This window comes from Zea mays, chromosome 3, assembly GCF_902167145.1.
Source record: "Zea mays cultivar B73 chromosome 3, Zm-B73-REFERENCE-NAM-5.0, whole genome shotgun sequence".
Lineage (NCBI taxonomy): Eukaryota > Viridiplantae > Streptophyta > Magnoliopsida > Poales > Poaceae > Zea > Zea mays.
Window position 1 is genome coordinate 78,729,171 of NC_050098.1, and position 72,089 is coordinate 78,801,259.

Sequence of the window (72,089 nt, forward strand, 5' to 3'; positions counted from 1 at the left end):
CATATCACCAGATTAACTAACCTGTTAATAACTTACTTTTGATTTGATCATATTGGATTAGATGGTGATCTAGATTAGATTGGATATAACTAGATTAGACTAAACAATATCTAATTACTTTGGATTAGATCATGGTGGTTACACAAGTGTGGGATAAATATGCTTATTAGGGCAAGATGAATCCATATGGATAAGGTATAATCTTTTTGAGGTAAGTTAGATCTATTAGGGTGACATAAGATCTTTTTAAGATAAGATGAGTATCTTTTAAGATAAGATGGATCTATTAAGCTAGATATACTTTAATTAGGATAAGTTAGGATCTTTTGAGACAAGATAGATCTATGAGTATAGGATAGAATCTTTTAAGATGAATATTGTTAGGCTAGATACTTTAAAGAGGGATAATCTAGTTTGTCTAGTTATTTTATAATTATTATTCTTTATGCAGATTACTCCACAACTCATCACACTCAATCAAAGATCCAAATCAGACAAGTATCATAAGAACAAACATTCAAGCACATAGATACCTAAAAAATAATTTTGTTTTTGTTCCTAAAAGTAGGTCTTCTATTCCTAAAGGTCACTTTAGGCACATGATTTCAAAGTGTGAAATCCACATTTGTCTTTAGAAGGAAAAGGTAAGAATAATCAGAGTAAAGCGGAAATAGATGAGAAAAGATTAAGATAAGTTTAGAAAGAATGAGAGTAGCAAAGGTAAGTAGATAAGGGTTATCCATTTCTATCTAGGTTTCGTCCTACAGTCAACATTCCTCTGATACCACTTCTGTCACACCCGGGTTTTGGGGCACCAAGACCCGGGCGTGAACATAATCACCAGGTGTGCTGGGACCAAGTCTCACACATATGATGAATCATGGCACAGGATCGAATGTCACAACTTTACTATATAATAGGAGTTCTATACAAAATAAATAAATAATTACATTATAAGGAGACAACGGTCCAGCAACCCAAAGTTGACTGGGAGACGACGACATAGACCTCTCACGAACACATCGCAGCAACCTCCATGCACCTCATCTTGTGGTACCTGTTCTTGACCTGTGGGGGGGGTGTGAGACAACAAGTGTGAGCTCACATACGTTCATTGCTCAACAAGTTGTGGGGAATAATGTGCATGAACTCGCCAAAGGTGGGAGCTCACGTGAAGTGTAAGGCTTACCAAAGAGGATGGTTAGAGCTGAGCATTGCTTTTAAAGTTGGTCAAAATTTTATTAGCAATTACTAAGTATAAGTAAATACCAACCCAATTAAGTAGTAGAACAAAAGTAACAACCTCACCTGCGATGCAATGCATATGTCAATTGAGTTTAAGTTCCATAATTTAATCATGTGAGTGTCCGAGCTGCTCATTACCGTGAGCACGACTAGTATACCAGTTTTACACTTTGTAGAGGTTGCACATCTTTACCCACAAGTCATGTTAACCATCTGCTAAGAGACGGCCAATCCCATAAACCTCGTCCGAGGAGGCGAGGCAGGGTAACACTACGAGGCCTTTACAAAGTTCCACTAGCTTCAGAAAACCCGCTACAGTTTATAGGAAGCTCTAGTGCAGGAGTCCCTCGACTGACCGCCATCGCAGCAAAATCAACCAAGGACCTCCCTACACTGACCACTCCCCTACTACCCTTGCCCCTTTCGGGTAAGGTAATCATCCACTAGCTTTCCTAGTTAATCAGCCAAGGGCGTCCATAAACCCTTGTGGTAGCACTGTTTTTCCGGGTGGTTCTCCATGTTCCAATTAACATAATGATCTTAACATGAACAATAAATAACAACTGATAACAAAAGTATAATCATGAATAGTGTAATCTTCATACCCAAAACCACATAAAGCAATAGCAGGTACTACCCAAAAAGTTTAGTGGAGTCAAGGTATAAAGATAATCAAACTAGGGTAACCTTTTGGGTCCCATCAAAATTAACCTAAGCAGATCATTATGATTAATCAGAACATGACTGGGTAAAAAGAAGTGATCAAGGGCACAACTTGCCTGGGACTTGAGATTCCAGGTACCAGGATGATCTTCAGATTCTCGTGACCTCACTGCTAGTCGTAGCAATACAAACAAACATGGTATAGGAAAAATTATCATCACACCAAGCACAAACTGAATAATAATAATCTTTGCGTCGCTACGAGATCGTGGGTTCGAGAGCCACTAAATTCGGAGTTACGGTTAGAGAGGTATAGTTTACGGAAGATCCACGTGATTAAGTAATTAATACTAGGTCTTGTGTTTATTCTATAAGTAAGGAGAAAAGATAACCTAAGGTAGTAATTAATTCAACTTTAATCTAAATTATAAATTGACCATAGATCATATTTTAGTAGATTATAATAATAGGCAGATTAACAAGATTAATCAACATATAAGTTAAATAAATATCTAATTATAAAAGAATGAGATATGTTACAATAAATGTTGTTATTGCATAGTATATATTTATACGAAGCAACTCAATTGAACGAGTCAAATCAGAATTAAAACGGAGGAGTTACGAGTTTTCGAAGTTATTAAGTGCTTTAGTATAGAATAAATCAAGTGAATAATTTTAATTCAAGTTTCATGGCTAAACAAAGATGCTAGATGATAAACAATATTAGAACAAAATTAATGCCACTGGAACGGATTAAAAAGGAGTAAAAATGGGGAACTATGAATTTAGAAAGATTTCACGGCTTCATTCCTATTTTAAAAGTCATTTTTCTGGTTTATTCTATTAATCCTGAATTTATTTGGACGGCAGGCATAAATACCAGAGAGCACAGGGTCCAACTCATAAATTTCAGGACCCATCTGTTACTGTTTTTTTGTTCTAGTGGATGGCGGGTTGATTTAATCAAACCCGAGGGCCCTTTTTGTGAAAGCGCGTGCTGAAGAGGTATGGGCTTATCTGAGCCGATAGATCTTCATCAAGCGGCCAGGGTTTGATCTGATAGTTAAGAATCAGCAGGCAAACACGACCGTCGATCGCGACATCTGTGGACATGATCTAATGACAACGAGAGGCATCTGCGACCCTTTGATAAATCGAACGGACGACACCACGCCCCGGCTGATCCGTGTGCACAGTCCGATCCGAACGCCGATTTATCATCCAACGGTCCATACACCTTCACCTACCTCCCGTGCACAGGCAGGCAGGCAGCTGGCAACGGCGGCGCCATGGCCGGTGTTCCCCGATTCGGCGCGCAGGTGTACTAAACTCCGTGGAAGCTCTATGAAAACGATGTGGAGATTCAAACAAACACGAAGGGGGTTTCCTTACCTACAATCACGCATTGGAATCAGCTACCCACGGAGGAGGGCGGGTCCGCGGCAGCGTCGGACCATGGCGAGGAATTGCGGTGTCGTCTGCCCACAATCGCGCCCGAAACCACCATGTGCACCACTAGTGCGACACCCCGAAGCTCCGAGACCAGATCTTGCCCTCCAATCGCAGACGCCGGAGAGGTCCCATGGTGGCGGCTGCCCTGCGCGCTCTCAGCTCTGTAACGCTACGCTCCGTTGAGGTAGTTGCTTACCCACCCGGTCCTCGCGATGACTAGGAACATGGCCATGCATATATACCCGGAGTCAGGGGGTTCGGCCCCAGGCTAGCAACGGCTGACGAGAGATTGGCGACAACTGATCCCGACCATGGCGGCGAACTCCAAGGAGGCTGCTGGCGGGGTTTGTTGGGATTCTTGCCGGCACAGCGAAGAAGACGGATTCCAGTTAGCGGGCTCACCAGGCAGTCGCAGAGAGAGAGAGAGAGAGAGAAAAACGTGGGCTACACGGGAGGGACTACGGAGACGGGCTGGCGGGGAAGGGAGATGATACTGGAAACATGGATCCAGCGATTAGCTGCCAAGAGTGCCCATGCGCGACAACTGAGACTTGACCGATGCCCACCGCTCACGCGTAGAATTATACGATAACGTACGCATGCAAGTGTGGCTCGAGAAAAATAAAAAAAGAGCAGGGGACGTGGGCAGTTGAATGGCTACGGGAGTTCTCTTTTTCTTATTTTTTTATTTCCTCTTTTTTTCTATTTCAAATCCGTAGAGCTTATATTCAAGTCGTGTTTGTATTTTACACTAGGTTCTTTTATGCACAACCAAATAAAGCTTCAGCATGGCATTACAAGTGTTTAATTTATATATTAATTGTTTGTTTAGTCATATGCTTCAAATATGAAATGTACACACAATATTCCTTTTAGGAAAATATTATTTTGAGGATGTGATAAAAACAAAAGTTATCTAAAAAAATAATTCTTCATTACTTATTATAAAATTACTTATTATTAAACAAAGAAAAGTAAAATCTCTATTTAGAGATAATTCAAATTCATTTTTTTAAAGAATGTTTCTCAATATATAGTTCATGAAGGAAATGATCCACTCCAATAAATTTAGAAACTCTTTCTATTATTAATTTTTTTATATAAATTTTGGACCTTACATGTGGTGGCAAATGCTACTGCGGAGCTACCTCCTGTTGGGGTGCCTGTTGTTCTGGCTGAGCACGCCTCGCACCTCTGCGCCTATTCTCAGACATCTGTAGAAATCACACACATATATCAAATCTGACTCTGCAGTCTTTCAGCATAAGAAAAGATGTATAGTAAATCATCATAGCACTGAACAAATGACCATCTTCACTGACAGCTTCTCAGATAAAGAGGAAAGTGGAAATAAATGGATTACCCAACTAAATAACTGACTTTATTAATAAATACACCAAGTTGCAGGGGATACCACGCCTTGGTGACAATCATTACAAAGATCCAACTTCATTACATGTCCATCATAACAAGCATCCAACATAAGATAAGCAAATTACCTCTAACTAAAACTAACTAGACTAAGACACTGAATTAAGCATTATTACAGACTCCGACTGTGGATCTATGGATCCAAATCTATCCGGGTCCTGTAGTCTAGGCTACCATAGTCGAAGCAACCACGGGGCGGTGAACGGTAAGGGTGCTGAATCCCGACAGGGGCGGGAGAACCACCATCCATATAGTGGCGTGCTGCGCACTCAGCACGCAATTCTGCAACATCCGCCCGAACCTTGCCCAACTCGTCAAAGGCGTGGTCCAACTCTGTGTTGAGCACGGCAGCCAGGTTGAACATGCTGTTCAGCCTGGGATTGCCCCCACCAACTGGTGAGACAATCACACCTCCAGCACTATCGGTTGAACGACGAGGGTAGTACTTCAGGTCAAGGCCATCAGCTACCCCGCTGAACAACGAGCAATACTGAGAAAGTGCCCGCCGTGCTGCATCTTGCATGCCTGCCTCGGCAGTATCCCTCTCAGTAATAGAATAGTGCTCCAAGAAGGTCTCTACACTCCGGAGATCATCGTCCGGACGGCACACCAAGCAAGTAGCCTCCCACTGGTTCAGGTATAACCCTCGACAAAGCTGGTAGACTACACAAGGGTACTCGATGGACCAAGTGTGTCGGTCGAAGGCCCGACGCAGCAGGGTGTCGAGAGCATCGTGGAAGTTACACCCACGAGCGACGTCACGAGTGATGGGTCTAGCGATCCATCCCTCCGGCTCTAGCTCCTCCGAGAGCTCCGGGCCATGGCTCGAACTGCCACCGGGATCGTCGTTGTCTCCGTCTTCGTCAAGGTCTCCTCCAGCAGCCAGGATGCCTTATGGTGGTGTAGGGGGCATCTCTAGCTGAGGTTTATGGGAAGGCTGCCTCTCAGACTCCACCTCCCGCTGAGGCGAGGGGGAAGAGTCTTGCTGCTCCTGCTCCTGGCATCGGCGCTCCTTCTTCTTGTGTAGGCGATGATGCAGTCTCTCCAGGTGGCTGAACTGACCTAGCACCGTGCGACACAGTGGACGCTCCGCCAGGCAAGAAGGCAAAAAGGGGATCACAGACTTACGTGTAGTGCACCTAAGATGAGCCATCTACAAAATACATCGTAAGCACAAGAGTAGGAGTAGAACTAGGAGACCAGAAAGTAAACAGAAAGATAAGTGAGACAAAACTTTTGAGATAAGTAAATAATATAGAGTTAGTCAAGATGACCAACTTTTGAAATAACTCTAAAGATCAAGGTAAGAGTAGGGGTCTTTAGTCCTTTGGGCGACCATTCTAGTCTAGGTTAGTGGTCCTATAGTCAGCAAGGCTTTGATACCACTTATGTCACACACGATTTTAGAAGGCAAACCGAATGTGAACCATGTACGTGCCAGGATCAGAAACTCACGTACACAGCGATTACATAATTGGACATCATCACACAATGCTCGAAATAAATAGCGGAAAGGTACTTTAATTACATCAAGATGTCCAAGACATCCACAGAGTCTAATACATAACCATTGTCTTTAACATAAACATCAAAGTGCGGAGAAAACGAAACGTAGATGATAAGCCTACACAGGCAGCTAACTGGGGGTTTGCCACTAAGAATAAACTAGAACTCATCGTAATCCTGGAACTCCTCGAAGTCCTCCATGTTGCCAGCATCACCTCCTGAGCACTGAGTACAGTGGGGACAACCTGGGGTGGGGTGGTTTGTAAAGCAAGGGTGAGTACACATCAACATACTCAACAAATGTCCCGTTTGGCTAAAGTGAACTAGTTGTATGTGGGGTTGAGGTTAAGCAATTGCTTTTAGTTGGTCAAGTATTTATTATTACTAGTAGAGCCACGTTATAGTAATATACCCATCTATTACCCAAACGTACTCCCTCAAAGAGGAAATACCAGAGATCAGAATTATATCATCATTGTTAACCATCATCATAAAAGTAACCAGAATTCTTCTAATCAAAGAGGATCCCAAGGATGCTCTTAACCGTGAGCTTGGTTGATATACCAGTTTCTAACACTCTGCAGAGGTTGTACACTTTACCCACAAGTCATGATCCCTTTCCAGCCTGGGTTGTACAGACCCGATCTTCACTACCGAGGTGAATGGCCAGGGATACACTATGTAGCCTTTACAAAGACTCCCCTGGTGCATAGCTGCTCGTTAGGTTTCGCCAGTCGTACAAACGCAGTACACCTCCCCAAGGTAGATGACTAACAAAACCAAATCGATTGAACCTCTGCACCCCCCTTGGCAGAGCGAGCACTACGCCCCGGCCCCCATTGACGGCCCTCGGGCAAAGCCAACTACACCCCCAGGTTCATCTAATTATTCAGCTAAGGGCATCCCATTCCACCCTCATGGTTGCACTGTTATCCCGGGTGGTCACTCCACGAACAGGTCCTTACGAAGAGTTACTCAGGAAAAAAAAACCTGAGCCCCCTAGAGTATCACAATATCATCATTGGGATAACATCATCGTATTATAAATAATCACATCATGTTTATTGATTAAGTTAAGGCAATAGCAAAATGCTAACCATGATAACCCAAAAGGTAAACAAGGATAAGGTAAATTCAGACTAGTCAATCCTTAGGTTAAGTAATGTAATGCGAGACAGTGAATCATAAAGTATGTAGGACATAATAGGTCAGAGGACACTTGCCTTCACCAGGTTGTTGCTCAGGGAGGTCTCCAGCAACACACTCGGGAACCTCAGACTGCTCGTTGTCTAAATAAAGCGAGCATGCATTCAATACATTAGGAAAGTACAAATGAACAGCACACCAAACATGTACAAACATTGGAATACATCTTAAAAAGGCACAATACTAGATAAGGAATAATGAGATCAAAGTATAACATGAACTAATTTCATCTAGAAATAGATTATTCTTTAAGTGTTGTTCATAATTACACAACCTAGTTCTATTTATTTTACTGTGACCTAAAAGTTAGACCAGAGATAAATTCATGTGATACATGTTATTAGTCTCACAAAACTAAATATACTTTAACCCCTAGGGTTTTCCTTTTATTTATTTTATTAAATAAACAAATCTACACAGATACTAGTTCATAGTTAACCATAAAATTAGAATGTATAGATTGTAAATGGAACTAATTTATTTAAACAGAGAATATTTTTATGAACATTTTGCAATTTGAATCACTAAATTTGGAGTTCATATGCAAAAGATATGAAATAAACAAGTTTGGGAATTTAAAATATGAAAATATGTCCAATTCTATAATTATTTAAAAGCCTAGGGTTCAATCTGCAAGATTACAGGGGCCTGCGCATGAAAACCAGGGACGGCGGGTTAATTCCAATTAGCTCAAGGGTCTCTTAAGCAAAACTACACGCGAAAGGGTATCAGACGATCTCAACAGTTAGATCAGAAACCAACGACCGAGATTAGATCTGCGGCCGAGGGTGCGCGCGCGGGGGCGGGCGAGCGCTGACAGGCGGGCCAGCGGCGTCAGCGACCGAGGGGGCTCACTAACCGATCGGGCCCAGCGCTAGGGGACACGGGCGCTAATAGACGGGCCCGAACGCAGGGCACGCATGCGAGAAGCGGTATTCCACGATCTGGGCCGTGCGATCGAAATCGCACGGGGGAGATCAAACCAGGAGGGGTGAACGGTTGCGAGCGGCGCCACTCCTTCCCGCGACGGTGAAGTCACCGGAATTGAGGCGGGTGCGTGCTATGGAGGTTCCGGGGTCACCGGAGTTGGTCAGAGAGGGAGAAGATGACTTGGCGAACTCGATGGCGGGGTTGTGGCCACGAGACCGGGGTCAGAGAGGGGGGAACGATGGAGGAAAAGCTCCGGGCGGCCCAGGGTAACTCCGGTGAGGAATTCCGGCCACCTGGACAGGCAATCGGCCGTGATAGGGCTCGGGCTAGTTCCAGTAGAGGTGGGGGAGCACTTTAGGCCAAAACCGGGGCACTGGACGGGGTTGGGCTTGCCGGACACCGTGCAGGTGCGGCTAGCAAGCGCGGCCGCAGGCCGGCGAGGCCAAGTTGGCTAAAGGCAGGCGCGAATAGAGTAAAACAAGCACGGGGGCGGGTGTCTCACCTCGGGGCGGAGCTCGCGGTTGCTTGTCGTGGCCTCCTGCGAGCTAGATGACCGGGAAGGCCGGCGCGGGTCTCCGGTGAGGTCGGACGGCGTGGGCAGAGCGCGAGCGGGAGCGGGGCTGCATGAATTGAGGCGGGGCAGTGAGTGCGGGCACGGGCGGGGCTCAAAAAAGAGCTGGGGAGCGTGGGTGGGCGTCGTGGCCGAGGATTCCAGCGACGTGCGCGAGTGCGCGCGCGGTGGTCCACGGCGGGCGTGGGGAGGCCCACGGCGCAGAGAGAGAGAGGACGGGCGCACGGGGGTGACGGCTCGACGACTAGCAAAACGGGCCCACAAAGGCAGTCTGGCACCGATAGGCGGGGTCCGCCTGTCAAGGGCGGCAGGCGCGCGGGCAGGCGGATGAGCCTGGTGGGCTGGTTTAGGCCGAATTAGCTTTTTCTATTTCTCTGGAATTCCTAATTGCTTTTCTATTTCCTTTTCACTAGGGTTTTCATTTCAAATTCAATTCAAGTTTCAAATTTAAACTAATTCAAACATGTGCAACAATTCAAAGAATATTTAAACTCAGCATGATGCAACATTTCGTGACTCATAATTAATCCCTCCTTAATTAAGCTATTTCTACTAAAAAGGAAAAAGAGAGAGAGAATCTAAAGATAGAAAGAAACTAGAGAGAGAAGAGTAACACCTTAATTTGGGTGATAATTAGAAAGAAATTGTATACCCCCAAATTCAGGCTGTTACATTCATCCTTAGTGCAAGTGGGAGAAGTGCTTCCAGTGGGTACTTCTCTCGACTCTTCGACGTTATCTTTGGGAGCTTCGGTAGAAGCAGGAGTTGGAATATTCGTAGACTTCAAAACAACATCCAAAACACTGGTCATCCTCCTTTTCTTAGGGGTCATTGTTGTGGTTGGAGCAGTTGTTAGCTTCGACAACTCAGTTGTGGTTGGGGGACTCAGCAGCCTTGAATGCTCTTCTACCTTTGAGCTCCTTGTCTCAGACTTTTCTACTGGACTGGCACTAGCTTAGACTATCACAACAGGAATCGTCTCCGAAGCCAAGGGGATAGCTTCGGTCTGTTCAACAATCTCTATCCTCTTTGTATCGGGTATTGCAGTTGTCCTTTTTATAGAATGTAGCCTTGGTCTGTGAGTTAAAACTTTAACCTTCTTCGGCTTAGGCGCGGTGGAAGAGGATGAGGCTGCCATTTTCCTTTTCAACCCTTATTTTTGGGCAGGAAAGCAGCAATCAGAATAAAAAAATCCAATAACATCAAAAACTCTATTCAACCTCCTCTTTCCACGAGCGCCGAAGGAAGTGGTCATAGCTTCATCATCTGCCTTCTAGTAAGCTCCCAGTAGCTCGTCACTGGTAGCTTCGACAGCCTCAAGCGAGTCATCTTCGGCTCATCAAACTGATCTATGAAACGGTAGGTATATCTCAGGTAAAACAAATCACCTTCGCTAGAACCGGCAGCAGCCTCCTTCGGCATTTCCCAGTCATTGACAAGCGGCCATACCTTGTAAGCAATATGCTCCTGTACCAAATCCCTGGTACCAATGTAAGTACACACATTATTGAAAGTCATCAAACACTCTTGCACTTCGTTCCCACTTGCAATTAACGGTCTTCTAATGTCGAAGCATGATCGTATGGGATGCTGGATAATACCCTTCACATCTTCCCTTTCACTCAGATCATTCTTGACATAGAACCATTGTTTCATCCAAGAACTCGGCCACTTCTTTCGGAATGTCGGCACGAGATACATCGCATCAGAGCAGTGCACAAAGATGTAGCACCCGAAGTTGTTGTGATATTGTTTCTTCCCAATTGCTTTTGTCTAGTAGGATAATTCATGAATGTTGCAGAAACACTTAGCATCTAGCTCTAGCCCTTGGTTCCTCATGGCCCAAATGAAAACCCCACTTTAATTAAATCTTCGGGAGTAAGCTGACGAAGGTATATCTCAAATGTATTTAACACTTCAACCAACATCTTGTGCAAGGGAAAACGAAGCCTAGCCTTCATAAAACTCTTAAAACCCACTACTTTGTTTGCTTCAGGAAGATGAACAATACTTTATCCCCCCAGCCCTCATGATGGATATATCATATGGAAATACTTTCCCTTCATCGCTTCAATCTGTCCTTGCTTAATAGTGGATTTTCCAAAAACAACATGACTCGGCCTTCATGGCTGATCTTCGGCATCTTCATTATCGCTCTCCTCATCGAAACTGTCACTGTCGCTGGAACCCCCAGATAACCCAGCCTACATTTCAACAGTGATTTTTTCAACGTTGGTTCTTTCCATAGCTTCGTAAAAACCAGCAAGTGTGGGGTCTACAGTTTTCTTATCTTCGGCCATTTCGATGATGATCGCAGCAAAAGTCGAAGCTCAAAAAATAGTTTCGCTCACAAAAGAAGAGCCAGATAGCACGAAAAATATTCATAGCACGAGCCTCTGTATATATACACAAAGCACCACTGAGCGGTGGGTCCAACAATTCAGAACGATTCACTATTCTAGCGAAGGGAAGGTGTTTTTTCAGAACTTCGGCTAAAGGACTTCGTTCATATCGTAGTCTGAATTTGTTACAAAGAAACAAACTAATACTGCAAGGGGCTACTGTTGGGGGCCTTCCTCTTCCAAAGGTCCTCAAAAACACGTCTGACCATTTGTTTCTACCATAATGTTGAGTATTACAGGAGCTTCGTCACAAACAAAGATTCATGATGGGAGTCTCCTTCTCCGCTAGGTCTTCAAAATGAAGATAAAAATGACAACAATGAACGCCGAAACTATAGCCGAGGAATAACAACTTCGGCTTAAAGTAGTGTCGAAGGTCAAGCGTGATGCTGAACTGAAGAGGAAAAGACTAGTTAGTCCCTAATGATTTATGTTACAGTTATGAACAAATGTTAAGGTCATAAATGTATTTTTACCCGGGCTGCGTCTCGTGCTTATAAATAGGTGAACAGTACGACCGTACTGTTCACGCTGGATTGTAATCACTCTCGTGTCAACACATTCGAACAAGCTGAAGGTATCAATATAATATAAATCTTATTAATATTCGTATGCTTATCATGAAATAAATATATGAATCGATATATGAATGGTTAATATTTATCATCTCATTGAATGGTTATTCTTGCGAATGATGAAGGGGCATCCTTCATGAACTTTGTCTGAAGATCATTATATCCAAAAGGAGATAATGTTTTGAAGGACGAAGGTCCCTAATCTTTAACAATTGTGTTGCCTTGTTCTTGATTCACATCATTTGAGAACAAGAGACCAACATGTGGTATGCTGAGCTATGCACAAGCTTAGTTTCCAATCTTTCTATAGTTGTTCTAAAAAATGAGCGGTGAATTGTGTCTCTTGGTCTGACACAATGGTGCTGGGAATTCCATGTAAATGAACAATCTCTGTGATGCAGATGTCAGCATACTTTTGTGGTCGATAGGTAGTTTTGACGGGTAGAAAATGAGCTAATTTGGTGAGTCGATCCACAATTATCCAAATTGAGTCATTGCCTTTTTGAGTAACAGGAAGTCTAGTAATGAAACCCATACTTATCTCTTCCCATTTCCACTTAGGCACAGACAACGATTGCAATAAACCAGCTGGTTTCATGTGAATAGCCTTGACTCTGCAATAATTATCACATCTTGCAACATACGCTACAATCTCATTTTTCATCTTGGTCCACCAAAATTTTGATTTCACATCATAGTACATTTTGCTACTACCGGGATGAACCAATAGTTTGTACTGGTGAGCTTCATCTAGAATCTTGGTTCTAAGCTCATGATCTTTTGGCACAACAAGGTGATCGTCAAACCATAGTACACCTCTTTCATCAAGTTTGAAGCGGCTATTGGGTTCGCTCTTCATTCTTTCCTTTATATGAAATATACCTTTATCGGATTTTTGCTTCTGGATAATTGTAATACCCTAGGTGTTACTCAGGATTTTTCCCTCGACACCCACAATTATGAACATTATCACATGTGAATTAAATTGAGCTAAAGACCCAAAATTGAGAATCAAGAACTTAATCAAATCTTTTTCATCTTAAGAAACATTCCATAACAACATCATGCACCTCAAGTGAGAAAAATATTCAAAACCCTAGAACTACCCTAATTAATCCATTTGAGCACAAAAAGGAATTTAGTGAAAAGACTATGAAAAACTTAAAATCATAATTTGGACCAATTAACAAAGTTGTAGTACACTAAAAAAGCTACAAAATATAGTAAGGAAGTTTAATCAAAAGCGTTTTGCAAAATTCCCAAAACAGCCACTTAAGTGAAGACTCAATTGGAAATTCAGAAATTCAGAATTATGAAAATTGACCTTCTCTTCTTAATCAATTGTGTTCACCTTGTTCCAAGGCTCAAACCTGCGAGGTCCAAATATCAAATCGGCGCCAAATTACCTTAGGCACGCCCTGGAAAAATTTGGAGTCAAATCTCAGCCGTTTGACATGATTTAGCATGGTTTTTCCTCGGCACGCATCAGCTAAACACTGGCGACTTGGTGACACGACAACTCACTTTACACGGCCGAAAACTCCTCGGCTCCCACACATAAATGACAAAGCATACACCAGGAACATATCTTACATAGCGATCTTGACCCACGTGAATAGTGTACCAATGGATTATCTGTGAGAGAAAAGTGGAGAATAGAACTAGGGATTTCAGCGCAAATGTAAATTCTTTTCCTTTTCGAATTTCTGAGTTATTAAATCTGCAGCAAACTTGATAAATGCATAACTTAAAAAGTATTCATCCAAATTTAGTCAAATTAATTTTGCTGAACTTTGTAAAATATGAATTGCCAAACAAAAATAGTAAACCCTATGTTTTCTGTACTAATTTTTAGAGTTTTGAATTAAATTTGAAACCTGTCTAATCCTTAATAATTCAGAAAAAAAATAGAAATACTTCTATACTGGGATTGAGAAAAATTGTGGAGACACTCACCTAGTAGATACACTTTTTAAAAATAATAAACACCACAGTATACAAGACTAAGCCAGAAATATCCATTAAATACTATTTCTGCCCAAACTTTAGGAAATGAAAAAGGGGATAGAAAATAGAAACTAGAAGGGTGACCACATTTTTCCTAGTATGTCTAATTGATGTAGATCATAGGAAAAATATATGGAACCCTGGTCCAGTACTGATCTAAGGTTATAATTTTATTAGGTGTTAAAAAGTTAATAAAGGCCATGATTAAAAATATGGGGGCACATGCTAAAATGGCAAGAAAAATTCAGTGGACCCCTGACCACTAACATACCAGTGCAAAAATGGTAAACATCCCAAACCATCAAAGTAAGTGAGTTAAACAAATAGAACTTGGATTTGGCCAATACTTAAAATAAATCAAAAGAAAGACTAAAAATGGGAAACAATGAGCAACCCAATTTTTACCTAAGTACTTATGATGCATACTACCAGAGAAAAATATAAGACTAAGGTAAAAATGTGATGAAATACACCTCACCCCCTGCCCCATGGAAAAGACCATATATTCCAAGAAATTTTACAACCCCTTCCCTATAAGCAAAGTTAACCAACTTAAAGAATGATTGCTCTTGCACAAAGAAGAAGATAGAAAAATTAGGAAATCTGTTGTTTGACATTTTTCAAATATAGTAGAAGTGGAAAGCACCACTAAGCCCCCAAACTTTAGAAAATCACCATAAATTAACCAGTAAATATCTTTGGCTAAAATTGGCCTAAAGTCATATTATTGCACCTAGATACCAGAAAAAATAAACCTTAGGGTAAAATCTACTCTTAAAGGAAAGTTGTAGTTCAAAGCACCACCTCTGCCCTAAATTTTAATATTTTTGTGTAGAGAAAACCATTCTCATTTTAATCCTCAATTTTTTGAGACTGAGTTATAAAAACCAGTGAGAAGCCACTGTAATTTTGACAGATTTTTTGTAAATTTCTGTTGTAGTTCAAAGCCACTCTAAAAGCCCAAGTAAGAAAAGGGAAGAAAGGGTTAATGAAATACTAGATTGAGCCATGAACAACTTCAGCCAAGAACCTTATTAAGTCTTCACTAAAACATTGAAGGATTGTTAAGTACAACCTTAATCCCACTTCCTAGACTGGCCACACCTACTCCTAATTCCAAGTATATCCCTAAAGTCTTAAATAGTGGAACTAAGACCCGTCCGGCTAACTTGAGTACTTCACCTTGCATTTTAATTATTAAACTTACATACCATAGCATACGTGTATCTTATTCATTGCATTCATTTAGATTGCAACCTCGCTGACGGAGAGTACATGCTCATCCCCGAGCAAGGAGTTGCCCAAGAGGAAGTCCAGGAGCCAGCTCCAGAGCCTGCCACCGAGGATCTCCCCTCAGCCTCAGCTTTTGAAGGCAAGCCTCTGTTTTATGCATAACCATTTATATATGCTACTTTACTAAACTTAATGTTTGTAGGTTTGTAATGGGCACTTAAGTGTAGGAGTTGGTTGAAACCCTAGTTGCATAAACTTAGGATTCCTTTTTGAGATGGATACTAGTATGCTAGGTCGAGTAGCTGCTTTGCTAACCGGGTTGGACAGTCTCCCGAAGAGAAAGGGTCTCCTGGTTCGGGTCTAGCGGCTGCAGAGCGGCAGCCCCTTTTGTTGAAGCTTTCTTTGGCGGCATGACGAAGGTCGATGCTTGCCGAAAGTGGTCGAAAAGGGTTCACCAGAGGTGGGCGCCAATATTGGGGACTTGTTCTCAAATGCTATGAGTCAAGAACAAGGCAACACAGAGAATGTTAAATGTTAAAGTCCTTCGTCCTTCGAAGCATTATATCCCTTTGAGAGATAATGATTTTCGGACGAAGGTTGTGAAGGACGTACCTTCGTTAAAGCAACATATAAACGAGGAAAGAAACATATGGGATATAAAAGACAATACCAACAGTTATTTATTACCATCAATTCATTTCTATTTTATTATTAAGGAAAAATAGAAATAATAACAAGTTACAAAAGTACCTTCGGCTTGAAAGAAGGTAAAAGTACAAGCGTGACGCAAAAGCAAATGCCCAGTCAGCGTGAACAGTACGGGAGCACTGTTCATCTATTTATAGGCACGGGACGCAGCCCATGTAAAATTACACCCATGCCCTTTACATTTGCTAATAACTCTATAATAGTCCATCGGGGTCTAAATAGCCTTTTCCCTTTTAAGTCGGTTCCCTTTTCTGTTATCAAGCCGAAGCTCCCCTGCGCATAGCTTCGGCTCTGCGCCATCCTTCGTATTCTTTGTGCTTCTTCACACTGTAGTTTTGACCTAAGTCCGAAGGTACCTGTTCATGTATCATACTCCAGAAACATTGTTAAGTCATATTTTTGAGGACCTTCGGAAGCCGAAGGCCCCCAACAGCCATCATCGGTAGCAGTGGATGGAGCACTAGACTCTAATAGCTCAATTTTAGTTGACAGCTCACTATTTAAATTTGCAAAAGTTTCAAAATTTTCTAGCGAACCTTTATAATCATTTTGGGAGCTAATCAACTTATTTTTCAAAGTTTTAAGTTGAGCTTTTTGCTTAGTGCAAACATCCTAAAAAAATTTAATAGCTTTCGTAAGCTCATCTACGGAGGGCTTTCCCTCCCTTCATCATCACTACTACTTTCATCACTAGAGGATGGAATCCTTTTGTTACCTCTTGCCATAAGGCATTTGTGTGATGACCGTGATGAGTGTGATGAGGACCGGTGGCTGCTCGTCCTTGGAGGTTCATCATCACTTGAAGAATCATCCCAAGTTCTGACACTTGTTAGCGCCTTGCCTTTGCTCCTCTCCTTTTTGGGTTCGGCCATAGTTGGACAATTGTCCCTGAAGTGGCCCTTCTCCCCACTAAACTAGGCCACAAATAAATCCTTAGAGCAAAACCTATGCAAATAAACAAACTAGAATGTGCAAACTAGGTTTTGTCTAAGTGTTGCTATCTCTACGACAATGTCTAAGTTTCAATCTACACTATATACGCATGAATACAAGATTGAAACTTAAATGCTTAATATAAATGTGGAAACTTAAAGAGCAAAGTAGAGAAGCAAACTCTCGTGGATGACGCTGGTATTTTTACCGAGGTATCTAGAACCGCGCAAGGTCCCGACTAATCCTCGTTGGTGCCCCTACGCAAAGGGAAGCCCACGCGAGGGCCATGCACCTCGGTCGAGTAACTCCATAGAGAGCCGCGGGCCTTCTCCACGCACAAGTGGTGCTCCGCTTCCAGCTCCTCTCGGACGCTCCCTGCCGTCTCCACTATCGAGCTTCCGGCTGAAACGCTGCGGGCCTCGTTCCCTCCGGTACACGATGGCGGCCGTGACACAAATATGGTCATCACGGTCTCGCAAGACTCTCGCCCCACTTGGTACAATTACAACGGCCCGCGCAAGAGCCGAGGGGTTGTGTGGTTTATCTAAACTCACTCAACTAACTAGGATTCACCTAGAGCAAGCGCTAATGCGGTCTAACTAACCTAAGCACTTCGCAAAGCACCTACGCTAATTACCGAGTGATTCTATTAAGCACATGGGTGTTTGATCACTTGGAAATGTCTACAATATGCCTTGGTATGTTGCTTGGGCTCCCACACCTCCAAATGGCCGGTTGGGTGAAGTATATATAGGCCCAACTCAAATATAGCCGTTGGAAAGCAGTTCTGCAGCTTTCTGCGGCGCACCGGACATTGGCGCACCGGACTGTCCGGTGGTGCACCGGACATGCCACATGTACTATCCGTTAAAAGTAGCTGTTGGAGCTTCCGAAGATGGTGCACCGGTCATTGGCGCACCGGACGGTCCGGTGTGCACCGGACAGCCCGTGCTCGCTTGTCGTATTTTGGCCATAACTTTTAGCTCCGAACTCCAATTTCGATGATCTTGTACTTTTTGGAAAGCTTATTAAATTCTCTACATCCCAGAGTTGAAGCCATACCAGTTTGAGAAAATGTGGCACACCGGACAGTCCGGTGTGCACCGGACATTCCATATGCTGCTCTTGTTTTTTCAGCAATTCCGACTTCGTATTGTGGGCATAACATTTAGCTCCGAACTCCGATTTTGATGATTTTAGACTTTTTGGAAAGCTTATAAAATTATCTACATTTCAGAGTTGAAGCCATGTCAGTTTGAGTAGATTTGATTTTGTGAAACACTTCCAAATCTGTCAGCTCTTCCTCTCAACTTTGTCAAGTTCACTTTTGTTTTGCATCTTTGTATCTCACTTCTACTTCTTGATGTGTTGGACTCTTAGCATGTAAAAAGTGTCTTCAATATGACTTTATAATGTCTTATATGGGTATTATAATGTCTTCTTTGAGGTGTTGCATCCTCAGAGCCTCAGTCCAATCCACTTCGCATCCTGTGAACTACAACACACAAACACTTGGAAAAGACATTAGTTCACAGGTTGTGTTAATCATCAAACACCAAAATCTATTAAGCCAAATGGCCCGGGGTCCATTCTCCTTACACTCTCCCCCTTTTTGGTGATTGATGACAACACAACCAAAGCAAGCAAATATTACAAACATTTGAATATAAATATACAATCTACTTGCCAGGATGCATGTTTGTCCCCATAATGTGAGATTATGCACTTAAGCCTCCTCCTAACTCCATAATTCACTTACTTCCTATTTTAGACCAAAATGCAAAAACCACTTGAAAAATCAAAATTTTAATTTGGTGGTGTTTGGTGCTTGATAACATTTTCATGCCTTTGGTCCCTACAACTTCTCCCCCTTTGGCATCAACCACCGAAAAGGTAGACATTAAAAGCATATAGGAAGCAAATAAGACTTGCCCTCTCTAAAGAATTATCAATTAATATCAATAGAGGCACTAAAAGGTTACTCCCCCTAAATGAGTGTTCTCCTTTAGAAAGAATTTTCTCCCCCTTTAGAGACGAAGAAAAACTCCCCCTGATAGAGATCTTCTACTTAGGAAAAAGCATGTGAGAAATAGAGGTGCAAGACATAATTTGAATAGACTAACTTCCCATATGCATAGGTAACAAAATATGAGTTAATAGTATATGCATTTATAGCAACATGGGAAGTATAAGATATGAAATCTAGTCTAATCAAATATTGGAGAAGACATGTAAATGATACTTAATGTAGTCTCAAAGATACCAATCGAAAGTCAATGACGGACCAATTGAAAACCAATGGCAGGCTTGTGAGACATGAAAGTTCTTGGAGATTTTGCAGTGGAAGTTTGTTGTTATTCTCACGGGACTTCATTTTCCTTACAATGAGACTATCACATAAAAATAGACTTGAAAAGGTCTTAGTCTCAAAGTCTTAGATTATAGAGTAACCTACCCCTGGATTTGTGCATACAAGTTTTGAATACTTGTAGAAGACATGCACTTTGATTTGATCTCAAGAGGGGAAAATTATCTATAATCCGAACTTTGGCACATATAAGTTAAATGATACAACTTGTAGAATATGAGTGTTTTACCTGTAGCATTTAAAATTATTCAAGCATTCATGTTGACGCTGATTTATCTACTATTCGAATAATTTGCTGCATGTAATGCGATCTGAAATCCCGATTGTTTAGCTGACCCAAACTGCTTGAATAATGAGCATCCTTCGACACCAAGGATCCAAACCCAAACACGTATCTGTGCGCGCGTATATGTAGCTCTGATCCTTATCGTTTCTAGCCTCCAAGACTCCAGGCCGTAGCCAACCCTATCCGCTGACACAAGTAGCTGCCTCACGCGCGTCCATGCTGCACCGTGGAAACTGGCTAGCATTCAGCCTGGGCGACCGCGCCCCTGTTCCTCTATGTGAGTACCCATATCCACCGGCCGCCACTGCCACTAGCCTGTTGTGCTGTCCTGGCGGCAAGACCACGGCCTCACTGCCAGCTTGCCTCCCCAAACTGCCAGGGTTTTATAGGCAGCGGGACTTTCGGTGTGTCCCAGCGCCGGAGCGAGCATTGGGCTCGTCGTGCGATGGAGGTAGTCAGATGTATTGTTCACCAAAGCTTACCTCTCGTTGGGGGCTTCACTATGTCGGCGACCAGCCTTGTTCTCACCTCTGCTAATGGTGACACCTCCCATGGTTCTGCTTTGTTTTTTTACTTTGCTTAGCCTCTTATCGAAGTGCGGTTTGAGCGCTGGGGTGTCCAATTCGCTGATGTCGCCGTCGGAGCGGGGGTGGAAGAAGACCTGGGAACTGTAGATCAAACATCTGGGGCTGGGATTGGTTGTGTGTGTGGATAGTTTCTGGACCGTTGATAGTATGACGTCCGGTCTAGATTAGAGTATACTATCCTTTTGGTTCCGGACCGTTGAATCTCAATCGGACGCCTCAGATTAAATCAACCACGTCCCCCTTTTGCCGCATTAAACCGGAGTCTCATATTTCCAGACGAACGGTCCCGATTTGCGCACGAATACCTCTTCACGCGATCGGATCGGGGCCCTTGTTTTCTGATCGGACGGCTCAGCCCGTCCAATACCCCTTCGGCCAATAATCTTTATAAAGAGCCCCTGCTCTTTTTCAGATTTAACCCGTTGTCCACTAAAGTTATAGAATCAATACCAACAGGTCCTGATTTTCGCAGTTTAGACCCTGGGCTTCTGGAGTTGTGTCCTCAATACAAACCCTTAGGAAATTCAGAATTAATAAAGAAAATAGATTTTAGTATAAAAATAATTGCAGAAACTTGTTTAAATCATAGAAAATTTATTTTAACTCCTGTTTGATCCATTCTAATTTCAATAATTTTTATTAATACTGTTTATCACCTAAAGACTCTATTTTAGCATGAAAACTACATTAAATTTGATCACTTAAATATTTCTGTACCAAACACATAAAACCTTTGGAAATTCATAACTCACAATCCGTTGTGTTAGCTTCGTATAAATATTTACTACGCAGTAGCAACATTTGTTATATGATATCCCTACTTTTATAATTTGGTAACCAATTAGATTAATCTATGTCTATTGGATTAACTATGGTTATAATTTGAATAGATGATCCTTAATCAAATAATGACTTAGATTAAAGTCGACATAATTGTTTATAGAATAACCTCTCATATAATTTATATTAACCAGTTTATAATATAGTTTAATATTTTAATCACTCAGATCTTCTATAAAATCATAACTCCTTAATTGTAACTTCGATCTTAGTAGTTCTCGATCCCACGATCTTGTAGCTTCGTGTAGATCATTATTATTCAGTTTGTACTTATGTTTGCTGTGATGTTAATTTTATCTATACCATGTTTGTTTGTATTTCTACGCCTAGCAATGAGGTCACGAGGATCTGAAGAATCACCCTAGTAACTGGATTCTCAAGTGCCAGGCAAGTTGTGCCCTTGATCCACTTTTGTTACCCAATAATATTCTTAATTATCACTATTCAATTCATAGGTTTAATTTTGATGGGACCCAATAGGTCACCCTAGTTTGTTTATCCTGTTTACCTTGTTTACCCCTGAATCACTTGGGTAGTTTTTGCTATTGCTTTACATGTTTTTGGGATAATATTTCATTATATCCATGTTCCAATTATTTTGTTATTCTATTTATCTTCATGTCAAGATCATTAATGTTAATTGGAACATGGAGCTTAACTTGAGAAACACGCTTCACCACAAGGGTGGAATGGTACGCCCTTTGCTGACTAACTAGGAAAGCTAGTGGAAGACTACCTTACCCGAAAGGGGCAAGGGCAGTAGGGGAGTTGCATGCAGGGAGGTTCTCGGGTTGATTTAGCTGTGATGGCGGTCAGACGAGGGATTCTTGCAAGTGCTCTTCCCATAAACTGTAGCGGGTTTTCGGAAGCTAGTGGAACTGTGTAAAGGCCTCGTAGTGGATCCCTAGCCATTCACCTCGGTAGTGTCTAAGGGTCTAGATAACCCTGGCGACATGGATACACAACTTGTGGGTATAGGGTACAACCTCTACAGAGTGTAAAACTGGTATACTAGCCGAGCTCACGGTCATTAGCAGCTCAGGACTCTCGCATGATTAAATTATGGAACTTAAATTCAATTTTGTCATTTGCATTTGCACGTGTTTATTATTATTTTTGTTCTATTATTATTTATTATGGTTTGGTATTTACTTACATTTAGTAATTGCTAATAAAATTTTGACCAACTTATTAAAAGCAATGCTCAGCTATAACCCCTATTGTTGATCAGCCTTTCACATCACATGAACTCCCACCTTTGGTGCGTTCATGCCACATTATTCCCCACAACTTGTTGAGCGATGAACATGTGTGAGCTCACCCTTGCTGTCTCACACCCCCCACATGCGAAGAACAGGTGGTTCAAGAGGAGCCACACATCGAGGAGTTCGATTTGATCTAGGTGTCGTCTCCCAGTTGACTTGCGACAAGGATGATCCTTAGTTCGTTTTATATCTATCTTTTATTTTGTAAGACTTATGCTATGTAATAAATACTCTGATTATTTTGACATTTATCTCTATACACTCTATTATTATATATGTTGCCTTCTTTGGCACATGTATGAGATGCACCCGGCTTTGTTCCTTAAATCCGGGTGTGACAATTGCTTCATGAGAGGACTCATCGACCGGCTCCAAAGGAAAATGGCCACCTGCCTAGATGTTACATACATCAGAGCTGTCAGCATGGCGCTGGAGTAGAAGCCAAGAATACAGGCCAAGGAAAATCCAAGGGATTTGGAGGTGATAGGTCCAATCAAGGACCTTACAAGCGAACAAGGTTGGTAATCCGACCTTTCAATCAGAATCGTTCTTCACCTCGTCCATCCTCATATCCATTTAAACAGCCTATTTTCATTCGTCCTACCACTGCCCCCACTTCTACAAATCAACCGAGTGCCCCTGGTGCTCGTTTCCCCGCCCTCCCTAGTTCCTCAAATGGCTGCTTCAATTGTGGGAAGTCTGGTCATTTTATCAAAGACTGCCCATACCCGATGCAGAATAAGTCCAACAATCAGCAGAACTTGGGGAGCTCAAATCAAGGCAAGGGAAACATGGCTAATAATTCAGCGGGCAAAAATGTCAAGAAGACTGGGCGAATTTATTACACTCAAGTGGCCACTACACCGGAAGGAGAGCCGGTAATGATGGGTACGTTCCTTGTGGCCAATCACCCAGCTATCATTCTCTTTGATTTGGGTGCTTCGCATACATTCATAAGCAAGAAACTTGTGGAAAAATATTGCATTCATTGCACTGAATCAAGGGAAGGGTTTATCATCCATTCGCCCGGGGGACAAATATTTACTAAGGAAGTAGCCTTCCATCTGCCAGTAACATTGGTTGAACAGGATTTTCCCACCAACATGATTGTTTTGAAAGGCCAAGATATAGATGTAATTCTGGGCATGAATTGGTTAGCTCAGCACAAAGCTATCCTTAACACTGACTTAAGGACTATCAAGTTGAGCCATGACCATGAAGAAGTTCTCTTGTCCATCCCTATAGCTGTCCCCGCTAAACCATTTGGATGGGTCTATGAAGCTATTGTACCAGAAATCCAAGATATTCTAGTAGTATGTGAATTTCTGGATGTATTTCCTTAAGATCTACCTGGATTACCTCCAGAAAGGGATGTAGAGTTTGTGATTGAACTGAAGCCCGGTACAGCCCCTTTTTCTAGAAGATCGTACCGGATGCCCCCAAATGAATTGGCGGAGCTCAAGATTCAATTACAAGACTTGCTTGAGAAGGGATTCATTCGGCCCAGTTCATCACCTTAGGGATGTCCCGCAATCTTTGTCAAGAAGAAGGATCAAACACTTCGAATGTGCGTGGACTACAGACCCCTTAATGAGGTCACTATCAAGAATAAGTACCCTCTTCCTCGGATCGATATCCTGCTCAATCAACTTAACAGAGCTCGGGTATTTTCCAAGATTGATCTCAGGTCGGGCTACCATCAGATCCATATTCGACCCGAGGATATACCCAAGACCACCTTTACTACGCGGTATGGATTATTCAAATATCTGGTTATGTCCTTCGGCTTGACAAATGCTCCTGCCCACTTCACATATCTAATGAACTCGATGTTTATGCCTGAGCTGGATAAATTTGTGGTGGTCTTCATTGATGATATCTTGATCTATTCCAAGACTGAAGAGGAGCATGCTAAACATTTACGGATCGTATTAACGAGCTTAAGGGAACATCAATTATATGGTAAATTCAGCAAATGTGCGTTTTGGCTGGAGGAAATCCAATTTTTGGGACATGTATTGTCTGCAAATGGGATTGCGGTTGATCCTAGCAAGGTCAAGGATATTCTTGAGTGGAAACCACCAACCACTGTACATCAAGTTCAAAGTTTCTTGGACTGGCTGGCTATTACCACAGATTTATCCTGGATTTCTCCAAGATTATGAAGCCAATCACAAGTATATTGAAGAATGAAACAAAATTTAACTGGTTCTCAAGATGCAATGAAGGCTTCGAGCAGCTGAAGGTATTATTGACCACTGCTCCGGTATTAGCTCAACTGGATTGAGAAGCCTTTTGATGTATACTGTGATGCATCAGGCAGTGGTCTCAAATGTGTCTTAATGCAAGAGGGTCGGGTTATAGTATATGCTTTAAGACAGTTGCGCCGGCATGAGGAACATTATCCAACTCATGACTTAGAATTAGCTGTTGTGGTTCATGCCCTTAAAATATGGCGTCATTATCTATTGGGGAATATCTGCCATATATATATACAGATCATAAAAGTTTGAAGTATATTTTTACCCAGTCAGAACTAAACATGAGGCAGAGGAGATGGCTTGAGCTGATTAAGGATTATGAATTAGAAATTCATTATCACCCAAGCAAGGCCAACATGGTGGCAGACGCACTAAGTCGCAAGGCTTCTTGCCAATGTCTTACAGTAAATACCTCTGACACCACCTTGTGTCAAGAAATTGAGAAATTAAACCTGGGAATGATTCAACATGGAACCTTGAACCAATTAAAGCTTGAGTCGATTCTTTTGCAAAGAATTATTGATGCACAAAGAAGTGATAAGGGTATGAAACATATTCATGAGAAAATAGAAGTCGGCAAAGCAAATTGTTTCAGAAAGAATAATCAAGGCATAGTATGGTTTAATATTCGCATAGTTGTGCCTAAAAATGATGAAGTCCGCCAGCAAATCTTGGATGAAGCTCATCTTAGTCGATACTCCATTCATCCCGGAAGCACTAAGATGTATCAAGATTTAAAGCAACATTATTGGTGGACAAAAATGAAGATCGAAATTGCACGCTATGTAGCAAGATGTGACACCTGTAGACGTGTCAAAGCCATACATATGAAGACTGCTGGTCCACTGCAATCTTTGCCCATCCAGACTTGGAAATGGGAGGACATTAGCATGGACTTCATTGTGGGATTACCCAGGACAGCAAAAGGATTTGATTCTATCTGGGTTATAATTGATCGACTTACAAAGATCGCCCACTTTCTTCCAGTCAAAGTAAAATATACAGTGGCCACATATGTGGAATTATATATTGCCCGTATTCTCAGTTTGCACGGAGTTCTGAAGACAATAATGTCAGATCGCGGATCGCAATTTGTATCCAAATTCTGGGAAGAGCTCCACAAAACTTTGGGTACTAAGTTGCTCCACAGTTTGGCCTATCATCCTCAAACCAGTGGGCAGACTGAGAGAGTGAATCAAATACTTGAGGACATGTTACGGACATGTGTTCTAGAGTTTCCGCAGAAATGGGATGATTGTTTACCACTGTCATAAATTTCGTATAACAATAGTTATCAAGAAAGTATCAAGATGGCACCATTTGAAGCCTTGTATGGACGACGGTGCTGAACTCCATTGAATTGGTCTGAACCAGGGGAAAGGTGGTTTTTCAGGCCTGATATGGTCAAAGAAATGGAAGAAAAGGTTCAACGAATCATACATAATTTGAAAAAGGCACAGGCTCGACAAAAGAGCTATGCAGACAAACGACGCCGACCCTTGTACTTCCAAGTCCAAGAATATGTGTACCTAAAAGTATCACCAATGAAGGGTGTGACTCGTTTCGGTGTAAAAGGAAAGCTTGGACCCCGATACATTGGTCCGTTTCCCATTCTTGAACAATGTGGGCCAGTGGCATACTGAATCCAATTACCCGAAACATTGTCTGCAGTGCACAATGTGTTCCATGTATCCCAATTAAAGAAGTGTCTTCAGGTTAGAGATCGAACCATTGATGTGATGGATGTTACCTTGGAACCGGACTTAACATATTCCGAGCATCCTATTTGAGTCCTGGATCAAAAGGACAGGGTCACTCGAAGAAGAGTTCTCAAATTTTATAAGATACAATGGAACCAACATACGGAAGATGAAGCTACATGGGAAACCCAAGACTTCTTAGAAAAGAATTTCCCTGGCTTATAAGCTTCATGTAATTTATGAGATATGTACAAATGCTTGTAAAGATGGAATAGACCCCATGCCACCCCTGCCTTGTACAAGAAATAAGGAAATAAAAACATGACGTGTTTCCTTTTCCACTCCTTGCCCTAGGACTTTAAATCTCGGGATGAGATTCTTTTATGGCGGGAAGGGTGTAACACCCCTGGTGTTATTGTCACTAAAACTTGAGCATAACATCATGTGCAGGGGCATATCATGTGTTTGTTACACCTAAAGTGCATTTACTAGGAAAGAATTCAAACAAGTTGTACTGATGTGACTGATGTGTGGTTAACCCTGGGGTAGAGTACTTAACCCTAAATGGGGCTTATGAGTGAAAATGAAGCCCAAATATGTGAAAACCTCAAAAGACATGAGAAATGATCATAAAATATCACATTGGAAGGACTTTAGTGACACCAAAACCCTAAAGTGTTAAAAACCCTAAAATGACCCTGAAAAACCAAAGTGTTAAAAACCCTGGGGTAGAGTACTTAACCCTAAATGGGGCTAAGTGTAAAATTTGTGCACTTTTGGACCCAAGTGCAAAAACCAAAGTATTAGAGCACCACCAATCATATGTTTCACACATTTGAGGATTTGCAAATCAAATTATGGGATTTGGACTTATTTGCAAAAAGCACCACTTAAACCCTATTGGGTTAAGTCTGAAATTCAGTGAACCTGGGGCATCTTTGGAGCCTTATATCTTGAAATCCATGAGGATTCTGTCCTGGATCAGTACATCAAGATGATAGAGCTATGATAGGAGGATAAGTTTGATTAAAAGGCTTAACCCAAAAACCTAGAGAAATTTCACAAAAAACCCCCTCAAAGTTGAGCTATCAGACTAGGGTTCTGTAGATTTCAGAAGAACAGTTGTATAGGGCCGACTTTGGGGCCATGTGCAACTCGAATTAATGGGTGTTTAACTAAAACATCAGTAACAAAGTTAAAATTGGTATGTAGTAGAGTAACTTTGATGCAGTCGGCTTGCTAGGGTATTGTACAAAAATCAGAGAATTAGTGTGATGAAGTTGAGCTGTCAGAAACGGGTTATGTAAATTGGGCAATACTGAAAATCGGATTTAGAGTGTTATGGCTTCGGTGAAATGCAGTCGATTTGAGAACACCAGATCTGAGAATTTATGCAGAATTGATCCATGAATTCTATAGTAAACTTGAAGACTGTTGTTTGGTGAACAATTTTTATTAATGAAGGTCACCATGTTCTTAACAAGAATTAAGAGAAAAAGAGGGTGAAAGGAGGTCGGTTCAGCACAGGAATGCAGATCAGAGATCAAGAAATATCTGAAGAACAAAAAGATCTGAGGCACTATGGATTCATATGTGCTCGGGTGAATTGGAGATTGGAACGACCGCGGCAAGATAACTATGAGCGTGTCACCGTTCCGCGAACTTGGCCGGAGTTTGACTAGAGATATTTCACCGGCGGTCACCGTGGCTCGGTCATTTCATCGCCGTGTCACTCGCGCCTCAGTCCTCCCTCACTATGCTCCTTCCTTACGTGTTTGCCATGCACTAACAATGAATTTCGTGACCACGGATCGCTAGCCGGGTTGCCGCCCCTATAAATAGCACCATCACCCACGCGCGAGGTACTCATAGTTTCACCATTGAGCTCGGTTGAAGCTGAAATTCGCAAGATCCTCTCCACCTCTCCCCAAATTAGTTGTGCACGGTGAATCGATAGTCCTTTGCGGCCGTATAGCCCCAACGTGGTCCCCTAATTCCACCAGAGATCGTCGCGACGCCGTTTTCCCCTTCTCAGACACCGTCGAGCACGAATTCTCCGCACTCCGTGGCCAAACAATCCGGGTGTGGTTCTGCACTTTTGAAGTATCGTTTTAGTAGCCCTCTATGCCCATGAAGTTCATCGTGGTGACCATTTGAACTGTACGGGCACGATTTTGCGGGAACGTGGGCTCGGTGTCGCGTTGTCCGCCGTGCGCGTGGGTAGGTCATTCTCTAAGCGTGCAAGCCAAATTGACAACCATAATGGCTCGGGATAGGGAAGAATTTGGTGGAGGAGTTACCAGCGTGTGCTCGGGCCTTCCATGGTCGTGGCGCGACCAGGGGGTGTTCATTCTCGCTGCCGTCCAGAGCCAGGGACCTAAGGTTAAAAGACTTAAAACGTTGAGGGGGCTAAGGGAAAGGTGTCAGTGACACATGGAAACCGACTGAGGACTTCTCTTCTGATTTTTGAACCAGTAGGGGCCTTTCTGCAAAACCAACTGCACGGTTGTGAGCACACCCGTTTTCTGTATAGGACTGGGCTGGTTGGGCCAGTTTCGGCACAACACTGTGAACAATTTATCTTTTTCTTTTTCTGAGAACCTTTAAAAATCCATAAAGAATTCTAGGAAAAAGATAAAAATATGAGACCAATTTTACTTGGCTCCTAAATTTCTTTAATTTTTAGTAAAAATAGTTCCAAGATTTTTAGCCCAAACCAGGAATTATGTAGTATTTAAGAAGGCCTAAACTTAGTCTTTTTGAATTTTATAAATTCCTAGAAGGCTCCAAAAATCATAAAACTTTTTGGGTGAACTTATTTTGGTACCTAGAACCCATGGGTAAAGTTAGACATGATTTGAACAATGTTTGATCCCCAAACTCAAAACCCTAGTATTCTAAGTAGTGTCTGCCCTATGAAACGAAGTTCTAACTCCAAAAACCCTAGTTCCCCGGAGTACCGTGAAAGAAAGTTGTATTCAAGATACAACTTGATACATCCTTTCTATTATTGCATTTTCATAAGCATTACATGAGCATTCATGGTTATATATGGTTATATAAAGAAAACGAAGAAGAGGTGACTGTTGAAGAGGAAGAGACTACTCCATCAACAGAAAATCCAACTGCCGGAAACTATTTTTACTTTGACATCTGTGGAACAGAGCCCGACTGTCCTACAACACAAGGCAAGCCGCGGTGCATTTGCCACCTCCTTGCTGTTTTAAACTCTTTATCACTTGAATGATGCATTAGGTGGTAGGAGTTGTGTGTTAAACCAGTTGATGCATTTCCTTCCTTGGATCTATTTACCATTCCTTGATTACCTGTTTTCTTAAAAGGTTTTTCTGATGCTTAATTCTGCTTTAGAAAAACAAATGATATGTTTTTAAACAAAAGATGATGCTTCATAGTGGATGGGATGTTTTCAAAAATAAAACTTGATGGTGGATCCATCATTGCCGTGATGGGTTCGACATCAGAAAAGATGTACCTCTGCCAGGTACCAGACTTTGGGGTTTTTAAATGATAAAGCTGAGACCGGGCGGGTGACTTGCACGAGAAGACAGTCTTGGTGTAGTGTCTCCGTCTGAGTCGATTAAGGACCGTGTTGATGTAGGCTTGCTGATCGAGGACCTTTTAATTGGTCACATGCCTCTTCATGGGTAAGCTTTGCCTCTGGCAGACTAATACCAGAAAGGCCAACACACAATGGGAGTGGAGAGATGGCGAGAGTAGCGTGTACCCTCCGTGGCAAGAGGCTAGACGGTGGTGTATCTGTGCTCTCGGTTGGCGTGAACCCGGTCTAGTCTTAAGAAACCCGGTGGCGAGTTGACATATGCAAGGGTTAAGTGCTACATATGTCGTGTGATTGGAGATCCCCAGCTGGGTATTAATCGATTTGGATCGCCGCTACTTCTCAGACATGAAGACTTGGTCACTGTCCTACACGTAGCATTCCAGTGAACAAAAAGGTGGTTGATAAAACGATGGCTAGCATAGGTCAAGTGCTTGAACTAGGGTAGAAAGCATTTTTGACTGGTAAGACTGGCTAATAAAACTGGATTTTTAAGGATCCACTATTAGTAAGCATTTTTGCAACAGAGTCTTGGTTCTTGATTAAGCCTTACCTTGACTCCCTTAGGCCAGCATATCCTTGAGAGTCTTTTATTTTGACGGGTAAGACTTGCGAAAGTACACTTCGTACTCAGGATTTTTGAACCCATGTTGTTGTAGGTGTTGAAACAGTAGATTTTTGCTGTTTTTGCACTAAGGTGGTGCCCAAGGACGAACCTCAACAGTAACGTGGTTCTGGAAGGACGTGGTCCTTCCTTTTGAAAAACAATATACTTTTATGTGGGAGGGGTTTGTGCCTCCCAAGTTTGTAATAATATTACTTATGCACTCTTATACCCTCGGTTGTAATAACTCTAATACTCTTTCTATATTTTAATGAATGTAAATTAAGTTATTGTAATTAGCTTTGGCTTATTTGTTCCTCTGTTGTGTTTTAATATCTGTGTGACGGGTGAAACACACTTGGGAAAAGAAAAGGATACAGATACCGAACTTGTCAAGTGATTATGTGCATCTACAGGGTTGCCCAAGGTCCATTAGACAAGGACAACTGTAGGTGGGCCTAATGACTTGGGACGTTGTGTCACACCGGCGCAGCCATGGGACCTCAAATCCATCAGGCGCCAGGGCAATGAAACACTTCGATCGTACCTCAAGAGGTTTCAAACCATGAGAAATCGCATCCCCTAAGTCACCGAGGCAGCGGTGATTGAATATTTCTACCCGGGATCCAATGACTCGGCCTTCGTCTGAGCCATACAGCAAAAAGCGCCGACCACCTCCGAACAACTATTTCGAGAGGCGGACCTCTACATCACCACTTACGAGTGGACCCAGGACCTCATCAGAGGAACCAATCATGCACCACCGGCGCCACGACGCGATGCGAACTAGCAACCCGACAGGCGCTGGGAGAAAAGACCACGTGAGGAGGTACACGCCGCCGGACCACCCATCGCTCGGGCCCAAGGGGCGCCCTGTGGAGGCGAGCGGACGCTGGATGACATCCTCGATGCCCAGTGCCCGTACCACAAGGACATGCGCCACAACCTACAAAACTGCAGGGACTTCAAGCACTCCGTCGGACACGGTCGACCTTTCCAGCCTCTACCACCTACCCCACAACGAGGAGGGCCTGATGAGCCTAGGCAGCCTCAGCAACCAGAAGGGGGAGGGGGTGGAGCATTCCCACGCATTGACAAGGAGGTCAACGTCATCTTTAGATGACACGGGTCACAGGAGAATAGAAGGCAGCAGAAGCTCAATGACCGGTAGGTCCTAGCTGCAACCACCAGTGCCCCAGCCCCTTATCGGTGGTCAGAGCACGCGATAACCTTCAGTCAGGCGGATCAGTGGCTCAACTTCGACCACCCTGGCAAGTACCCTCTCCTCGTTGATCTAGTGATCCAAGAGAGCAGGGTAAAGAATGTACTAGTGGACGGGGGAAGTAGCATTAACGTTACCTTCCCTCGGACACTCCTGGCCTTGGGGGTTGCACTCAAAGACCTCACCGAATCAGATACTCCTTTCTTCGGCATTGTGCCGACAGAAGGGGAGTACCCACTCGGGCACATCTACATGCCCGTCACCTTTGGGACTCCGGAGAACTACAGAACCGAGTTCCTGAGGTTCAAAGTGGCACGTTTCGACTGCAGATACAATGCCATCATCGACAGGCCGGGACTGGTGAAGTTCATGGCCATTCTGCACTACTCGTACATGATATTGAAGATGTCAGGGCCTCAAGGAATCATCACAATGTGCGCTGACTTCCAAGGCGCTGCGGAGTGCTTTTAGGGAGCCATCCAAGCGGCCCTCACCGCCGGGCCCCTGACAGCTCCCCCCATGCAGGCAGACACCAAGCCAGAGGAAGACCTCACAATACCCACTAACGAAGCTCAAGCCGTGACCTCTATATGGCCGATTGAGGAGACTAAGAGGATCAACCTAGGATTTGCTGACGAGCGCAAGACTGCCATGATCAGTTCCACCCTTGATGATAAATAGGAAAGCGCACTCATCCGGTTCATGCAAGATAACCGAGACGTATACGCATGGCAACCCGCGGATATGCCAGGAGTCCCAAGAGAGCTGGCCGAGCACAAATTGAAGGTCTATACTCAATCAAGACCGATTCGATAGAAGCTGCGTCATTTCACGCCTGATAAAAGAGAAGCTATTCGTGCCGAGTTAGCCCGCTTAGTGACTGCAGGGTTCATTAGGGAGGTACTACATCCCGAGTGGCTAGCAAATCTTGTTCTTGTACTAAAAAAGAATAAAGTGGATTGGCGCATGTGCGTCGACTATACTGATCTCTACAAGCATTGTCCGAAGGATCCCTTCGGGCTCCCTAGAATAGATTAGGTGGTTGATTCGACCGCTGGCTTTTCTATGTTGTCCTTCCTAGACTGTTATTCTGGATACCATCAGATCAGCTTGGCAAAAGAAGATAAGGAGAAGACCGCTTTCATCACCCCATTTGGAGCTTTCTGCTATACCTCCATGTCGTTCGGCCTCAAGGACGCGGGAGCAACTTACTAGAGAGCCATTCAGACATGCTTAGCCGACCATTGGGGCAAGCAGGTGGAAAGCCTACGTCGATGATGTGGTGATCAAAACAGAAAACTCGGAAAACTTCATCGAAGATTTACAGCTGGTCTTCAACAGCCTGAGGCGCTACCGGTGAAAGCTCGACCCAGAAAAGTGTGTTTTCGGAGTACCGGTAGGGAAGTTACTCGGATTCATTGTCAGCCACCGAGGGATTGAAACTAACCCAGAAAAAATCGAGGCCATCATGAGAATGGAAGCACCACGATCATAGAAAAAGGTGCAGAGGCTTACTGGATGCATGGCAGCTTTGAGCAGGTTCATATCAAGGCTAGGCGAGAAAGGCATGCCATTCTACAAATTGCTCAAAAAGGTGGACAAGTTTCAGTGGACCACAGAGGCACAAGAAGCTCTAGAGGCACTGAAAAAGTTCCTGACTACACCACAAATACTCAAGCCACCACGCCGAGCTACGCCAAATCAGCCGGCGGAAGACCTGTTGTTATACATCTCCTGCACGACTCACGTGGTAAGCACCGCGTTAGTAGTCGAGCGGGCAGAGGAAGGACATGCGTACCCGGTGCAACATCTAGTCTACTTCATCAGTGAAGTCCTCGGGCCCTCAAAGATAAGGTATCCTCAAGTTCAGATGTTGTTGTATGTGGTACTTCTAACCGCACGCAAACTCCGACACTACTTTGACGACCACAAAGTCATAGTAGTCACAGGATTTCCAATAGGGGACATTCTCCACAACAAAAAAAGCTATTGGAAGGATAGCCAAGTGGGTGTGCGAGCTGGGAGCTCACGACATAGAGTTCCAGCCCCGCACGACAGTCAAGACTTAGGCACTGGTTGACTTCGTATCAGAGTGGACTAAACATCAGGTCCAAGACAACCCAGAGGTACCGAGGTGTGGAAAATGTACTTTAATGGCTCATTGAAACTGCAGGGAGCGGGTGCAGGGATTCTCTTTATTGCTCCCAGAGGTGAGCAAGTCAAGTATGCACTCCAACTACTTTTTCTAGCATCAAATAATGCAGCAGAGTATGAAATGCTGATCCATGGGTGAAGCATCGTCGTATCACTCGGCATCAAGAAACTGATGGTATATGGTGATTCACTAGTGGTCAGAAGCCAGATAAACAAAGACTAGGACTGCTCAACTGACTCCATGTGCAAGTACTGCGTAGTTGTGCGAAAACTGGAGGACAAATTCGAAGGATTAGAGTTCCACCACGTGGAAAAAGACCGCAATGCAGCAGTAGACGTATTATCGAAGCTGGGATCTAGTCGGGCCTAGGCTCCACCTGGTATCTTCGTCCAAGAAATATCACAACCATGCATCTTCTCGGGTCAGGTGGAAGAGTGCAACACCTTGAGTCAACCAGAGTCAGACCCCAACGATTGGAGAGAGCCTATCATCAGGTATATAAAAAATGAAGAAGAGCTAGATGACAAGGCTACAGCGGAACGCATCACGACGTAGTCGGCCCACTACACCATCATAGGGGGCTTACTCTATAGGAGAGGTGCAGCAGGAGTCCTCACGAAGTGTATTCACTCGGCTACCGGGAAGCAATTGTTAGATGATATTCACGCCGGGCAGTGTGGAGTACATGCAGCATCAAGGACTTTGGTCGGGAAGGCTTTTAGATCCGATTTCTATTGGCCAACACCGAAGTGTGATGCTGCCGAGTTCGTCCAGAAATGTGAGGCATGCCAATTCTTATCAAAGCAACAACACTTACCTGCAAAGCAGCTGCATACCATTCCTGTAACATGGTCGTTTGCATGCTGGGGGCTGGATATGATTGGACCTTTCAAGAAAGCTCAGGGAGGCTATACTCATATACTTGGTGCCATTGACAAATTCACAAAATGGATAGAGTATAAGCAAATCGCTTCTTTGACCTGAGCCAAAGCGGTGGAGTTTATACAAGATGTAATATTCAGGTTTGGGATACCAAACAACAGCATCACTAACCTAGGATCCAACTTCACTAGTTCTGAATTCTTTGATTTCTGTGAGCAACGGAGCATCCAGATCAAGTACGCGTCAGTGGCACACCCAAGAGCCAATGGCCAAGTAGAAAGAGCCAACGGAATGATACAGGAAGCACTAAGAAAGAAAGTATTCGACAAAAGTGAAAAGCTAGCAGGAAAATGGATCAGAGAACTGCCATACGTGGTCTGGAGCCTGAGAACGCAACCCAGTCGGGCTCTGCATGGAAATACCCTATTTTTCATTGTCTATGGATCAGAAGTAGTGCTGCCCGCGGACCTAATCTTTGGGGCGCCGAGGATAACTTTCGAAAGCATAGCCGAAGCAGAGTCAACGAGGCTAGAAGAAGAACGATTGAACATAGTAATTCAGTCTGCTAGGTACCAACAGATCTTGAGGTGCTACCATGACAAAACCGTGTGGCACCGATCCTTTGCAGTAAGAGACTTGGTCCTTCGCCGAATACTAACGGGAGAAGGGCGGCACAAGCTATCACCACTATGGGAAGGACTATTCATCGTATCAAAGGTCACACGGCCGGGATCATATCGGCTTACCCAGATGGACAGCACAGAAGTGGGGAACTCGTCTGAAAATTCTATCCTTAGCAGGGCCTCAAATTTCTTTAAGGAACATTGTACTCTATAAATATGAGGATTTCATCATCAATAAAGTTGTCATTCTCCAAAGGCACTCAGACTCTTGACTTACATCTAACTTTGATTGGGTTGGACATGAAATCAGCACGCTTACTCGACTAAGGGTGACCACTATACCCTGCTAACAGAGCAATCGGCTTAAGTCGGTGCAACATGCTCACGCTTACCTGACTTAGGGTGACCACTATACCCTACTAATGGAGCAATCAGCTTAAGTCAGTGCTACATGCTCACTCTTACTCGACTAAGGGTGACCACTATACCCTGCTAATAGAGCAATCAGCTTAAGTCGGTGATGACTTAAGTCGGTGCAACATGCTCACTCTTACCTGACTTAGGGTGACCACTATACCCTGCTAACGGAGCAATTGTCTTAAGTCGGCGACGACTTAACTCGGTGCAACATGCTCACGCTTACCTGACTTAGGATGACCACTATACCCTAGTGACGGAGCAATCGGCTTAAGTCGGCGACGACTTAAGTCGATGCGACATGCTCACGCTTACCTGACTTAGGGTGACCACTATACCCTGCTAACGGAGCAATCGGCTTAAGTCGGCGATGACTTAAGTTGGTGCGACATGCTCACACTTACTTAACCAAGGGTGACTACTATACCCTACTAACGGAGCAATCGGCTTAAGTCGGCGACGACTTAAGTCGGTGTGACATGCTCACGCTTACTTAACTTAGGGTGACCACTATACCCTGCTAACGGTGCGATTGGCTTAAGTCGGCAAGGACTTCACTTACGGTGACCACTACGCCCTACCAGCAAGACGACTAGCTTAAGTCGGAACATGCCTCAAGCTAGCGCGGTGTACTTTCATTCACTGACCACTATACCCTAACAGCAGAACGACCAGCTAACATTGAAAGCACTTCAGGAAAAGAGAACATCTTACTTGCTAATGCCAGGGGCATTTTCCAGTACCCTGTTCATAGAATATTCCAGTTCTAACACAACTGTCGCGTCCACATAGAATTCATATTACATCCATCCTTCAAGGAGATATAAACTCAATAAATAAAGTGTTTTACAGGACATCATTATGTCGAAGCATCTTTTCAGACAGTATCCTTCGCAGGTGCAACGGAAGAAGAGGGATGGCTTGCAGCATCATGTGCAGCCTTGACATCGGCAACAATATCATCAGGCACCATGTCTCCGGGTCTCCTCATCAGGATCCGTCCAGCGTGAACAAATTTATCCATAGCTTTGTCACGCTGGGCCTTCAGGACGGTGCAGTTGTCCTCTAGAATCTTTACAGCAAGCTGGGCCACCTCTAGCTCCTACGCGACAATCTTCTTGGAGGCGCGCAGATCCTTGATGGTGGAGTCTTTGGTCGACAACAATCGTCCAAGTCACAGAACTTCAACTTGGGATGCTTGCAGCTCATGGCGGTGATGGTCTTGGTCAGACATGGTGAAGCGGTGGCTCCTCTCCAAGATGGTCAAGGAGTTGCTGGCATCACGGTACAGCCTGTCAAGATTGTCACGAGAGGCAACAAGTGCTCGTTTCTCCTCCTACAAACAGAAAACAACATTCAGCACCAAAGCAATAATAATAGAGGAGGGTCAGCCAGGGAAGTTTTCCTCATGTGCCATCTTTTCTGAATCAAGCTGGGCATTCAGAGAAGAGTTCAAAGAGCGTGCACTATCCAGAAAGGCAGAAGTCTGGGCCAAGTCGATCTGACTCTGAGAATACTTCTCCTCAAGGTCAGAGTATCGTTGAGCCATATCTAATAATGCAGCTGAAAATGAATGTGTGATTAAAAGATAAGTTGATCAACTAGAACAGCTAGAGAAACTGTAAGCTCACTAACCAGCATTCGACGCTTTTAGATCATCTATTTGTTTCTAGAGCAGCAAAGGATTCCACTGCATCAGAGATAAAGCTTGTTCGGGAACAGCAGCGCCGCAGGACCTCAACTGGGCAGATACTCCATCAACAAAATCCTGTGGTCATAGACAGATGAGGAAAAGAAAGATAATTCGCTAGTACGAACAATATAAAGCAAAAGACCATCTCACCTGGAGATTGGAAAGAAATAGTGGAAGACCCAAGGCAGGATGAGCTGGTGCATGGCTTGATGAGGGAAGAATAGTAGGAACAATCTGGAGAGCACCACCCAGGGTGACCTCAGCCCCACCAGCAGACAGCAGGCTCCTGGCGTCTAGCTCGCCGACCTCTAAGGCGACTTGTCCAGTTAAGGCCATAGAGCTGGGTCACTACCAGCAACACCCTCGAGGGCTGGGTAAATGCTAGCGCCACCCTCGAGGGCTGGGTCTTCTGCAGCAGCCACTTCCAAAGCTGAAGGCCCTTCATCCACCTCCATCGGAGTTGGATAACTCGGATTAGCGTCATTGCATGGGAGACTGCCCTCCAAGTTCGACGATGCGCGAGACATTACTCGAGTTACCTCTTGCCTGGCAGAATCAAAACCCTGGGCTCCCATTGACAAATTTGTGTTAATTTAACCCCTCTGCAACATATATGAAGATGGCATTAAGATTCGAGCCTTAGACACGTCAAGTCGAGGGATTTGGCTAGGGTTCAAGCCGTGAGACAAACCCTACTAGAGCCCCCCATATCTTTGGTTCCAGTCAACAAAATCCGTAGGTCGCCACACACAAACGATAAAGGGGAGTCTGGTGATGAGATCTTACAAAGGGATCATGGCCATAATCGCAAAGATCTGGAGCTAATGGGCGCCTGAAAATGACCACACTCAACGCTTCCTCATGCTCGACACCGTGCCTAGGAGGCCGACCGCGCACTGGCGCTCCTCCACGCACGCCCCGAGCACCTGTCAGAGCGGCCCTCGGCTACACTTGCCCGCGCCTATAAAGCCACCCTAGACGCGTGGTACTCCACGTCGCACTAGCCCTCGCTGTCTCGACCCAGCTCATAGCTTCGGCGAGCACTGCGCCGCCCGCCCGAGCCACCCGAGTGCTGGCCACCACGGTCAGCCATTCCCATAGATACCCAGCCTCGCCCGAGCCCCTGTACAGCTTCCTCATGAAACTCTGAGCTTTTTCAAGCGAGAACCGAGACCCTACCTCACCGGAGCAGCGGGATCGCCCTCGCCGGACTTTGGCCGCCCGCCACCGCACGTAGACCGGGCTACCAGGTAAACCATTTACCAATTCCTTGCGTCTACGACCACCCTGACTTCCTGTGAAGCTCCCCAACACACTAGATTGAGCTATGCCGCCGTGGTTAGGCCAAAATCCTCGCCGCCGACGTGCTCCCCCGCCTGCGCACGAGGCCCGACCAACTCCGGCCATCCCCGACGCCGACCAGCACATCGACGTGACAGTCGCGACCTCCCCAACGTCGTCGACCACTTCACCGGAGCTAATTCACCGCCGGTGATTCTCGCCACCGTAATCTCGACCCCGGTCACTGTTCCGAGAACCCAGGGACCGCAGGTTAGATTAGGGTTAATCCTAGGGGGTTTTTTGCGCTGTCAGTCACACCAATGAATAGTGCCGTGAGGACCTAGATGTAATAAGAACAGTAAAAGAACCCAGGGGCCTTAGCGCAAATCAGTTTTCCTTTCAATTTTGAATTAACCTTTCAATAAATAACAACAGACAACTTAAAAAATGCATAACTTGAGTTCTATCCATCAAAAATTGGTCAAACTAATTTTGGTAGGTTCTGAAAAATATGAACTGTCAAACAAAAATATTGAACCCCGTGTTTACTGTACTAATTTTTAGAGTTTGGAATTAAATTAGAAAACTACCCAAACCTTATTAATACAGAGAAAAATAGAAATACTTCTATACTAGACTGGAGAAAATTTGTGGAGATACTCACCTAGTATATACACTGTTTAAAAATAATGAACACCACAGTATACAAGAATAAGCCAGAATTACCCATTAAAGACTATTTCTGCCCAAACCTTAGAAAAAGGAAATATGTGATATAAAATAGAAACCAGAGAGTGACCATATTTTTCCTAGTATGCCTAGGTGATATAGATCATAGGAAAAATATATGCAACCCTGGTCTAGTACTAATCTAAGGTTATAATTTTATTAAGCATTATAAAGACAATAAATATCATGATTAAAAATATATGGGCAAATGCAATAATGGCAAGAAAAATTCAGTAGACCCCTGACCACTAACGTGCCACTACAAAAATGGTAAACACCCAAAACCATCACAGTAAGAGAGTTAAACAAATAGAACTTAGATTTAGCCAATATTTCAAATAAATCAAAAGGAAGACTAAAAATGGGAAACAGTGAGCAACCTAATTTTTACCTAAGTATTTATGAAGGAAACTACTAGGGAAAAATATAGAACTACAGTAAAATTATGATAAAAGGTACTTCACCCCCTACCCCTTAAAAAGACCATATATTCCAAGAATTTTACAACCTCTTCTCTATGAGCAAAATTAAGCAACTTCAAGAATGATTGTTCTTGCAGAAAGAAGAAGATAGGAAAATTAGGAAATCTGTTGTTTGACATTTTTCAAATATAGTAGTAGTGAAAACCACAACTAAGCCCCCAGACTTTAGAAAATCACCATAAAATAATCAGTAGGTACCTTTGGCTAAATTTTGGCATAAGGTCATATTATTGCACCTAGATACGAGCAAAAATAAACCTTAGAATAAAATTCACTGTTAGAGGAGAGTTGTAGTTCGAAACACCCTGAATTTTAGGCCTCAATTTTTTAGACTGATATATATACACCAGTGAGAAGCCACTGTAATTTTCACAGAATTTTTGGAAATTTTTGAAACTATGTTGTAGTTCAAACCTACTCTAAAATGCATAAGTAGGAAAGGGAAAAAGAGAGAATTAATAGAAATGATAAATCTTAACCATAATAACTTGAGCAAAGACCTTGTTAACATTTTCACTAAGACATTAAAGGTTAATGGAGTACTAAATTAATTCAACCTCCAGACCTTGGCCACACCCAATTCTAAATGGCTAAGTATGCCACTAAAACCTCCAATAGAAGGGTTTGATTTTAGGGTTTTTTTAAAATTGGTGCCCTTAGTTTTGGTGGTGTGCTCACATATACCCTTAGTCGTGTTTTTTGCTCACCTGTGCCCTTCCAGTGCTATAGAACAGAAGGGCACAGCTGAGCAAAAAACACGACTAAGGGTATAGGTGAGCACAACACCAAAACTAAGGACACCAATTTAAAAATCCCTTGGTTTTATATCACTAACTTAATCATTTCATCTTGCATTATCATTACTAAATTACATATCATAGCATACATGTATCTTATTCATTGCATTTATTAGAGTGCAACCTCGCTGACAGAGAGTACGTGCTCAGTCCCGAGCAAGGAATTGTCCAAGATGAAGTTTAGGAGCAAGCTCCAGAGCCTGCCACCGAGGATCCCCCTTCATCCTCAGCTTTTGAAGTCAAGCTTCGGTTTTATGCATAACCGTTTATATATGCTATTTTACTTCACTTAATGTTTGTAGGTTTGTAATGTGCACTTAAGTGTAGGAGTTGCTTGAGACCCTAGTTGTGTAAACTCAGGATTCCTTGTTGAGATGGATACTAGTATGCTTGGTCGAGTAGCTGCTTTGCTAATTAGGGATCTCACTACAAGTCGAGTGATTTTTCTAGCACTCGCGCGAGGTTAGGAAATGATTGTATTCATCTTGATAACAGGATCTATGATGGTCTATGGTCTTGGATCCAGGGTGGATGCCTTGTCTATGAGATGGAAATGGAATTAAGGATTAATGTGTGGATACCTGAGTCAAGCATTTGAAAGTACTAAACACATGTCGAGAAATATGGTAACCGGTAAGCCTAGTACCTAAGTCAAGCCGGGCACAGACTTTCCCCTTCACTTGTCCTGAGACGAGGTCTCCCATGCTAGCTATGGTGGGTGCAAGTGCAGCAACTGCACGGTGGCAGCCGGGGTCAGTGGGGCATTGCATGCCAAGGCGGTGAGTCCTCGCCGCGAACGGGGAATCGATGGGGACGGTTGATATGTGTGGGGACGGAGTGCCCCTACATGTCGTGTATTTAGGTTTACCTTGCAAGGTTAAAACTCGATTCGAATCGTCTACTTCTTGCAGCTAATGAGACTGCTTGACCCCTTGTACTGCATTGAGCCCCTCCCGATCTGTTCATAGGGGGAGGGGCTCCGAAGATATCCAGCTCCGCATAAGGTCCTCCTTCATCTACTTCCGCTGCGCCAACTCCCATGTCTGCAACTTCTGGTGGCACGTTTGGGTGTAGCTGGTCATACAACACATGCACTTCCTCGTGCAGAACATTGTTGTACACTTGCAGATTTTCCAAGGCCACGCTCAGCTCTTCCACCCAGGCTCGTGTGACACCCAGGTGTCTATTTCATGCTATGTCGGGAGATTTGTCCTAAGCTCAGACACTCAGTGAAAATTTCTATCTCTTTATCACATTTATCTCCATTTATCAAGTTACTCATGAGAGTTTCATCGAGATTGGAATAATTTGATCTCAAGAACAACCAAATTTGGAGCCTGTTAAAACTTTTGTTTCCTGAAGAAAATGCAAAGTCAAAAGTCAATCTCGTCTTGACAATCCTCGTATAAGGTTCATTTATCCAAACTCTCGACAGTTGTTATCCGACCCGTAACTGAATTCGGTTCCTTGATATTCGGTCTATGTCCAAATACATGATTCGAATCCGCATTCTCTAGCGGAATATCTATTGTGTCAACCTCTAATTAATTCTTATGCAAATCAGCTTGTTATCTTTATGTCATCATTCATCTCTATCTATCAAGTGTATTCTAAAGATTTCTCAAAGTTCGAACGAAATATTCATATGAAATTATAAATCATACGCTTGCTTGAAACTGCTCGATTAAGTAAAAGCAAATTTAGAAATTCAACCAAGTTATGCCAACCTTCCCAAAACACTCTATATAAACTCTACACCAAAAGTTATAAAGGGTTCATGTTGATAAAATGTCAAGAAAATGCCTCCTTCGGCCTAAAACGACAATTTTGAGCTTTATAATGATAATACATTAACCAAAGTGGAATTTCAATTTCCATCCAAGATATAAGGTTTGACCTCGAATAAAAGTTGGAGAACAGGTGTTATACAACAAATATTATATTTAAACTAAGCCTTGATTCAATTTCTAAGTATCTCAAACAGTGCTATCAAGACATAATGAAAATCTGATTTCAGGATTCAAATTCTTCTAAGTCTGGAATCGGTGTCGTTTGGGTTGACGTCTCGCGTTCTCAAAATGTTGTTGAACAACTCGAGTTTCTCCAAATATAAAAGTTGTTAATAACAAATAGAGGCACAACATATTAAAAGATGGCATTCATCCGATTCCGTTTGACATGCTTTGACACTTAGTTTTCGCAACTTTCCACTGATTTCTGAGCCACTGACAAACCAATTTTTGTGGGTCTATAACTCTGTAACCATTGCCCGAATCACCTCAAGTTCTGTACAAAAATTGTAGAGTGTAGATCAAGGAAGATATTTCGTACACTGATCAAGGTCCGATTTCAAACAGAAAATGCCAAAAATTGCGGTCCAATGTCGACACTTTTTCACCTACCACCTGCTGGTGCAGTTGACATGTCCAGAGCTCCTGCTCTATAAACAACAGCTCCCCATGCCTGCTTTCTCCGCATCTCCTCCCCCCTGATGTGCCTTTTGGTCCCCAGCATTCACCTGCGCCAAGTCGGATCGCCCCCTGCTCGGATCTCCTCCATCCGTGGCCTCTCCCATCAACGTCGAGCTCCGCTAGCCGGTCTACATCCCCTCCTCGCGCGCCGACCGTCTCCATCCTCCACCGCCGCAGATACAGGTAGCAGCAGCATCATGTCCAATTGACTAGGGAAGAAGACCTCTGTGAGTCAATGACGAATGGGCCCCATGTGTTTTTGTGCTGAAACTTACAGATTTCTGTGTTGTGTTAAAAAATTCATATCTCAGGTTTTATAGCTCCTAAAATCATGAAATTTATTTTGTTGGCTTTCTTATGAAATGCTCTAACTATTGGATCTAAATGTTGGTATGTTTTAGTGAAAAATTTTTCTTTAGAAATTCGTATTTAAAACTGGTTTACAAAATAAATGAACTTGCTTCTCTCCATAGTTTTAATTATAAAAATCCAAAAATGATGAAACTTATTTTGTTAGTAAGATGTTGTCATAATCTAGCTAAGAAAAATATAAAACTTATATGTTGTTCACTGTTTTCTTGGTGTGTTAATTAAAACATGTTAAATAGAGAAAAGAAGATTGATTTGCTTGTTATTTTTGGATCTGTAGCTCTAGTGCTCCAAATGAATTGAAATGTTTACAGTAGACCCTCTATGCGATGCTTAGTGGCTGGGAAAATTTCATTATTTATGGTCGATGTATCACTGAGTTAGTGATTTAACTTGCTTGATGCACAGTAAGTAGTTTTAAATGGTTTAAAAATAATATATAGATGTAAAAATGAAAAATGGTGTTGCACTGTCCTTGCATAATATTATAGTAGCCTAAGAAAACTTAATATGGTCATGCATCCACAGAAAATAATTAGTTTTAGGATTAACTTGCTCTCACAAGCTTTATTGCATTAACAATTTGTTATTTTTGTAGTAAATAAAATATAAAACCTGAGCATGTGAAATTTATACATTAGTCATAATTTGTCATTACGTATGTCTCATAAAAATTCCAGCCCCAAATTGGATAGTTTCATATGATGCTAAAATATCACTCAGTATATAATTGTAGGGGTTAGTGAGAAATTAGAAGTAAACAAACCATGCATGTCCCTTAGAATGTTTGAATTATACCTTAGTACCAATTAGAGATTAAATGGTTGTCTCATGATAGTTTAGAGCAAAATATTAGTGGTGCTTCACCATAATTTTATGTAGTGTCGGACTTGTGTGTCGAAGTGCATTATTTTGGTGGTTGCGTTAAGTTGAACGGAATTTTCTTAAGTGCATGCCACGATATGGTTGTATTTGAGATAGTAAATTAGAAGTGTTGCACGATATGAGGTTCGATCAATATAGTTAATATTGATTTGGTCTGTAGAGAGGTGGTGACATGCCGAAGTAGTCATCGCTTCCTCTACGGTTAAGTTGTGGTTATGTGTGATAGTGTTGTTTATGTGGTGAATGCGTAGTGAAATTTATTTATGTCGTGCAATATGATTAGAAATGTGAAGAATGGATAGGGTGTTTCGGAACGGTTAGCCAATAGGTTCAGTCAAGCATGGTAGAGGTTGAATCGCTTATCTTGTAGAATTAATGCTCGACATGTTAGATCTCATAAAATGTGGTGTTTTATGTGACTTGTGCGTTATCCAATTTAAGTTGAGAAAAAGTTAAGAGAAGCTAATTAATCTGCTCCTACCCATGTTTTGAGTGTAGTGTCTAAAATGGTTTGTTAAGTTTTATACTGGCTTAGCCAACTCTTGTTAAGAAGTCAATTGTGTTAAGTGATTATTATATATATGTGTTTCTAGTGCTACAAATAGCTAAAATATTAATTAGTAAACAAATGGTATAATGAAGGCTGCATGGTTAAGTCTTCCTAAATTGGTACACTTCTCACAATTGATATAGTAAAATTGTAAGAGTTTAATGGTTAGTTAACTTCAATCAACCTTAAGTTAGCAAAATGTAGTGATATGGTCGAAGAAATGGAACTAGTTATTAATATATATACAAACATATATGTAGAACACTTGAGTATATGAGGTTTTGTGCCTTGATGTCAATTACTAGTTGATAACTAAGTCATGATATATTAGACTTGAGAATTGGTGGTAGTATCTCTTTATGATTTTGATTGGTGCTTGAGTTAAGTGCTATTATGACCGCAAACTGAAATTCCTACATGTACAGTTTTGGTTATGCGATTAATCTAGTTAAGTGTGCTTTCTGTAGATATGTGCTATATAAGAGTTGTAGTTCACTTGTGTATCTAGCGCGTCCTCATGAGCTAAGGATTAATGGTTTAGAATCTATCCAATTTCGATACAGATTTCAGAGATCGCATTGTTTGCTTAAGTTCAGTTTAGAATCAGTCCTTGTAAATTATAAGAAAGTTGTAGATAATTTCCTTATCATACTTTTGTTAAATTTTAATGACAATAAACCTGATAACTTGAGAGTTATGAATTTTATAAGATGATTGTTGTATTCCATTCACCATTAGAACAGATTACGAAAACTGTATTGTTTGATTTAGTTAAACATAGAATCACTTCTTGGTGATTATAAAATTTATTAAGTACTTTTACTAAGCTTTTCAAAAAGTCTTAGATCATCCTTTTTGGTGGTCTAGAGCTCAAGTTATAGATGTTTAAAGTAGGAAGACTAAATATGTCCAAATCTGGACAGCAAAGCCTTCTTAGTGTCTTTTAACCTTGATACACTTTAAATCAACCTGGGTTGTTTATAAATGATTTATAGACAATTTAATTATCTTTCCATAAAGTCTAATATAAAATTATTTGGTTACCTGAGTCTCTAGTAATGAATTTTCGAAGTCACAAGTCTCAATCTGTCCAAATCTAGACAGAGCTGTCGTTTATCACGATTTAACCTTGTTAAGTGTCTAATCACCTTGAGATGACAATACCAAAGTTGTAGTGAATTTCTTATGCTTTTCAAAAAGTATTTGATCACTATTTTTGGATGAATGTATTGTGAGTTATAACTGAAACAAGTAACTGCTGTGCTGCTGTCCTAACCATATTGAATGCGATTGATTGCTCTACTCCGTTGTGTTTGTCTTGAGTCGACTACTTGTTTGTTTTGGGTTTTGACAGAACATGAGTAATAATAATAGTGACTAATATAGTTGGGGTTATATATAAGTAAGTAGTACACATCTCACTAAGTTAGTGAACTAATTTGATTAAGGTCTAATAAGTAGCTTAGCTTAATCAACAGTTAGCAAGTGTAGTTATATATTGGGAAAACAAAATGGATAATGTCATATCTTTGGCTTTCTGCTAATACTACTAAGAAAAAAACGTCATTAAAGTAGTATAATATGTAATTGTGATTAAACTATCTCCTCATGTGTGTTCTTTGGGATGTGTGCTTGCATGAGAATATTGTGAATGATTGTAAATCCCCGACTAAATTTCTATCCCTTTCTATCTAAGTCTGTCTAAATATATAAGTCATAGGGAACTTATGTGTACTTAACTAGTTTAATAATAAGTATCCAATGAACGATTAAAGTGAACATAGTAAATACTTGTACTCGTGATGTCGTGTGTGTTGGTTAAAAATAGGAAATGTTCGTCGTCTTTCCAGTAATGTTGACTTGTTGTGCCAAATGATATATAGATAGCTAGCGTTAACATATGGATTTATGTGTCTTACTAGTTAATATTAGTTCTCTATCATGTACTTGGAGTATCTTGTGTTATTTCATCATATTCATACATATGCATCCTGCATCTCATTTAGGACCAAGAGATGATGATCGTGCAAGTGATGTGGAGCCAACCACAAGATACAGTTAGTGGACAACCTAAGGATGGACATGACCAGTGGATGCTTGCCAAACGAGTACCCTCTAGCAGACACTATCTAGTGTTGATTCTAGGCAAGCCCCGGTTTTATGCATAACCGTTTATATATGCTATTTTACTACACTTATATTTGTAGGTTTGTAATGTGCACTTAAGTGTAGGACTTTGTTGAAACCCTAGTTGCATGAACTCAAGATTCCTTTTGAGATGGATACTAGTATGCTAGGTCGAGTAGCTGCTATGTTAAATCAGGATCTCGGTACAAGTCGAGTGATTTTTCTAGCACTCGTGCGAGGTCAGGAATTGGTTGTATCCATTTTTTTATAACAGAATGATGATGGTCTGTGGACACGGATCTATGGGGATGCGCTGTCTACGAGACAAAATTGGAATAAGGATTAACGTGTGGATACCAGTGTCAAGCGTTTGAACGTACCTGAGTGAAGCAGGGCGTTGACTTTCCCCCTCACTTGTCCTGAGACGTGGTCTCCCATTCCGGATATGGTGGGTACAAGTGCGGTCACTGCACGACGGCAGCCGGGGTCAGTGGAGCATTGTATGCCAAGGCAGTGAGTCCTGGCCACGAACGGGGAATCGATGGAGACGGTTGATATGTGTGGGGACGGAGTGTCCCGACATGTCGTGTGTTTAGGTTTACCTTGCAAGGTTAAAACTCGATTCAAATCGTCTGCTTCTTGCAATGAGAGCGCTTGATCCATTGTACTGCATTGAGTAATAAGTGGAAGTGAGGTTACTGGCAAAAGATGTTAATTGACTAAATTGCTTGATACCATGAATGGATAGCTAGGTACTCATCTAGTCTAAAGGTATTATTCTAAAACCTAAAAAGCTAAAATTTGATTTTAGACTCAGCTAGTGCTTTTGGTAAACCAAACCCCCTCAGCCAAATAGCTTCATGGTCTAGAGGTAGAGGAGTAGACTCCTCACACCGGGTAAATCTAGCTGAGTATTAGTATACTCAGCCTTGCTTGTGGCATAATTTTTGCAGGTACCTCCTTGATTTTTGTTGATGGTGTAACTTGGCCTTCATCCCTGCCACCGGGATAGATGGTCAAGAGGGTTACTGCTTCCGCAGGAGAGGACCAGTAGGAGTAGCGTGGCTAGGCTTTGCCATGTTACTCGGTTTTCTCCATTAGTTATTTCGGCTACACTAAAAACTATTGTTACTGCTTTTGAAACTCAGATAATGTAATCACTACTGATACTTCTTAAATTTGTGGTATTATGCTTTATTGTATTTCTCTATGCCTCACCTTTGAGTGAGCTAGTGGTATTCGATCCTTGGTAAGTGGCTTTATCAGACTAGATCTAAGGGACTGATGGGTTATTCCGATTTAAGTGTGTTGCTGCCTCCAAGGCGTGACTCGGGCACTTAAGCTGGCATAATTCGGGTGGTTCTGCCATAGCTGGTATCGGAGCGAGTACCACTTCAGAGAAGTCAATAAGTCATGAATACCAACTTTTTAAAAAAGTAAAACTTGCTTAGAATCCAATGTTGGATAGATCGTTCGGACGATAAGGATAGACCTAGGACGTGAAGCCTTAGGAAATAGATGGGTAGCTAGGTGGCTATATCTATATAGGCCGTAAACGCTACTATTACTACTATTAGGATGTTGTAGAAGCACCCGAAAAATTAGTTAGGTCTGAGAAGACGCCTAGAATGAGCATGCATCATGATTGCCACATCATTGTCTCTTGTGCTCCAACATGCTTCTCTCACCTTTATTCCAATAATAAGAACTTGTGAATAATGTGATGTATTGCTATTTTATGAACTGCAAAAAAAATGTCACATCCTGCGTTGTTTTGGGTAAGTCTTGCTAGGTTGTGTTATGTGTTTCTCTTGCCTTGCTATCTAGAAGGTACGATAGTTGTTCAGTCCATTTTGCCTCTAACCAATAAAAATTGTTGCCTGTTTTGCCCATAAAAAGACCCCCTACTCCAAACAATCTAGTGGTTCCCTAGTGAAACCATTGTAGAAAAAAATCACATGCTTGTGTTAGAGTTTTTCTAACCCTTGTGTGTTTTACCCTTGAAGTTACACCTGCACAACTTGTAGACCCCCATAGCTTGGCCGCTAGACCAACACAAGTCTCCTTGTGCACTTGGTGTGTTAAATAAAAATGGTGTTTGTTGTCTAGTTGCACAAACCCTATCAAGGCCATGTTTCTTTCCATAGATCATGTCCCGAATCCTCATAGCATTTCTGCTGCTCATCCTAGCAGATCTTGTTTTCCTACCTCTCCTACGTCTGAATCTGATAATCATTTTCCTTGTGAATCATGTTGTGACCTTATCCATCGAATCTCTAGATCATTCATCAGAATCTACCATGTCGTCTTGCTGTCTGGTATAACCCGTTCTCATGTATCAGATGTGGATCAGCCTAATATTTTATTTCTGGTCAATCTCATGCTGTTCCTCCAAAAATCATGACGTCGTTTTATCGATTCTTATCTATAAATGGTGTATCTATTGGGTTCAATGGATTTCATTGTTGTCCTTGGTTCTCTCATGTCTCTACAATCTCATCATTCTTGATCTCATGGTTGGTTCCTCACCATATCAAATATCGTATCAATACTTGATTTGATAATCAATGTGGTGATCATGACAAGTTCGTGAAATCAAAGAGTTCTCATGTGATGCTCTTTTTGACAGCAACCTATGCTTCAACTCCGGTCACATTCTTATTTTCTGAGCCATATTCTCATGGGCTCCATCTATTTGTGTCACGTGGATTTCTCATTGGTTGTGTTTAGTAATAGTGATTGTGACTAAACGACTGATGGTGTCGTGACGAAACCCAGAGCCTCCTATGGGCGCGCACACAATGTTGAGCTGCTCGGCACGCGCTGGTATCGCGGTTAATGGTTGTGATCCATTATGAAACTATACCGATGTGCTCTCTTTTGTGAACATTCTCTTAGAGTGATCGCTGCATTTTGTCTCAACATGTCACAATATTCTATCCAAATCTATCTTCAGTATCTTGTCAGATACCCTCTCAAAAATTTGCATCTATCTTCAGTCTAGGAGTTACATGCTTCTCCATCCTTAAAGATCCTCATTCGAATCTCAGGACGAGATTCATTTAAGGGGAAGGCTGTGACACCCCAGGTGTCTATTTCATGCTATGTCTGGAGATTTGTCCTAATCTCGGATGCTCAGTGAAAATTTCTATCTCTTTATCACATTTATCTCCATTTATCAAGTTACTCATGAGAGTTTCATCGAGTTTGGAATAATTCGATCTCAAGAACAACCAAATTTGGATCATGTTAAAACTTTTGTTTCTTGAAGACAATGCAAATTCAAAAGTCAATCTCATCTTGACAATCCTCGTACAAGAGTTCATGTTGAGAAAATGTCAAGAAAATGCCTCCTTCGGCCTAAAACGTCAATTTTGAGCTTTATAATGATAATACATTAACCAAAGTGGAATTTCAATTTCCAGCCAATATATAAGGTTTGAACTTTAATAAAAGTTGGAGAACAGGTGTTATACAACAAATATTATATTTAAACCAAGCCTTGATTCAATATCTAAGTATCTCAAACAGTGCCATCAAGACAGAATGAAAATCTGATTTCAGGAATCAATGTCGTTCGGGTTGACGTCTCACGTTCCCAAATTTTTGTTGAACAACTTGAGTTTCTCCAAATATAAAAGTTGTTAATAACAAATAGAGGCACAACATATTAAAAGATGGCATTCATCTGATTCCGTTTGACATGCTTTGACACTCAGTTTTCGCAAGTTTCCACTGATTTCTAAGCCACTGACAAACCAATTTTCGTGGGTCTATAACTCTCTAACCAGTGCCCGAATCACCTCAAGTTCTGTACAAAAATTAAAGAGTGTAGATCAAGGAAGATATTTTGTACACTGATAAAGGTTCGATTCCAAACAGAAAATGCCAACAATGGCCGCCCAATGTCGACACTTTTCCACCTACCACCTGCTCGTGCAGTCTGACATGTCCAGAGCTCCTGCTCTATAAACAGCAACTCCCCATGCCTGCTTGCTGCTCATCTCCTCCCCCCGCTGTGCCTTTTGGTCCCCAGCTCGGCGCCCTCTGCTCTTTCTCCCCCACGCTGTGACGGAACCTCCCAAGGTATTAGGCCCACCTATAGTTGTCCTTGTCCTAAGGACCTTGTACAACCCTGTAGATGCACTTAATCACTTGATAAGTTCAGTTACTATATCCTCATCATTTTGCCCAAGAGCGCTTCACCCGTCACGCAGATATTACTTCACATCGGAGGAAAGAATAAGCGGAAGCAAATTACAATAACTTAATTTACATTCGTCCAATATAGAAAGAGAGTACTATTATTATTACAATACGAGGGTACTACAAGTACGTAAAGTATTATTATTACAGACCCAGGAGGAAAAACACCCTCCCGCACACAAGTTTATTGTTTTCAAAGTGGGAGGCCAACATCCTCCCATGACTGACTTCACTGCTGGGGCTCGTCCTTGGGTACCACCTTTGAACAGAAACAACAAAAGCATGCTGTTTCCTTAGCTACAACAACATGGGTTCGAAAACCCTGAGTATGGAGTGTACTTTCGCAAGTCTTACCCGACAAAAGAAAAGACTCTCAAGGATATGCTGGCTTGACGGAGTCAAGGTAAGGTCATTCAAGAATCAAGGACTCTGTTTGCAGAAATGCTTACGAGCAGTGGATCCTTAAAAGTCCAGTTTTATTATCAAGTTAAGTCATTACCTGCAGCTAGAGTTCTTTCTACCCTAGTTCAAGCACTTGACCTATACTAGCCGTCTTTTATCAACCCTTTCAGTTCATTAGAATGCTACGTGTAGGGCAGTTACGAAGTCTTCATATCCGAGAAGTAACGGCGATCCGAATCGATTAATACCCAGCTGGGGATCTCCAACCACACGACATATGTAGCACTTAACCCTTGCATATGTCAACTCGCCACCGGGTTTCTTAAGACCAGACCGGGTTCACGCCAACTGAGAGCACAGATACACCACCGTCCAGCCTCTTGCCACGGAGGGTACACGCTACTCTCGCCATCTCTCCACTCCCATTGCATGCTGGCCTTTCTAGTATTAGTCTGCCCGAGGCAAAGCTTACCCATGACGAGGCATGTGGCCAGTTAAAAGGTCCTCAATCATCAAGCCTACATCGGTACTGTTGGTGACTTGTTCTCAAGTGCTAAGAGTTAAGAACAAGGCAACATAAAAAGTGTTAAGTGTTAAAATCCTTCGTCCTTCGAAGCATTATGTTCCTTCGGGAAATAATGAGTCTCGGACGAAGGTCATGAGAGGCATACCTTCGTAAACATAACAAGTAATGACGAAGGACTCACATAAAGCATGAAATATGATATAAGCATCACCATAGAATCATTTCTATTTTATTAACATGGGAAAACAGAAATGATTCCAAATTACAAATGTACCTTCGGTCCTGAGAGAAGGTGAAAAGTACGAGCGTGATGCCAAAAACAAATGCCAAGTAAGCGTGTCCAGTACGGGAGTACTGTTCATCTATTTATAGACGCGGGACGCAGCCCACGTAAAATTACATCCATGTCCATTACATTTGTTAACGGCTTATGGAAATCTGTCGAGGCCCCCGAAGTCTTTTCATCTTTAAGTCGGTTCCCCCTTCTGCCATCGCGCCGAAGCTTCCCTGCGCACAGCTTCGGCTACACTCGACCTTCGTCTGGTTCAGGCTTCGTCCTGGCCGTGCTCCATATTCATAATTCTGGATCCGAAAATACCTGTTCACATAATCCACTCGGAAAACATTGTCAAATCATGTTTTTGAGGACCTTCGGAGGACGAAGGCCCCCAACAGTAGCCCCTCGCAATATTAATTTGTAAATAATAAATTCAGATTGCGATATGGACGAAGGCCTTGAGCCGAAGGTCCGAAAAAACACCTTCCCTTTGCTAGAATAGCAACATTCAATGACAAGTGGGGTCTTTCAACTTTCAACGCATCAAGCGTATAAATACGGCCATGCCGCAAACTTATTTCGCACGCTTTCCGGCCTGCTCATTCATTTTTTAGCTCTTGTGCACTGCTAAGTTTTTTAGCTTTGAAGCTTCGGCTTTTAAAAACAGTTTTTTAGCGCTTCCGAAGATGTCTGAAGCTGCTAAGAAGGCTGCTGCTGAGATGAAGCTGAGTCTTGATGAAGAGAAGAACCTAGGGTTTCTTATAGCCATGTCGAAGTCCAACACAGAAAAGATTACCAAGGAAATTCTGGAGGGACTGTCTGAAGATACTGGTGACAGTGAAAGTTATGATGTGGACAGCGGTGGCGAAGACTCCGAAGATCGCCCCTGGCGACCAAGCCATTCAGTTTATGGTAAATCAACTATCAAAGAGAAACATCTTGTTAATATGAGGGGGAGGTATTTCCGGGATCTGTCCATTGTGAGGGCGGACGAAGGGGAAAAAACTTGTCCACACCCTGAAGAAAATGAAGTTGTGGTGTACCGAAGCTTTTTGAAAGCTGGACTGCGATTCCCCTTGAGCAGCTTCGTCGTGGAGGTGTTGAAAATCTTCGAAGTCTATCTTCATCAACTTACTCCTGAGGCAATTATAAGGCTAAATATCTTCGTGTGGGCCGCGAGGAGCCAAGGTCTGAAGCCTGACGCGAGAAGCTTCTGTAATGTTCATGAATTATTATATGAAACAAAGCCTTGGGGCAAGGAACAGTATCATAACAACTTTGGCTGCTACAGCTTCGTTTCTCGGTCCGGGGCAAGCTGTCCCGTACCAACCTTTCGGAAGAGATGGCCCGGGGATTGGATGACAGAATGGTTTTATGTGAAGAATGACTTATCAGGACGAGAAGACATCAAAGGTATAATTATGCGTCCTATTTGGCAAAGCTTCGGCCTTCGGAGGCCGAAGGTTGAAATGGACGAAGCCGCCGAAGAGTGCCAAAGGGCCTTTGGGGTAGTCTGCTCGTTTATTGGGTCAAGGGACTTGGTCCAAGAACACATTGCATTCAGGGTATGGCCACTTGCGGAGAAGTGGGAAATGCCGAAGGAGACCATTAAAGAGCCCGACGAAGGCGGTCTAGTTAGACTGAAATACACATTCAAATATGCTGATAAATTCGTTGAACCTGATGATGACTGGTTGAAGAGCATTGAAAATTTAAGTGATGAGCTACTCGGGACCTACTCGAAGGCTGAAGATAATGCAATGTCAGCAGCCTTCGGAGGCCGAAAAAAGAAGAGACTGAATCGGGTATTCGATGCCATTGGGTTTGTCTACCCTGACTATCGTTATCCCACTCGAGGGCAGAAAAGAAAGAACACAACCTCTGCAGAAGGGGAAGCTGCAACTGCTCCTAGCGAGCCAGAATCAAAGAGAAAGAGGATAAAAGTCTTCACACACCGGCCACGCTATATTGAACCAGCTTCGGTGCCTGATTTCACCGGAGAAGCTTCTTCGGCCACCGAAGCTGAACAGCCAACCTTGCTGCCAGAAACTGCAGAGATGGCCGAAGCACCATCCACAGAAAAAATGGAAGAAGCGAAAGAGCCGACTAAGGAAAAAACATTAGAAGTTTTGAGTCCTGCAGTAAATATTGAAACAGCAAAAAACCAAAAGGGGCCATCAGTGACCCCAAAAAGGAAAAGAATGGTAAATGTACTAGACGTCTTGGAGACAATTAAGTCTTCAAGCACAATTCCAAAAGAGAGTGTTGAAATTGCTGAAGCTTCTACTGAAGCTTCGGCTCAACAAGCTATAGCTGAAGCTGGGCCTTCAGAGCCCTGCAAGGAGCAACCTTTTGAAGCCGAAGCAATAAAAGTTCCAGAACAAGTATTAGTTGAAGAAACTGACACCGCCATCCCCGAAGCACCTGCCAGCATGCGTGATTACATGATACGACATGCTTCGGGGAAGAAGCTATCTGAAGAAGAAACTCATGAAGCCATCCATTACGCAAAGGAACTAAAATATCCGAAGGGGGCAGTAATATTCAATGGAACGAATGAAGATGACTTCTTATACTGCCTGCCTGACAACAAAGAGCTATCTGTCTGCCGAGAAATGGCCAGAAGTATTGGCTTTCCGAAGCTTGAAGCTGGGTTAAGCGCCATGACGAAAGAGGATCTCGCAGACAGCCTCGCGTACAACAGCCTGAAGGTATAGGAATTAAACACTTGAAAAATCCCCTTATTTTTACGCAACTCATTCCTTTTTTCTTATATGAATTCTTTTTCGTATAGGGCCTGATCCTAAGCAACGCACTAAGAGCCCAAAAGAGCGCCGAAGATGAAAGCTATGAAATTGCGTTTAATAATTTACGCTCCGAAGTTATCAAACTGAGAAACGAAGCTTTGGAAAAAGATAAAATTCTACTTACACTGGTAGATAAAGTGAAAAAAGACGAAGCTGCTTCAAAGGCCCAGGCCGAAGCTCAAAAACGCGAGATTAAAGATCTTCAGAAACAGCTGGCTAGAGCTAAAGAGGAGCGCGCGCTTGAGGAAACGAAACGAGAACTTAGTGATTTTATGGTCAACAAATTGGAATCAAAAGTTAAGGAGCTTCGCACATCTCAGGGGAAATGCTATGTCAAATCTGTAGAATGTGTGAATAAAATTAAATCCAGCTTCGCCAGCGTAGGCGCCTTTTCCAGCGAAGAGAATTTCTCTCGAGGCAATCCCGAAGGTCCGCTGGAATGGATTAGCCACGAAGCAGAGGCCTTCGAAGAGATTCTGAACAGTCGTGGCGACATATGTGCTTTTTCGGGTGCCAGAGGAATTGCTTCCGTCTTAGAGAAGAAAGGTTGCGAACATGTAAAATTTTTAGCTCAATCCGAAGCTACCTTGTCTTCCGAAGACATCAAAGACCCCTCGGCCGAAGCGAGCGTAGTTGGAGGCAAATTTTTTACTGATATCTGGAACGACGGCGGCCGAGGAATGGCGCGAGAGATCATTGAAAGAAGCGAAAAAGGCATACACGATGCTAGAAGAGTAGCAGACGCTGCCGAAAAGAGTAGGGAGCCCGAAAGACAGTTAGGTACCAACTAGTCGTTCTTGTTGCGTTGTAATTTTCATTTTAAACTTTGCTCGCGATTTGTAAAAGTACTGAAGAAGTGTTCTCTTCGCTCAGAAACTGTTGGACGATCTGCCGTCCCCCACACAAAAGGGGATGAAGAAATTAATCAAATGGCCGAAACTATCATGGACAAGGTTGTTGACCAACTTCTGAATGCAGCCGCCGAAGCAGTATTGAGGGAGGATTAGGTGCTATTTGGAAAAAACATTTAAAGTGTAATCTATGCAACACTTTGTACATTTGAATGTAATATACAAGTCTCTTTTCATTACTGAATTCTTTACGATGCATGAAACTTTAAATACATACCACTTTTGAGCCTTCGGCGAAAAAACACCTTCCCTTCTTTTCATGCGTCGTGAAGAAGATAGCCTTCGTCAAAATTATTCTGATGAATGACATCGATGCCTCGTGAAAACATTTTCCGAAGCTATTTTCCGAAGCTATGCAACTTTGATATTGATCTGATAAAGTTCGCCCATGTTTCGTGAAAATATTCCCCAAAACTGTATTCCGAAGCTATACAATTTCAATGTCACTTTTTCAAAGCATCCCTTCGAAGGTTGAGAGTGTCCCCTTCTCTTGCCGAATGCGATATGATGTATGATGCTTATGCTATGCAAAATGATGTGATGATGTTATGTTATGCATGTGACATTTGTTCCGAAGATACACATAAAATATATTCGTAAGCTCTGCATTCCCTTAGGAACGTCTTTGGAGCTTCTTCGTCTTTTACTTAGACGGCATCAGCGTTGACTTTTCGCTGTAAGCCTCCCTTAGGAGCTTCTTCGTCTTTTACTTAGACGGTATCAGCGTTGACTTTTCGCTGTAGGCTCTGCATTCCTTTAGGAACGACTTCTGAGCAGAAAACTTACGCTGCGCTCCCTTTGGAACGACTTTTTGTGACTTTATAAACTTACTCTGCGTTCCTTAGAACGACTTTTTGTTACTCCGAAGGATTTTTAGTCCGAAGGTCCTTCTTGGTAACGGAAGAAATTTTAGGCTTCGGCAACTTAGGCCTGTGAATCAAATAAATTTTTCTCGTGGAAACAACGAAATTATTACATGGAAACTATCAATGTTTTTTGCTTCACAGAAAATAAAACTGAATAGAAAAGACTGCTATCAAAGGTAGGATATGTCAATAAATGTGCTTCGACTCTGGCACAGTGCTGTTGACTGTGCGAGCTTCGGACTGTTCTCTGAAGTCCCTCTGCTGTGGAGCGTATTGACTCCCTTCTGGCTGTTGACCTTGCTGCAATGGAGGTGGAGGCGGAGGCTGCTGCCAGGAAGCTTGAGGTTGACTTGCCGAAGCTACAGAAGCCGCAGGGTGGTTGTCTATGTATTGTGGGACATAAGGCGGATGAAACGAAGCAGTATGCAAAACCTGCTTCGACTGAGCTTGTTGAGATGCAGCTTCGGCTAGTTCCTTTTGCTTCTGGATTGTAACATGGCACGTCCTAGTGGTGTGGCCCTTGCCCTCTCCACAGAATAGGCAAAACAGTCTCCTTGGCTGATCTCCGAATCTTCCGCCGAAGCCCCTGGCGCCTCTGCCTCTTGGAGCTGGTGGCCGAAAGGAAGTTTGTTGTTGCCCCGAAGCCTGTGAGGAGCACTGCGGCCTGTTTTGCTGACTCCCCTTATCATCATTCTGAGTGCTGTGAATGGAACGGACATGCCTCGGGTAGTATCTTCCTCCGAAGCCCCTGGTCATCTCAGAAAATCTGAAGGCCTCCTCCCTTCTTTGGCGAAAGTCATTGTCGGCACGAATGTACTCATCCATCTTTTGGAGCAATTTCTCCAAGGTCTGAGGAGGCTTCCGAGCAAAGTATTGAGCTGCAGGTCCAGGACGAAGCCCCTTGATCATGGCTTCGATAACGATTTCATTGGGCACCGTTGGTGCCTGCGCCCTCAATCGTAAGAACCTTCGGACATAGGCCTGAAGGTATTCTTCGTGATCCTGAATACACTGGAAGAGGGCTTGAGCTGTAACCGGCTTCGTTTGAAATCCTTGAAAGCTGGTCAGTAACATATCCTTCAGCTTCTGCCATGAAGTGATTGTTCCTGGCCGAAGGGAGGAATACCAGGTCTGAGCAACATTCCTGACGGCCATGACGAAAGACTTCGCCATGACTGCAGCGTTGCCCCCGTACGAAGACACTGTTGCTTCGTAGCTCATCAAGAATTGCTTCGGGTCGGAGTGGCCGTCAAACATGGGGAGCTGGGGTGGCTTATAGGATGGAGGCCAAGGAGTAGCCTGCAGCTCAGCAGACAGAGGAGAAGCATCATCAAAAACAAAATTTCCCTGATGGAAATTATCATACCAGTCGTCTTCGTTGACGAAGCCCTCCTGATGAAGGTCTTTCTGATGAGGCCTTCTGTTCTGCTCATCGTGAGTGAGATGGCGAACTTCCTCAGAAGCTTCGTCAATTTGCCTTTGCAACTCAGCTAGGCGGGCCATCTTCTCCTTCTTCCTCTGCACTTGTTGATGTAGCATCTCCATCTCTCTGATTTCTTGGTCCAGCTCTTCTTCCTCAAGCGTCGGGCTAACAGCTTTTCTCTTCTGGCTTCTGGCCTCCCGAAGAGAGACGGTCTCCTGGTTGTGGTCCAGCGGTTGTAGTGCTGCAGCCCCAGCCGCTGAAGCTTTCTTCGGCGCCATAGCGAAGGTCTATAGCTTCCGAAGGTGTTCACGAAGACTCGAAGTGGAAGTGAGTTCACCGGAGGTGGGCGCCAATGTTGGTGACTTGTTCTCAAGTGCTAAGAGTTAAGAACAAGGCAACATAAAAAGTGTTAAGTGTTAAAATCCTTCGTCCTTCGAAGCATTATGTTCCTTCGGGAAATAATGAGTCTCGGACGAAGGTCATGAGAGGCATACCTTCGTAAACATAACAAGTAATGGCGAAGGACTCACATAAAGCATGAAATATGATATAAGCATCACCATAGAATCATTTCTATTTTATTAACATGGGAAAACAGAAATGATTCCAAATTACAAATGTACCTTCGGTCCTGAGAGAAGGTGAAAAGTACGAGCGTGATGCCAAAAACAAATGCCAAGTAAGCGTGTCCAGTACGGGAGTACTGTTCATCTATTTATAGACGCGGGACGCAGCCCACGTAAAATTACATCCATGTCCATTACATTTGTTAACGGCTTATGGAAATCTGTCGAGGCCCCCGAAGTCTTTTCATCTTTAAGTCGGTTCCCCCTTCTGCCATCGCGCCGAAGCTTCCCTGCGCACAGCTTCGGCTACACTCGACCTTCGTCTGGTTCAGGCTTCGTCCTGGCCGTGCTCCATATTCATAATTCTGGATCCGAAAATACCTGTTCACATAATCCACTCGGAAAACATTGTCAAATCATGTTTTTGAGGACCTTCGGAGGACGAAGGCCCCCAACAGGTACGGTCCTTAATCGACTCAGACGGAGACACTACACCGAGACTTCCTTCTCATGCAAGTACCCGCGTTGTCTCATCTTTATCATTTTCAAGCCCAAAATTTGGTACCTGATAGAGGTACATCTTGTCTGATGTTGAACCCATCACGGCCATGATGGATCCACCATCCAGTTTTATTTTTGAAAACATCCCTTTCCATCTGAAGCATCATCTTTGGTTTAAAACAAAACCTTTTTGTTTTCTAAACCAAGACTAAGCATCAGAAAACCTTTTAATAAAAGAGGTAATCAAGGAATGGTAAACAATTCTAAGGAAGGAAATGCAGCAATTGGTTTAGCACCCAACTCCTATCACCTAATGCATTATTCAAGTGATAAATAGTTTAAAATCATAAGGAAAAGGTAAATGCACCGGGGCTTGCCTTGTGTTGTAGGGGATTCGGGATCTGTTCCACAGATATCAAAATAAAAACAATTCCCGGCAGGTGGAGTCTCAGTTGGTGGTGCAGTCTCTTCTTCTTCGACACTTACTTCTTCTTCGTTTTCTATACATAACCATATATATACATGAATGCTCATGTGATGCTATGAATATGCAATTATAATAGAGATACATCTAGTTGTATCTTGAATCCAACTTTCCTTTACGGTATACCTAAGTCACTAGGGTCTTCTAAGTTAACACCCTAGTAGGTTAGGCAGTTCTATTCTAAGAAACTAGGGTTTTGGAGTTTTGGGATCAAACAATGTCCAAAGCATACCAAATTTTACTCAAGGACTCTAATTATCAAATTAAACTTACCTAAAAAGTTTCATGATTTTTGAAACTATCAAATAATTTCTAAAATTCCAAAGGTCTAGGTTTAGGCCTTCTTAAATACCAAATAATTCATGGTTGGGGCTAAAAATCTTGGAACTACTTTTATTAAATACTAGAGGAAATTTGGAATCCAGTAAAATTGGTATCATGATTTTATCATTTTTTCTACAATTTCCTACAATTTTCCAAGTCTGATAGTAAAAAGAAAAGGAAAAAGGAGGAACAGTGATGGACTGAAACCAGCCTGAATCGGCCCACGTCCAGGCGAAACACGCCCTCGAGCGCGCCTGCAACGCTCAATTTGCGTAGAGGACCTCGGCTTTTTGATTAACTAATTAAGAATCCTTGCGCACTATTCACATGTGTCTCTAACATTTGCACCAAGGCCCCTCCCTTTTTGTTTCTTTACAAGGTCAGGTCGCCGACCACTGACGGTAGTAAACACGCTCTCCAATGAGCCTGTACCGGTCAGAAAACGCAAAGGCTAAGCTCCTTACTCGGTCGACACCAAATTCTACCCCTGGCGACCCTAATCCCTCAACTAATTACATGAATCCTGGCCAAAATCTCTCTGCCCACGACGACGGCAAAAATCTGAGACAATCCGAGGTGTTCACAACGATTTGGTGTGATCTAGCTTAATCAAATGGGTCTAAGAGCAACAGGGGGATTGAGGGAGGCTAGGACACCAATCAAAGAAGTTTGAACTGGCCTGCAGAGGGCTAGCCACAGTGAAGTGTTCACGGTGGCGTGGAAAACGTATTTGGGGGAAACACAAAATTGGGAGGCTCTAGTGGATGATCCGAGGCAAGGGCTTGTGCGTTGGATGCGTAATTACCTAGCAGAACTCACGGGGCAGCAATTTATAGAGTCCTACGGCGGTGGCGTCTAATTTTGAGAAGGCACGTTGGCGGCCGAAGAGAGGAGAAATCACTGGCGCAAGCGCTATCGTGGCTTTTATCGGGGCAGTGTCTCAGGCGATGAACAAGCTACCTAAGGCGGTCTACTGCGACGTGGTAAGGCTTTGAGGCACGTAGCCTGGCCGGATAACAGTGAACTCCGATGATGCCAGCGCAATTGACCCGACAGGACACGATGGCCGGTCCGGCCAGCGACCGGATTCACCCCCCATTGGATATTTTCGCCCCACCCCGATGTTATCTACTCTTCTCGCGGCATGAAACTCCCAGGCGGGCACGAATTGTGGCGGCAGATCACCGGCATTGAGCTCACGGCACCGGAGGTCTTTATCGTCACTGTACCATGGCAATCTTCATCAGACACTTTGACAGCGTGATTTGGAGAGCTTCATTCTCTATTTTTTATGTAACAACTCAGTCACTTGTCTGCATCAACATTGTCATCCAAAGAACCAGCTACAAGTTTGTTATAAAGATCTTACTCAGCTATCCACTCAATCTTTCACAATTTGGTATCCAAGTTCTTCCAGTTTCATTGGTGGCCATAATTCAATCAGCAGTAGCGACTGAAAGCCCACGTTTGAGTCCATTTTACTCCAAATTTTGTATGTCACCAAGGCTTAGTCACTTAAGCAAAGTTATACTCCTATCATAGATCTACAAATTTGATGTGTTGACCAAGGGCAAAATTCTTATGAATTGAGAGGTATAGAGCTCTAAAGTTGACTCCAATACACTGAATTTTCAGACTTAGTCACATAGTGTTCATGTGACCCTTTTGCAAATAAGTCCCAATTTCATCATTCCACTTGAAAATTCTCCAATATGAAAGTTACTTGGTTTGTAGTGTTCTATCACTTTGACATTTGCACTTTGGTCCAAAAGTGCATAGAATTTACATTTACCACCTTAGGGTTCCAATTAGGGTTTTCTAGGATTTTCTTTTTGGGTTTTGAGTACTTTAGGGTTTTTGTGCCACTAAAGTTTGTTGGATCTTTTATGGGCTTGGCCCATTTATTGAATAAACTCTATGGTGTGTAATGGTGGAGAATACCAATAGTACCATATTGGAAGTCCAAGGGTCTTTTGGCTTGACTTGTATGGTGGGAATTATTCCACTTAATTTGAGAAGTCAAGAAATGGACAAGGGCGTGCCACACGCGCGCGCGTGCCACCGCCGCCACCGGCCAGGCCGGGCTCGGGCCGGGTGTGGCGTGGCATGGCGTGGCGTGGCGTGTCAGGCAGGCAGGCAAGCGGCGAGCGGGCGTGGTGTGGTTGTGTTAATTTTTAGCACTCATTAACCGCGGGAGTCCGTTTAGTTGTCTGGCTCTTCGTCAGCTGCATGTGAGACCTTTGTCCTTCAACTACCTGTCTCCTGGCTTGCCGCATGCGACCCTTCTCCTTCAGTTTCCATCTCGTAGCTCTGCGCGCACAGAGAAGCGAGAGGGCAGGTGCCTCCGAAGCCCTTGCCGTTCGAGACCTTGCACGGTGGATCGACAATTAGGTTTTTGGGGAGCGTCTACGCGACTGCCCAAAACATCTTCTTCCTGGCGACATGACAAGAGAAGCTGGACAAGGATCTAGATCATCAGAGCGCATGGAAGGGTATGATCAGTTTATTTCCTTACTGTTTTGCGTTCTACAGATTATATATGTTTCATATACTCATCTATGTTGTTTCATATGTAGCAATGATTTTATCTTATCTGTTCTATCTTATTATAGTATGCTATATCTGTTTGTTTTAATTTTACAGTCATGCTGTTTATATTGCTATGTGTTTAGTTTCAATTGTTCAGTCAGTTTATATGCTTATCGTATTTATATGATTCATATGCTTTGTGTTCTCATGATCCATATTGTTATGGATATATTTGAGATCACGATTTCTATGATTAATTATCTTTTATATGTCATCATCATAATGTTAATTTATGGAATTAAAATGATATGGAAAATGCCTATAATTCTAACAATCCAAAAACCTAATGTTAGGCATTTTTCTGTCAGAGGATTTGCTGATGTGCTAAAGCCCGATCCTTTTGATGGTAAAAACTTCTTGATATGGAAAGCTAAGATGGAATTGTGGCTTACTGCAATGTCTTGTTTTCATGCCGCTGAGGGCAAGCCTGTCGACTTACCTCCTGAGGATGAAGCTATGTTTAAGGCTGAAGACAACCTCTTTCGAGGAGCAGTAATTAGCGCACTTGATACAAAATTCCAGAAAAGCTATATCATCCTTCCTACAGGGAAAGAGCTGTGGGATGCACTTGTTGGAAAGTTTGGAGTTACTGACGCTGGTAGCGAGTTGTATCTCATGGAGCAACTGTATGACTACAAGATGGTTGAGAACCGATCTGTAGTGGAACAGGCTCATGAGTTTCAGGCACTAGCTAAGAAACTCGAACTTTTTCCTTGTCCTTTGCCTGACAAGTTTGTGGTTGGTGGTATAATTGCCAAGTTACCACCTTCTTGGAAGGACTTTGCTACCTCTCTCAAACATAAGAGACAAGAGTTCAATGTGGAATAGCTCATTGGTACTCTTGATGTTGAGGAAAGGGCTAGAACAAAGGACAATGGAAAAGGTGTGGAGACCTCTACTGCTAATGCGGTGCAGAAGAGAAACTTCCGCAAGTTTAACAAGAAGAAAAACCAGAACAAACAAGAGAATACAAATAAACCTGTTTAAACAGCACAGTTTAAAAAGAAGAAGAATGACAACAAGGGAAAGGGAGGATGCTTTGTCTGTGGCAGTGATCAACATTGGGCAAGAGAGTGCCCTGATCGCAAGTTCACACAGGACAAGAAATCAGCTAATGTTGTAACCACTGAAATTGAAGATGGAACATCTGGGTATGGTAACTCTTTACCATTTGTTCTCTCAGTTTGTAATTCACCTAAGTGGTGGATGGACAGTGGTGCAAACATTCATGTGTGTGCTGATGCCTCTATGTTCTCCTCCTACCAGGTCGGGAGGTCTGGCGCCTTGTTAATGGGAAATGGGTCACGTGCTCATGTTCTTGGTGTTGGTACGTGTAATACCCACTTTGTAAGAAAAGTCTAAAAAGAGAAATTATATTCCCTTATATATATGTGTGTGTTGTCCCTATTTATTATCTCATGTGAACACCTCATTAAAAAAATACTTAATAAAGGACATGCCATTAAATTGTGCATCATGATGTGTTTTGTTTGTTTGTGCACTTAATAAGAATAACAATAATACAAATTAAAATATAATAAAAATGAGAAGAGGATTTGAAGTAAAACCTAAATTTAGATTTGGGTTGAAAAGGTAGAAGGAAAAAAAGAATATTATACAACAACAAAATAAAATTATAAATAAACAAATTCATCTCATTTTGGGTATGTTCAAATTGCACCTTTGATTTAGGGGCAAATTTGACTCAAGAATGGGAATTAAATTTGAAAAGGAAATATGAAGTTGAAAAGGGAGAAAAGAGATTAGGAAATAAATAAGAAAAAGAAAAGAACACCTGTTGACCCGGCCCATCTCCACTCCTCTCTCCTCGGCCCACCTCAATCGCGCTTAGTCGGCCCAGCAAGATTCTCGCCCCCGCGCACTGGAACCTGGTGTTGTGACCGACGTCTGGGCCCAGGCTGTCGGCTCACGGATCCACGCGGGGCCGCTGATCAGTAGTACTTCACCGCGACGAGCCTACCTCTCTCGCGCACCCTCCCTCACGTTTCGCTGACAAGCGGGGCCAAAGGACCAGGTCTCCGATGGCCGCCCTGCCGATGGTGCTCGTGGCGTTCGTGGAGAAGAAATAGGAGCCACACTCCCACCTGTGCATGGGGGTTGTTGAGATCGGGTTCTAGGATAAAACTCAAGAGTGGGGCTCCTCTCAACCTCCCGTCACGGCTTGTTAGGCCTCCACCAAACACCGCCACACCGACCTAGAATCCAGAGAGGAAGAGTGGGCCGCCGCGGCGGAATGCGAGGCTTGGTGCGTTCTAGTCGGCGGCAGGGACTCGAAGGGCACGCTGCGAGGTAAACAAGCCATGGGTGCTGTCAATTTCGCAAATAAACCACGGGGGCGTGAGGAATTTCTCACCGATGTGAACTCTCCGCCACCAAAACTTCACCCGTGTGGGCAGCACGCGCAAATCTCCGATTACGGGTACTGATCTTCCTTCCCAATTCATTCTTATCCCCGCATTGTGTAGAGTCTGGCCGATTTGTATTTCGCGCTTCAAAACACCTGAATTCGGCTCGCCGGCGGGCAGATGAAGGGCGGCGGCGCGTCCGGTCGCCGCGGAGTTGGGGAAGAAGGCGCCAGGGCCGTTGATTTCAGGTGTGCGGCTGGGATTAAAACATGGGTACCCCTTCGCCATGGCAGAATAACATAAGAGACCCTGAAGTATTTATAAATCAACCCGCAATCTAGTGAATAGTAGCCGGAGTCGTAGGGAAATTGTGATTTAGGTCCCTACTGTTCTCTATTTTTGTGCGCGAGGTCCAGAGAGCAGTGAAAATAAATAAATAATTATAGAAAATGATTTCTAGTATATAAAAAAATCCAGAAACTTGTATAATTCATATTTAATTCATATGAAGTCCAAATTAACCCATTCCAGTTACTATAATTTGGTAATATTATTGTTTATCACCTAGTGCCACTGTTTTAGCATGAAAATTATATTAAAATTGATCACTTAGTTATTTCCGTACCAAACACATAAAACCTTCGGAAGTTCATAACTCACAATCCGTAACTCCGATTTGGTCGGTTAAAGTTGCGTTAGCTTCATACAAATATTTACTACACAGTAACAACATTTATTATACCATGTCTTATTATTTTGTAATTAGATCTTTATTTAACTTATATTGGTTAGTCTCGTTAAACTACTTATCATTATAATCTACTAGAATATAATCTATGGTCAATTTATAACTTATATTTAAGTTGAGATAATTATTTATATAATAACCTCTCGTATGATTTATACTGACCAATTTATAATATAATTTATTATTTTAATCATATAGATCCTCTATAAAATCATAACTCCTTAACTGTAACTCCGATCTTAGTAGTTCTCGATCCCGCAATCTCGTAGCGACACGTAGATCATTATTATGCAGTATGTTCTTATGTTTGGTGTGATGTTAATTTTGTCTATACCATGTTTATTTGTATTGCTATGACTAGCGCGAGGTTACGAGGATCCGAAGAATCACCCTGGTTACTGGAATCTCAAGTGTCAGGGAAGTTGTGCCCTTGATTCACTTTTGTTACCCAATAATGTTCTTTATAATCATTTACCTTGCATAGGCTTAATTTTGATGGGACCCGATAGGTCACCCTAGATTGTTTATCTCTTTACCTTGTTACCCCTGAATCACTTGGGTAGTTTTGCTATTGCTTTACATGGTTTTGGGATAATATTTTGTTATATCCATGTTCCAGTTATTTTGTTATTCTATTTATGTTCATGTTAAGATCATTAATGTTAATTGGAACATGGATCTTAACTTGAGAAACACGTGCCACCACAAGGGTTTCATGGGACGCCCTTGGCCAACTAACTAGGAAAGCTAGTGGAAGACTACCTTACCCGAAAGGGGCAAGGGCAGTAGGGGATTGCATGCAAGGAGGCTCTCGGGTTGATTTTGCTGCGATGGCGGTCAGACGGGGGATTCTTGCAAGTGCTCTTCCCATAAACTGTAGCGGGTTTTCGGAAGCTAGTGGAACTTTGTAAAGGCCTCGTAGTGGATCCCTAGCCATTCACCTCGGTAGTGTCTAAGGGTCTAGCTAACCCTGGCGACATGGGATACACAACTTGTGGGTATAGGGTACAACCTCTGCAGAGTGTAAAACTGGTATACTAGCCGTGCTCGCGGTCATGAGCAGCTCAAGACTCCCTGATGATTAAATTATGGAACTTAAATTCAATTTGTCACTTGCATTTGCATGGGATTTATTATTAATTTTCTTCTATTATTTATTATGGTTTGGTATTTACTTACATTTAGTAACTGCTAATAACATTTTGACCAACTTATTAAAAGCAATGCTCAGCTTTAACCCCTATTGTTGATCAGGCTTACACATCACATGAACTCCCAACTTTGGTGAGTTCATGCCACATTATTCCCCACAACATGTTGAGCGATGAACATGTGTAAGCTCACCCTTGCTGTCTCACACCCCCCCCAGGAGAAGAACAGGTGGTTCAAGAGGAGTCACGTATCGAGGAGTTCGATTCGATCTAGGTGGCATCTCCCAGTTGACTTTCTTGCGCCAAGGATGGATTTTAGATCCTGTTATATTTATCTTTTATTTTGTAAGACTTCCGCTGTGTAATAAGTACTCTGATTTTATTGTGACATTTATCTCTATACACTTTGTTATTATATATGTTGTCTTCTTTGGCGCATGTATGAGATGCACCTGGCTTTGTCCCTTAAAACCGGGTGTGACAGAAGTAGTATCAGAGGAAATGTTGACTGTAGGACGAAACCTAGATAGAAATGGAAAAAAAACCCTTACTTACCTTACTCTGATTCATTCTATACTTATCTCACTCTGATTCATTCTATACTTATCTCACTCTGATTCTTTCTATACTTATCTTGATCCTGTCTCACCTTCTACTATTCTACTCTGATTATTCTTACCTTCTCTACTCTGAGACAAGATGGATTTCACACCTTGAATTCTACATTTATGACCTTCTTAAGAGATAGGGAACCTAAGACGAAAATAAAACTATTTTCTCTATTTTAAAATGTTGGTTGATTGTTCTGATGATAAATGCTTGGTTTGCTTCTTTGATTGATTGAAACATTATAGTTGAGCATCTTAGCATGTACCACCATAAGGTAATGAATTAACTTTAGTAGGTGACACACTAATCTACTTAGCTAATAAATCCCCCGTGGTAACATTCCTCGTAATTACTCGCCTTGCCTACATTTCTTCCTTTCTTACCCTGTATTTCTAACCCAGATGGGCTACCCCTATAGTGTTAGAAGATAGCACTATAGACATGATCCTTGGTATGTCATGGTTAAGAAAGACAAAGGTAGTATATACACTGTGCTAAGGGAACCATAGAACTCACCAGTTCCAAAGGACAAAGATTTGAAGTTGAAGTTGCAGTAACTACCACCATCAGACTAGCGGCATTCTTAGTAGATGATAAGTTTGTGGGTGACAACATCCGTGCAGTTAGGGATTTTCCGGATGTCTTTCCAGAGGAGTTATTGGGGATGCCACCAGATATGGAAGTTGAGTTGGTCATTGATCTCTTACCTGGGACTGCTCCTATTTCTAAACGGCCATACAGGATGTCCATAGGAGAACTAAAGTAACTTAAGAAGCAATTAACAGAGTTACAAGAGGCTAGGTACATTCGTCCGAGTTCCTCACCTTGGGGAGCGCTGATTCTGTTTGTACAGAAGAAGGATGGATCACAAAGGATATGTGTGGATTATAGATCCCTTAATGATGTTATCATGAAGAACAAGTATCTGTTGCCCCGCGGTGAGGATTTATTTGATCAGAGGAGAGGTGCTAGGATATTCTCGAAGATTGATCTTCGAACAGGTTATCGCCAAGTGAAGATTAGGCCATCGGATATTCCCAAGACGACTTTGTCAACCCGATATGGATTATATGAGTTCACCGTTATGTCGTTTGGACTAACTAATGCACCAGCCTATTTTATGGATCTGAAGAATAAGATGTTCATGATCTGGACAGATTCGTCGTGGTTTTCATCGACGATATTTTTATTTATTCCAAGAGTGATAGTGATCATGAGGAACATCTGAGATTGGTGCTACAGAAGCTACGAGATAATCAACTCTACGCCAAGTACAGTAAATGCGAGTTCTAGATTGACGAGGTGTCATTCCTTGGACATATCATTTCTAATGGAGGGATATCAGTGGATCTTGCTAAAGTCAAGGAGATAGTGGTGTGGAGCATACCCACAACAGTTACGCAGATTCAGAGTTTCTTAGGACTTGCAGGATATTATCGAAGATTTATTGAAGGATTTTCTAAGGTTGCTAAGCCTATGACCTCACTTCTGGAGAAGGGAAGAGAATTTAAGTGGGACGAGAAGTGCCAAGATAGCTTTGATCATTTAAAGAAGAGATTGATGTCACCACCAGTGTTGGTTATGCCAAACCTACAGAAGGGATTTGACATTTATTGTGATGCATGTGGCCAAGGCTTGGGATGTGTGCTCATGCAAGAAGGACATGTGATTGCCTATGCGTCTCATCAGTTACGGAAACATGAATTGAACTACCCCACTCATGACTTAGAACTGACAGCCGTTGTGCACACGCTTAAGATTTGGAGACATTATATTATGGGAACCAAGTGTCAAGCGTATACGGATCATAAGAGTTTGAAGTATATATTCACTCAGAAGGATCTCAACCTTAGGCAACGTCGTTGGTTGGAGCTTATTAAGGATTATGATTTGGAGATTCACTATCACCCGGGCCAGGCAAATTTGGTTGCAGATGCCTTGAGTCGAAAGGAGCATGTTCATTTAGTTGTTGTTGCCCAGCTACATGATGAGATTGTTGAGGATTTTAGGAGACTTAACCTGGGGATAGTTGCTCACACCGAAGGAGTTACTATTGATGTGGAATCTACTTTGGAGCAAAAAATCCACAAAGGACAAATTGGTGATGCTAAAATACAAGAGACTAAGGATCTGATTACTGAAGGTCGAGGTCCAGAATTCACAGAGGATGAGCAAGGCACCGTATGGTTCAAGGATAGGATATGTGTTCCTGATATTGAAAGCCTTCGTGAGACTATTTTAAGGGAGGCCCATAACTCGGATTATTCTATTCATCCAGGTAGTATCAAGATGTATCAGGATTTGAAGCAGAAGTATTGGTGGTATGGATTGAAGAGAGATGTGGCTGCACATGTGGCTATGTGCGATGTATGCCAAAGAGTTAAGGCTGAACACCAGAGGCCAGCTGGACTATTGCACCCGCTTAAGATACCGAGTGGAAGTGGGAAGAGATTGGTATGTATTTATTTACTGGATTGCCTCGCACCCCGAAAGGATATGAGTCTATATGGGTGATTATGGATAGACTGGCCAAAGTGGCTCATTTCATTCCGGTCAAGACTACTTATAAGGTATCTCAATTGGAAGAGTTATATATGGCTTGGATTGTGTCTCTACACAGTGTACCGAAGAAGATCATTTTGGATAGAGGACACAGTTACCCTCGGATTTCAGAAAAGTTTTCATGAGAATATTGATGCGAAGTTGAATGTTAGTTCGGCCTACCTCAGACTTAAAGGACTAATCAAGTATTGAAAGACATGTTGAGAGCTTGTGCCCTTCAGCATGGTAGTAATTGGGACAAGACTCTACCTTATGCTGAGTTCTCATATAATAATAGTTACCAGGTCAGTCTGAAGATGTCACCGTTCGAGACTCTATATGGCAGGAAATGCAGGACTCCTCTATTTTGGACTAGACTAGAGGAAGACAGTTCTTTGGACCTGAACTTATTCAAGAGGCAGAAGAACAAGTTCGTATCATTTGAGAGAACTTGAGGGTAGCTCAGACTAGACAAAAGAGCTACGCTGATAATAGAAGAAGACCACTAGCATTTGAGGAAGGTGATCATGTGTACCCCAAGGTGTCACCACTTCGTGGAATGAGGAGATTCAAAGTTAAGGGCAAATTGTCCCCTCGCTTTATTGGACCATTCATGATCTTTAGGCGAGTTGGGGAGATGGCATACCAACTCGAACTACCTAATAGTCTATCGGATGTGCATAATGTGTTCCACGTATCTTAGCTAAAGAAGTGTCTCCGCGTCCCCGAGGAACAGCTACCAATGGAAGAGCTCAGTGTTCAGGGTGATTTGACTTACACGGAGTATCCTGTCAAGATTCTGGATACATTGACTTGAGTTACAAGAAATAAGGTTGTAAAGATGTGCAAAGTACAATGGAGCTATCACGGAGAAGATGAAGCTACATGGGAAAGAGAAAAAGAGCTTCGCATATATTTTCCCCATATTTTTCCCTCGTTCCTCCTAGATCTCGAGGACGAGATTCTTGTTAAGGGTGTAGGATTTGTAATACCCACTTTGTAAGAAAAGTCTAAAAAGAGAAATTGTATTCCCTTATATATATGTGCGTTGTCCCTATTTATTATCTCATGTGAACACCTCATTAAAAAATACTTAATAAAGGACATGCCATTAAATTGTGCATCATGATGAGTTTTGTTTGTTTGTGCACTTAATAAGAATAACAATAATACGAAATTAAAATATAATAAAAATGAGAAGATGATTTGAAGTAAAACCTAAATTTAGATTTGGGTTGGAAAGGTAGAAGGCAAAAAAAGAATATTATACAACACCAAAATAAAATTATAAATAAACAAATTCACCTCATTTTGGGTATGTTCAAATTGCACCTTTGATTTAGGGGCAAATTTGACTCAAGAATGGGAATTAAATTTGAAAAGGAAATATGAAGTTGAAAAGGGAGAAAAGAGATTAGGAAATAAATAAGAAAAGAAAAGAACACCTGTTCACCCAGCCCATCTCCACTCCTCTCTCCTCGGCCCACCTCAATCGCGCTTAGTCGGCCCAGCAAGATTCTCGCCCCCGCGTGCTAGAACCTGGTGTTGTGACCGACGTCTGGGCCCAGGCTGTCGGCTCACGGATCCACGCGGGGCCGCTGATCAGTAGTACTTCACCGCGACGCGCCTACCTCTCTCGCGCGCCCTCCCTCACGTTTCGCTGACAAGTGGGGCCAAAGGACCAGGTCTCCGATGGCCGCCCTGCCGATGGTGCTCGCGGCGTTCGCGGAGAAGAAATAGGAGCCACACTCCCACC